A 72,089-nucleotide genomic window follows, 5' to 3' on the forward strand; every position below is an offset into this window, starting at 1 on the left:
AAAAGTGAATCTTTAATATGGACGGACGTGAAAATCAACCAAATACTGTGATACAGTCTATGCATAATTATCATCATAAGAAATTATACCAATCTGTAATATAAAACAATATATTATTTGTAATTAATACATACATTCTTCATTTCTATACACAAACCATGACGAACCAGAATTACAAGCGTTTGTGACCGAGTGCAGTAGTCTTATAACAAATATACGTAACAATACATATTGTACTAAAAATATTTCAAAAATCACATGTCACATGTCATAACACGATTCTTTGCGGAGTATCAAAAATATATCATAGTGCCTGAGTAGCTGCATATAACAAAGTTTATTGGCAAATCGACATATTTTATTGCCTTTGGCTATTAACATTGAAAACATATAAATAAGATGACCAATACATGTAGCCATATATGAATATCATACATACACACACAAACATTCTAGAGAACACTCCTAACATCTAATTTAATACATGTATGAATACAAATTGTTTTTAATCTATCAAAGAAGAATGTGTACCGGTGTGTGAGTAAGGATGGACCCAGGAGACAGGCACATGCTCCTCCAGGAGGCTAAGTACACACTCAATGTGATTGTGTGGGATGGCCATTACTGCTAAGGAAGAAGCTAACAAATTAATGAGTTCCTCTTTTAGCTCAAATGCTTCACCCATAATGCACCAGTCAATTGTAACCACGCCCCCAGGTCCGGGGAATAACGGGGACTTTGACTTTCGGTCCAGCCAAGCCTGGGTAAAATCCCCGCCCTGCGGGGACGAACTGCTCGTAAAACCCCTGCCAAATGCCCCCGAATCCCAGGGACACTAGGTAAGGACCAGTTCCCGCTATATTTGGTGCGTATACAAACCAACCGCATTCAAACAGCACTGCGGGCCACATGGAAGGTAAAAACACGGCCAATTTCCCTGGCTATCCCCGGAATACCCCCGGACCTGGGGGATGTGGTTATAATAGACTGGTGCATAAAGTCCGAGATTCTATTGAGATTTTGTTAGTGAACTTTTCTATGTTAGGATTAAGGTACTTTTACATATGTATAAGTATATTGAAAACATTGTAAAATTAGTATTCAAGTTTAGTTTACATGTACTTTTATTTCTAGAGATGTATTGTGTATACCAATTTCAAAATCAAGACAACGAGAAGAAACTGTAGATTCGGATAGTACATTTCTATTATAAATTATGACTGTATCTTTAGCAATATGTAATTTCTATATCTCGTTAGTTTTAAACATTTTATAATATTCCATTCCGTGTTGACCGTGAATAGCATTATTCCCATCTTGTACATATTGATCCTTGCATGTATCAACCATTGTATTTAAATCACAAATCTTTTCAGGTATATTGGCAATTATATCAACTGACAAGAAGTACGCCAAATGTAGATGAAATTGTTTGATAGCAAACATATTTGTCAAAAAATTAATTTGATAGCTACCTTAAACTTATAAGGCGTACAATACAAATGATGAACTCAGATAACTACAGTTAAGAAAAGATAAGACCATAATGTTACCACAATACCAATAAATCAACTCTTTAAGCAATGTGTCTTCCTTAAAGGCTTAGTTCAATCTTTCTTTAAATATCCCCCCTCCCCCCGTAAAAAATGTCCATAGAACACAACCTCTGTGTGATGATCTTAATCTAATTGTCTTATCAAATCTCTGATCCGAGTATCCTGCTCTGCAGTTTTGAAGGTCTTTATTATCGAAATGGACCCTAAATGGCCCTGAACAGCAGGGGATTATCATGCCATTCATTCCTTAAACTAAACATTTAAGCAAAGTATACACATGTATATGCATGCGCTTATGCTAGTTGAAAACTATGGAAGAGTAATTATCTACATCTGAGTACAGATCGATGACTAACATAAAACATAAACTTTCTTATTCAATTTAGAAGTCTTGATCTTTCATCCTCGCGACCACTGTTTCTTCTGTCCGCACCAATTAGGGATTTTGTAGCCAGTGAAATAATTGTTTTACAAACAACATTCCAACTTGGTTGTATACACAGCTCGATGCCACTTTGTCTGCAAGACACATGGACGGTTCTTTCATACAAATTCTGTAAGGTCGTGTCCATTAAAGATGGATCGACGTAGTCAACCAAGAAGATAATCGTTGGTTTGTTCTGATCAAATGATTCCCGAATCTCTCTTCTACACCAGTATTTTTGATAGAAGTCATTCGACACAACAAACACAACAACGGCCGAATTACCAATGCATCTGATCATTTCATCGCCAATCCTTAACCCGGGTCTGAAGTGGGTGTCTCCAGAGCAGATAAGATTGTCGTTGCTGATTCTGTAAATATCCCTCATCTTCCGTTTCATCTCACTCTTAATGTCAACAGCCACATTTACATCTTCCGAACAAAACGAAAGGAAAACAAGATGCTCTTTTCGAAATGAGCCATTTCTCAATTGCGATAATACTGTTTCAAATGCAAAATTCTTGGCTTTTATTTTCGAACGTATTATCAATATAACAGCAACTAACACGAGAACAAAGGTCACGGTCGGCGTTGCAATGATGAGTTCCATTATCATTTTCTTTCGTCTACAGAAAGTCTTAGTCTTCGACAAAGCATCTGGAATAATCTGGATTCTTTTCCCCTCTAAAGAGCAAGTGTATTGGTCATAATCACCAACCAAATATGTGCCAGAACCAGCATTCAGCCATTCAATTGTTGCCAACGATTCAGATGTGCATGTACACACAAATGGATTACCGGACAAATCAATTTTTAAAGACGTGTTTGAGTTAGTATATATTTCGTTCATGATTTTCTTTTCTTGCTTTGACAAATGTTTGATCGCATTTTGGCTGACCTTCAGATACTTTAGTCTGCGTAAATGCAGGCCAATGGAATCCAAATGCTTAAGGTTATTCAACGATATGTCAACATGTTCCAACGCAGTGTTGTGTTCAAACATCTTCTGAGATAAAGTGTTCAAATTGTTCGAAGCTAAATTAATGTATTTCAAATTAATATTATGAGAAAACAAATCATTCAGATCTTTCGGATACTTTTGTTGCATGTTTGATAACTGATTAAAGGACAAATCAAGAGTCTTCATGTTTACTGAAGGTCTCAACAAGGCGGGCGATGCATACTGTAAGTCATTGTTTGAAAAATTTCCAAACTCGAAGGATTCAACTGTCACATTGTTCAATGAGGCTGTTATGTTCAGATAATGCATGCGATTGTTGCTACCCGATACCCTTTTGACATGCATAAGACATTGAGACATGTTCAACTGGAAATCTGATATCACAATCGGCTTGTCTGCTTTACTTATAATATCATCCAGTATGTATTCTTCTATGTTATTGTAAAACAACACACCGATACAGGAAAATCCGGTGTTGTTGAATGTTATTCCTTTTCGTAGCACTGGGGAGTCAAATCCCTTCATATCCAACTTTCTAAGACTCTTGCAAGGTGCACCAAGGAAATTCCTGGCCCTAGTTAGTACTATGTAACGCATCTTTAGTTCCTTTATCGAGTTACATATGTTATATTTGTGTAACAAGCCAAAATCCATGTCGCTTACGAACGTATTGGATGCATCAAAATAATGTATGTTTCTTGTTCCATTGAATGTCACCATTATGAAAAAGTAATCAGTCATTTCTATTGTATTTAGATTAAAAGAGTTCAGTCCTGCCAAAGACACGTTCCGAAGCAATGGCAAAGGAAATTGCCCAATTGCTGGTAAAAACCATTTTGGTTCAAGTTTAATAGCTCCGTCAAAGTCAAGACATTCGATGTTATCTAAACCTCGGAGCAGTTCATTAGATACATTTTGAAGTTGTTCACTATGAAGTCCAAGAAATGTTGTATTCACAAGGCCATCAAAAGCGTCTTCGCATAAGGTTTTTCCATGTGAGCTATATATTATAAGGGTCTTGATACGTGCCCAGAGTACATTTTCTCGAAATATACCTGGTTCTATTCCATTAAAGTTGAAATCAAACAAGTGCACTTCTTGTATTTCATCAGAGAAATTTAACGGAACGTCTCTGATTGCCGTTTTGTTGCAAGCGAGTTCAAAACGGGAACATTTACATGTTTGTGGGCAAAATTCTGGTGTAGCTAGAACCAGCCGGATAATTTGAAATGAAAATATAAGTCCAATAATGCGCATCATGTTGAATGTTGTTCAATTATATTTCAATAGCCTTAAGTCTAACTATAACTTCTTCTTTAAATCCTTAAAACGAGTACTTGAGTGTTCGTGTGTAAACTTCCATTTTGCGACTTCATGTTTAAATATAAATAGATATTTAGATGCAATCGGGTAATTACCTTTTTAAATGTGCTTAGTCATAAAATGTTTGAATAATTTACATTGACATGGATGGATACGCTAAGGAGACATTAACAGTAAAATGTGATAAGAAAACACTGAGTTTGTTTTAGTTATGTTCGAATTCATGGTTGCTAAATTAACTTTTTATGAAAACATAACTGTGTTTTCCAACTTCTATGAAGTCGTATCTTACAACAGTTTACAAAAAAAAACATTGATCATCACCGGTTAAATACAATAGGGTGGCATTTAAATGATAGCAGTTTAACCTTTTGATGTATTTTGCGCTAATAAAGTTTTTTATCCTAAAACTCATTATCAGATTTCGCATTAAATTCGGCTTTAAAAGTGTTTCAAATGAAAGTACAGACATATGTGAAAAATGGTCCTTAACTTTGCACAGCATCCTTAATAAATTGAGGCAAAATCTCTTAGATTCCAGAGTCCCTTTAATGCACTGAAGGAAATTGCTCTTTTACAGCTGCACTCTCACAGATTGAACGTTTTGACAACTTTTTTTTTTGTCTTGGAACGAGCCATTTTTTGCGAAAATCCATGGAAACCAGTTAAATAAGATTGCTGACAAAAAAATAAGATCGCAGATATTTGCATTTAAGTTAAAAAAAAATGATGTTTTATGCATTTTTCTTAAACCGTTAGTAACGGTTTGTGCCATAAAACATTAATTTTCAAATGGAAATATGAAAATCAACGATCTGACTTTAGTCAGCAATCTTATATCATTGGTTTGCAGATATTTACGCAAAAATTGCCCTTTCCAAGACAACAAATAATAAAAAAAAATGGTAATTCTGTGAGAGTGCAGCTTTAAAGTGTGTTTTTAACTTGCCTTTGTTTTAATAGGATTTTGATTGAATAGTTAGTTTACTTTCAGTTGTAGGAGTTTCTGGTTTCCCGTTGACATATTCCTAACTTACTGTTTTAAGGTTTCGAATCACATCATTGGATCCTATAGCCATATGCTAAAAAAGATTTTCTAGGCTTACATATATGATATAAAAGTGCTATACTTTCACTTCAAGACGGGACATTTCAATGAAAGTTAAAATATCAGCTTAACGTAAACCATTTAGTTAGATTACTAGCGACCAGCAAAACTATTTTACTGCCTGACCGCTTTAACATACTACATTGTACATGTACATGTATATATAATAAACAAAGGGTTGTTGAAAAATTGGCTTTGTTGTTTTGAATCTGCAATCGTCGACACGCATTTAGAAATACTTGATTTATGAATGTTTTGCGACAGGTTGTTTAATATACACAATCTGTCGCAGACCCTTCGCTGAACATTCACCACTGACTCGCGACAAACAACCATTGTATGTAGTCTGCAAAGTTGAAAACCCTTTTTCGCCATTGTTGTATGCGTTACTATTTTTCTATGTTGTATGCGTTTTAGTCTGTACCCTTGACAGTATTTCTGATTTTTCAAATGTTGTGCACAACATAAAGTTAATCATTAAAATTGACCATTGTTGTTTCTGATTGTTAGACCCAGCATATCCATTTGCCCCTGGCAACTAGCCCAACACGGCGGTGGGGAAAGTCTACGACATTGCAGCTTCTGCATGAAAATCTGCCTTTGTCTAGTTGTGTGTAACCGGTACCGCCGTGCAAATTCTACGCAAGTAATAATTACGACACTAAAACCGGCGGGTTAAACAAATTACGTAAACACTGCATTTTAAGCAAGAAAAGAAAAATGGTAGAAGGTCCAGGTTGCAAGTTAAAGGGCATAAAAATTAAAGCCAAAATCAAGGGTCAATGTGTTAAAAGAGTAGGAGGCAATGCTGTTGACAAGGTATTTCCACCGTCGTTTGAATATAATTAAATCCTTCTTTGTTGTCATCTGGTCATCTATTTTCAGAAACTTGATCAAATTTCTCCAACTAGGTGCATGTTTAGGTGAGAATAGTGGTTGCAATTGAAAGATCTGAATGTTGGCTGCATTTTTTGTTGCAACTTTTCGTTTGGGTGCTTTTGTAGGCATGTTTTTCTTAGCTCTCACATTTCGATAAAATTGGAGTTGTTTCACTTTACTAACTGAGATTTTCTGACTTTGTAAAAGTGCAGTAATTCATAGTTATTTATGCTAGATAGTTGGGAATAGTGACCCCTTTGATGAATCTGAAGAAAAATTATATTCTAGGTTATTTTAGGTTAAATGTCACTAAATTTTGTAAAGGTCAAATTTCAGCTCATTCCCACCAAATCACTGTGATCTGGTCCACTATATAGCCTAGTCCACCTAAATGGCTGTACAAGAGTCTTTTGAGGATCTAGACTATGGCAGGCTCTAGTCCAAATAATTGTACGTTGACGGATTTTTTTTTTGATTTTTGATATGGCAAATCCTTCACGTACAAATTATTTAGTATCAAAAGTGGGTAGTCTAAAATAATAGACGTGTTATACGGGATTCTTCCAATCCCTAACGTCTAAACGGGAATGTGCAAAAAACGGGGGTGTTTTAAAAATATTGAAATTGTTTTAAGTGAAGTATTTTATGGTTGAAATTGAACATAAAGAGTTAAATTCATATTTTACCATGTAAGTGAAATGTTATTTTGCACTAAACAAGCATTTAATGCATTAAAACAAGTTGTTTACCTTTCCAATAAAACGAAAGTTGACTGACACAAATAACAATTATGCGAAGGGGAACAACTCGATACAATCGTAATAACTCGGCCTCCTCCGACAAACCTTCGAGATAGACCTTGTTATACACTCGTAACAACTCGGCCATGTCCGAAATGTTCCGAGCGATTTAAAACTGTGCCCTGAAGCCTTGCAGGTGCCCTTCATGTATATATCGTTATGTTTTGACAGAATGAAATGAAGAAAAGCCGTCAAACTCATAATTATAAGTTGGATATTTTTTTGTGTGCGTACGGAACTAATATAAAATAACATTATCTGGTAATATTTCTTGTTTTTATGATATTTTATAGACGCTATATGCTTTAACCCGGAATCCTGATCGGAACAACTACCCACTTTTGATACTAAACAATTTGTACGTGAAGGATTTGCCATATCAAAAATCTAAAAAAAAATCCGTCAACGTACAATTGTTTAGTATCAAAAGTGGGTAGTTGTTCCGATCAGGATTCCGGGTTAAAGCATATAGCGTCTATAAAATATCATATGTCAAGATAACAAGAAATATTACCAGATAATGTTATTTTATATTAGTTCCGTACACAAAAATTAAATATCCAACTTATAATAATGAGTTTGGCGGCTTTTCTTCATTTCATTCTGTCAAAACATAACGATATATACATGAAGGGCACCTGCAAGGCTTTAGGGCACAGTTTTAAATCGCTCGAAACATTCCGGCCATGGCCGAGTTGTTACGATTGTATAACGAGGTCTATCTCGAAGCTTTTCGGAGGAGGCCGAGTTATTACGATTGTATCGAGTTGTTCCCCTTTGCATAATTGTTGTCTGCGTCAGTCAACTTTCGTTTTATTGGAAAGGTAAACAACTTGTTTTAATGCATTAAATGCTTGTTTAGTGCAAAATAACATTTCACTTGCATGGTAAAATATGAATATAACTCTTTATGATCAATTTCAACCATAATATACTTCACTTAAAACAATTTCAATATTTCTAAAACACCCCCGTTTTTTGCACATTCCCGTTTAGACGTTAGGGATTGGAAGAATCCCGTATAACACGTGTATTATTTTAGACTATGGCAGGCTCGTGACGTCCACCATCTCAGCAAAACTAGCGAACGGTCCTTGCTCAGAGAATACTCGCAGCCACAATTTGGAAACTATCTCCGTTAGAAATTCTAAATTTCTACGATAATATTATTGCCTACTATTAAACACATATTTATTTAAGTAATTATGCAAAAAACATGTTCAATTTCAAATATCATAAAACACTTACATGTGTCGATTGTTTATCAAGTATCCTGATATCTGTTAATCTGGGACAAATCTGAGTCTGACTGGTTGTGTACATGTATAACGGTTTTCGTTATTAAGAATATATTTATGTGAAGATAGCGACAAAATTGTAGATTTCTTAGTTTAAATTATATTTTCATTTATTCAGTACGCGATCTTTTAGTGTTTACAAGTTACTATTACAGAACATGAGACCACAGGCTATATTTTTTGTCTTACATTTAGTATTGTATACATGTGTAAAATAAACACAAATAAAGATATGAATTTCTTTTTAATAATCAGTCAGTAACAAGTACAACAAGCAGTTGAATATTCTATATGTTCTACAAGATCAGTTTCTTTCAGAAATCTGAGACAACAAAATACTTACATGGTAAGAAGTAAACAGTAACACTTTTTAAAAAACACAAACGTGATAAGTTGAGAGCCAATCCTTTAGCAGTAAAATTACAAAAGAAATTTTAAAAAAAACAAAACTGTTGTGACTTACTGACTTGATAAGAATATAAGTCTTAGATAACTTAGCATAGTAACACCTAAACATTTCAACATTAACTAGCATTAACCAGAAATAAGTAAATTATTCAGTATCTGTCATGTCCCTTGTTTCTATAATCGATTGTTCAAATTTCACTGTCGATTGTCGCCAACGTAGACCCAGTGATTTTTATTTAAATTTTCAAAAGTCACCTGTGGCTTTACAATTGGGAAAATAAGCGTGTTAATTCCCAAAATTGGGAAAATACAATGAACATTAAAATGGTCATTTAAAAGAACCAGTAACAAAGAAACCTATTAAAACTGTTTCAAATCTCTTTAATGACAGTTACTATCATCAAAACATGTAAAACATGATTTTTGTGCCAAATGATCCCTATCAATGTTGGGAAATTATTCATAAATATTAACAAAGGCTATAATTTATATAATACTTCAATGAATTACATTGATATTTTCATCATAATATGCACTGACTCTGTTAACACCTTACATTGTTTAATCCCTTGTTTTAACTCTTCGAAATAAACAATTTCTTACTTCCTCTTAAATTGGATACAAAATCTGCTGTCTAATAAAAATGATGACGTTCACACTCATAGAGAGAATGGAATTAATATATCAAAATTTTTATTTTTTCCAATTTCCAAATAGTCTTGTTTGCAATTGATCAAAACACAAATGAATGAATTTTGTAAAATCTCATCAACATGTTTCCTTCGGCATTCATCAAAAAGTGAATACACCATCATTATAATAAATAAATACTTTGTCATTTCACCCAGTTGTCTACTTTCAGTTTCATTTCTCAGTTCTGTCATTTTCCGATATTGGCAATGAAGGTCAATGTCATGTATGTAAACATGTAGGTGACGCATGACAAAGAACAGCATTGTCTATTTAATCAGTTATTTTAATCCCCTCCTGCACCGAATAATTTACTGTCACTTTTGAATTATAAATCCTTCTGTTGACAATGACACATGTTTTAACACAATGTTTTTAACTCTTAATTTGTTACATACTCTCTGAATGGATAAAAAAATATATTTCAACCAATGAAAATCCACCTTTCACCATGACGCGGATGTTACATCATTGTATGTCTCTTTGAATAGCATTCGGAACTCCTCGTCCATTTTTTCAAAAAAATGGCCGAGGAGTTCCGAATGTTTGAATAGACGCTTGCATGTAAGGGAAATAACTGTTTTGTTTACATTTCCATCGTCTTTTATTCTTATTATTTTTAGTTTGAGAACTCCAGATTTGGAATTTGTATTTAGTAATGGGGGAAAAAAGGATACTTTATGACATGAATACCGGCTATAAATATTGCCGAAAAAAGACCTGACAATTCATAATTGTATTTTTTATTCATTTCTTAGGGGAATTGATAACCCTTTTTTTGGGAAAATATGACTATTTTTTGGGAAAATTGGACGATTTTCGGCGAGGGTAAACAACCGATATTCGGCGGTAAATTTCACGAAAAAAAATCACTGAGACCGTTCCGATCATTTTTCGATTATAACCAATCATTGGCACAACACTAGTTACAGGGATACATAATGTCAAAATAATATAAAAGTATCCCTGATCGCTCATTATTGTAGCTAATTACAGCCACAATAATGTGCGTTAAGAGAACGTTTTTTAACACGTAGAGTCCCCAAATAAATATCATCAAAAACTCTGAAGCGGCTGTTATATGGACTAGGCATTGGCTGAATAAGTAGTGAATGCGTGGGTACAGCAGGTGACGCATTTTAAACAGTCGAAAATGGTTTTTATATGTCATTGCTGTGCTATTTTTTGTGTGAATGCTGAAAACATTTATTTGCTGCCACATATTAATGGAATGATTCTTTATAAAATGGCCAACATGGTGGTGAGTTTAACTAATTTTTAAATATTTATGGGATGAATTGCGTGGTTGATGGCATTATCGAGGTATGAACGCAGTTGGGCTGGTTACACATGCATACTTTAACCAGCCCAACTGTGTTCATATCCCTGATAATAAATGACATCAACCACACAATTCATCAATAGTTCCTTATTTATTTCTAGAATTGTTAAAAAAATACTTAATTTCAATTTAGAAAACCGTTCAATAATTCTTTTTTACCTCATTCTGTAAATACAACAACTTGACGGTAACCAGAAATAGTTTGTCATAGGATGTCATAACAATGCGGAAAAATATATACAAATTCACAGTTAATTTCTAACATAAAATTGAATTGCTAGTGACAAAAATATTATAAAAATTCATAAATCAACACTTTTAGGCATGTTGATTTAATGTTTTTCATGGCCTGTTGAAACAATTAAAAAAATAATATGATAAATAATTTTCAATGTACATGTTTATTTATAAGCGGTTGGAGCATATCCACAGATATTTCATCCAGTTTGACTATCGATAATCGGTTCCACTCAAGTTAAAGATTATCGATAGTACAATCGTTTTTGACAATACCTTAATTGTAGTTTTATTCTTGTACGATAATTAGTAATCCTTAATTATGCTTATGTTATGCATATGTTTGTAGTTATTTAGTGTTGTTGTTGCTTTCGGCCATATTGTTAATGAAAACAACTGCACCCTTCCGAATGAATAAACAATTTCAAATGAGAAAATTGGCTAAAATTAACCGAACGCAAATAATGAGAGGAAAGAAGAAAAACAACTAGCAGGTTGAATCGATGAACGATGACCAAATAAAATTGATTGTCACCAATTTCAGGCCCAACCAATCAATTTTTTGTTATAAACATAACTAATATTTATATTATATAAATATGCAGTTCAAGAAGAAGGATGTGGGCGCTGCTTCTCCATTTCATCAGCTGATTGGTCGACATCTGGAAGATGTTCAGACACTCGGGAAAGAATTGTTCATGTACTTTGGAGATATCTGCTTACGGTACAGTATATATATTTGCAATGCCAAAACATTTCAGGTTAAAGATGTACTCATACTCCCAAATCAGATTTACCACAATTAATACAATTGTTTAAATAACAAAAAATATGTATAAATGTCCAAAACGTTTTCGTGAAGGATACTTTCGGGTTTTTAAAAGAAAGGTGCAGAAAACATTTCTACCTAATGAGACAATAGTAGATCACAAGTAAATATTTTACAACTCACCAATCATTTAATATTTTTGCTATTTCAGCTATTAAAAACATGGTTACTATCTTCTTATCATTAATCAATATTTATTATATATATTTAGTAAGTAGTTTGTTTGTTATAATGTGTATGTATTGACTTTGAATAAGGGAGTCACTTTAAACTGTTTTTATAAAATCTTTCCGTTGGCCTAGCCAGATGGTCATGGTTTATATAGTTCTTTCTTCCGCCTGTATAAAGGGAGACAACACCAATGGGAGAATTTGGCCATTGGCTATATATTAAAGATTTACTGTTTCATGAATCATCAACTGAAATTTATGATTTTTGTTACTGTGTATGTATAAAAACTTAGTTGAATTTTAATATTAAGTGCCTAAATCATTATAGCAGATGTTCAGATTAAACTTTATTAAAGTAGGATGACAAAATAAATGTATGTAACTTTGTTATTTAGTGAATATTACTTCCTTTATGACATGATGATTATGACTGAATGTAGAGTAAAATTATTTATTTAAAAAATAAATCAATAATAACTACCAATTGTATAATTGTAGTGATAATTAATGTTCTTTATGTGTAAAATGTATCATTATTTTATTTGCAGACATATAAGTACAAATTTGACAGTACTAGTAATGGTACCACATCATTAAAGCTGCACTCTCACAGATACACCATTTTTGCAACTTATTTTTTGTCTTGGACATCATTAAAGCTGCACTCTCACAGATACACCATTTTTGCAACTTATTTTTTGTCTTGGAAAGAGCAAATTTTTGCGTAAATATTTGCAAACCAATGCTATAAGATTGCTGACAATAAATCAGATCATGGATTTTCATATTTCTGTTCGAAAATTAATGTTTTATGGCTTAAACCGTTATTAGCGGTTTAAGAAAAATGCATAACACATCAGTTTTTGAATTTATATATAATCATCTGCGATTGAATTTTTTGTCAGCAGTCTTATATTATTGGTTTCCATGGATTTTTGCAAAATTTGGCTTGTTCCAAGTCAAAAAATAAAAAGTTTAATCTGTGAGAGTGCAGCTTTAAAATTAGCATATGGTTTTGTTGGAACTGGTACCTAAACCCAACTTGTATGTTCTTTAGGGTTCATTTTCTGATGGATGGCCAGTCATTTATCAACAATGCGAAGGTTGACAATGATTCTGGTGGGAGGACTGAGACAGCCACGCTGGAACTACACATGTCGGAGGATGTACTTACGTTCAAGAAGTCTTCAGTGGATATCAGGTATGAGGAAAGGGATAAACTGTGTCTTGTTTTACTTGAAAGTAAATATAATGTTGGAATAGTGTAAAACTTAATAGAGCAGTGATCATTTCATTAATAATTGCCTTTTATAGGATAGTATTTGTTTCTGCTGCTAAAAACAGTCCATTTTCCCCATTTTTCATAGCAACTATTATACGTCCCGTTCTATGAAAAATTGAAAAAACCCTGCTGCATAGGGCGGATGAGCATCTTTAAGTAAGTTGTCTTATCAATAACTTGAGAAGCCAACCAATACTACCCAAATTTGATCAGAATGTTAATGGGTATAATATCTTAGACAAGTTTGATAACCAGCCATATCGCTTTATTAACTTGAGAGTTTTTGTCCTTTAATTATAGAAACAACATCAAATTGTTTTTGTCTGATCATTAACTTTAGATGCCTCTGTCCAATCTTCACCAAATTTGGAAAGAATGTGTATGGACATAATATCTCAGACAAGTTCCAATACCAGCTGTTTTTGCTTGATTCATTCATGAGTTAAATGCCCTTTAATTATAGAAAATACCTAAAATAAATCTTGTCTGATCAATTTCTTTAGAAGCCTTTTTCCAATCATCACTAAATTTAGTCTTAATTAAAGTTTATTAATAAGCCATATCGCATGAGTCCTTCTTGAGTTATAATTCTTTACTTATAGGAATTACCTAAAGTTGGACTTGTCCGATCAAGAACTTTGTTCAATCATCACCAAATTTGGTCAGAATGTGTATGGGCGGATCTCGGTCAGGTTTGATAGCCAGCCATGTGTCCTCAGTCACTCCAGAGTTATGACTCTTGAATTAGTGAAAACTGTTGTACAGAGTCTGCAGTCTAAATTTGGCTTAAAGTAAAACCACACCAAACTGGACTTCTTAAGTTAAGACAGGCATATTTTGTGAAAGTTGGCGCTCTTGTTTTATTTTAAATTATCATACCTTATGTTTTTTCAAAATGTTTTCCTTTTTTCATTGCAGAAACGTAACAATCACATCATATCTGCGAATATCTTGTCAATGCCCTACTCATCTTTATGCCATGTTCTATGTAAATGTAGCATACTTTTCTTCATAAATGGTTATACCAACTTGATGGAAAATTCTGTGTTTGTACCCAATGAAAACAAATGAATATGTTATACCTGTGAATATTCTAATTTCAGGCCATCGGTCCCCTGTAGGCAGAAATACGAGACAATGAATGATGTTGACATATGTTCCCCAGTGTTCAACTTCCGACGCGCATTCTCTCTTGTACGTGAACAAACGGACAGACAGGTGTGTGATGTGCTCCTGGACCAGTCCATTCTGCCAGGGGTCGGCAACATCATCAAGAATGAGGTCCGTTACTTAGCATCTTTTAAGTGTTGGTAAAAAAAGATTGTGATAGAAAATTAAACTAATGCTTAAAGCAGTTTGCTCTTTTAAATTACTTGTTCACAAACAGAAGAAACATTTTTTTCGCTTAAAGCTGCACTCTCACAGATTGACCATTTTGACAACTTTTTTTATTTTTTTGTCTTGAAATGAGCCTAATTTCCATAAATGTCTGTTAAACAGCGTTACTAACGCTCAAAGAAAAATGACATTTTCGGCAGTTTTTCAAACCATTAAGACTTGTTCTATTTAATTATGAAGTATAAGTAAAGACCAAAGTGAAGGCATTAATACCAATATCAGCTGATTCTGAGACGATAACTTAAACAAGTTGTCAAATTGGTAAATCTGTGAGAGCGCAGCTTTAAAGTGACGTTGTTTTTCTGAAACAATAAATATCTCTTAATTTACCTGAACTCATTTAGTAACATACTTTCCTGAAAGGCGGGGAAGCCACCTTTTTTCTTAAAACATGAACCATGGTATATACAAATAATAAAAATAAACAAACCTTCAGGTGATTTTAAAAATATTGAACATGACCTAACGCTTAATATTGTTCTCTGTTTACAGGCCTTGTTTGACAGTGGCATAAAACCAAGCTCAAAGGTAGGAACATAAAGGAACAATGTCCAAGCCTTAGAAGATAAAGACTCTTCAAGAACAATGGTCTTTAAAGGGACTAGACACCTGATGGTCCCCAAATCCACAAATACATCCCTTTAAACAAGCTTAGAATTGTCAATTCAAGCTAGTATGAGGCTGATAGTACATCACTTTCGTAATCTTTACATGATGGAAAGAATATTTTTGTCAATTGAGTTTACCCATTCAAAAATAACGCATAATCATTTTCAAGATTATAGTGTGTATATTTAGCACGTAAAAGTAATATGATAAGTTCAGAAACATATACCTATAATATTTTAAATATACTGGTATTTAGGTGGTAGACAACACCAGTAAATTTCGAATTTGTTATATACTCAAACTGGAAAGAGACAGGTGTAGTAAGTGATAGTAAGATTAAATATATTGTATACAAGAATATCAATTTTATGTAAGTTTTTGATAATTTTCTTGCAATGTTATCGTCTGGTGTCTAGTCCCTTTAAAGAAAAGTGTTCTAAATTGTACTTGCATAAAAGCGTCGTGTCATTAGTAATTGTCTATATAGCTGCTATATTTTCATATGACAAGATGAGTATTGGAAGCATTGCATTGTGTAGGCAGGCATTCTTCGTGTGACTGCATGTTGTTTAGGTCTTCATTGTAGAAATTAATTTGAAATTCCCTTGAGCCATTTATTTTGGCAATTATGTTTAATTTTGATGCCTCTGACCCAATTTAATCTTGGTTTGAGGTCATAGGGTATTGCTTATTCATAACTAATATGTAAACAAATTGACTGAAAATACATTGCAAATATTTATTGTAATCTGTATTTGTATACTCCCGATGAACAAGTTTGAAGGGGGGTACGTTGGATACATAGGATGATAGAAAATAATGAGAGGAAGTACAGTATACAAGAAACATTACTCTATTTAAGCAAAGTTATTGCCCTTTGTCATTTCTTTCCTTGTTCAGAGCATCACTTGAAAACTTCTGGATGGAATTGAATTTAACATCTTAAGTGGTAAAGTGCAATGAGAAGAAGTTGAGGTTTGAAGAACTATTACTCTTGCTAAGCTAATTGCATACTTTTTCTCTTTGTTACTCTTTCTTGTCTAGAGTGCAACTTTAAAACTATTGGATGGAAGAGTTGTTGCCCTTTTGTACTTTTCCTTGTACGGACCATAACTTGAAAATGGATGGAATTTAATTAAACTTTATACAAAAGTAAAGTACAATAAAAGGAAGTGTAGTGTACAAGAACCATAACTCTTTTTCAGCTAATTACAGAATTATTGTCCATTGTTAATTTTCCTTGTCGGACTATCAGACATCTTAACTACTGTATCACACTATGTGTGTTTGTACATGTACAGATTGGGGAGCTTAAGGATGAGCACATTCGCCACCTGCTCAAGATGACCAGGGACTTTACAGATATATTCTACCGGGTATCTCGAGCATTTCTACTTGTTAAATGTAAAACTTGACAACTTCTGTCATTCTATATTTTATTTTCAGACATGTATCTTTACAACAGAATTCGGTTTTTATACGCCCGAAGGGTCTTATTATGTTATGGCCTCCATCGTCTGTCCGTCTGTCTGTCCGTCTGTCCTTCCGTTAGCAATTCCGTGTCTGGGCCATAATTTGGGAACTAATAAAGCGATTTTCAAATAACTTTATACAAATCATCACTACATTAAAAGGATGTGTTGCACGCAATCTCCAGGTCCATACCTCAAAGACTAGAATCACCATAGGGGGTGCGTTAGCAAATCCGTGTCCGGGCCACAACTTGGTCACTAATAAAGTCATTTTCAAATAACTTTATACAAAGCATCATTACATTAAAAGGATGTGTCGCGCGCAATTTCCAGGTCCATACCTCAAACACTAGAATCACCATGGGGGGGACGTTAGCAATTCCATGTCCAGGCATTAACTGGGTTACTACTAAAGCAATTTTCAAATAACTTTATACAAATCATCTCTACATTAAAAGGATTTGTCAAGCATGCTTTCCAGGTCCGTACCTCAAAGGCTAATTTCACTGGGGGGGGGGGTGCAATTCCGTGTCCAGGCCACAACTTTGTGTTACTACTAATAAAGGAATTTTTAGAAAACGTGTCCTAGCTACATCTTTGTAACCAATAAAGCAATTTTTAGATAACTTTATATAAATTATTGCTACATTAAAAGGATGTGTTGTGAGCAGTTTCCAAGTCCTGCTACTTTTAAACTTAGTAAGCAGTATACTAGCATAACCTAAATGTTTATTAAAGACCTCAAGCCAAATCTTCTTCGGGCGTATAATGCTCCGTTTCGCGGTGCTCTTGTTTATTATTATGATAACTTTGTTTTCCTTAAGCAATTCATTTTTAGTTTGTATTGAGCCAGTAACAGTAAAATTAAGATCAAAAGATGAGGCTGGTTTTATGTAAAAAGCTGAGATCAGTTGATGAATGAATACTATGAACTGGTGAGAAATAAATCAAACGACATTGCATTGAACTTAAATACATCTAATACATTACTAAAACACATCTTTTGAATAATGTGATATCTGAATCCTCAGTGTCGGCGTGATGGTAAGCAGCTGTCTCCATACTACAAGATTTATGGGAAGCGTCTGTGTAAACAGTGTGAGGGCAGGGTCATCATATGTCGCCTTGGTGATGATAGTGGGAGGGTGACCTACTTCTGTGAGAACTGTCAGACCAATGATCTGGTAAACAAAAACAGGTGGGTATTAAAAAGGAAACATTTGCATAGTAAATTTAAAATAAGATTATTGGATGACAAGTTTGGCTTTTCACTTTATGAGTGGTCTTGCTTTCTTATATTTCATGATGACCTGTTAAAGAGGGAAAATTGAAATCCTTTGCATAGTTCAATTCCTTTTTAAATACTTAATTTAATATGTTAACTTACAAGCTTAATTACTTTATAATTATGTGAACCCAATATGTTGTATTAGCTTTGTTTGTTTTCTTTCAAAATGAAAATAGGTCTTGCTGTTGTCATATGTACGTGCTGTAAAATACTATAACCTTGGCCATATGTTGAAAATGTTAATGATGTTCAAAATGAAGCTCCATTCACATATTACCAGTGACATCATGCATTTCTGTAGCATGGCCATAATAACTGTTGGATGGTACTATGTGAAAACCTGATGAATGATGGCAACCACTTACATTGCTCTTGACCTTGATTTAAGATCATACCAAAGGTTAGATGAACAAAGTTTAACTATGATTAAAATGAATTTCAGAAAACTTCCATCTAAGAACAGTTTGCTTGGCTGGGTGCAGACTGGGTCCCACATTTCACAACCGGAGATAGCAGACTGGTCATGTGAGCACTGTACACTCATCAACAAGGACACTGCAACGTCTTGTAGTGCCTGCCTCAACCCCAGGGTTGACAAAACTGTGGAAGCCAAGCCTGCACAGTTTGGGGCTAAAGGGCATGTTTCTGGACAAGGCAATCAAACAATGAACAGGAAAAGGAAAACAGAAGACTCTGGTGTTGAGCAAACAAGGGCAAAAACTCAGAAAATTAACACAAGTGTGGTCAAGCTGGAAAACAAAACTGGTTTTAAAACAAAGATACCTCAAAATGGATCTGCAAAAACCAACAAAACACAAAATGGAACAACAAAGGAACAAAGTGATAAAAGTAGGATTCCAATGTGTGAACATCACAAGCGAAAATGCAGCATGAAGGAAGTTCGCAAAGAGGGGCAAAACCTGGGACGCTGGTTCTTTTCGTGTGTCGTCAGGTCCTGTAATTTCTTCCAGGTAATTTGTCATTGCTGTTAGCTTTACCTTCCATAAATTTCAACATCTATATTACACTAGGATATATATTCTCCAGTAATAAATTGAAATTATTAAGAGCTAAATGGTACATTTGTTCGTGTTATTTAGTGCAGACAGAAGAATTTCTTTGCAGTTATAATGAACAATTATATCTGCAAAAAGTCATGGTATAATTATAGATAGGGAATAATTATATTTGTAAAATGAAAATGATATAGTAGCGTGTAGTGAACAATTATATCCGTAAAATGTCAACTTATTGTAAATTATTGTGAATAATAATATATGTTAAATGTCAAGCTATTGTAGTTGATAATGAAAATGGTGTTGTGATGGATAGTTCAAAAATATATCTGTATAATTTCATTGTTATCTTTTTGATAGTGAACTATGGTCATAAAACTAGCAAGTCCCATAACTCATGCTAAATATTTCCCCTCGTAACTGCTTGTAATGGATGTGAGAAAAAGTATAGATTTTGTTATTGGCTTGTTGCAAGAAGGTATCCTTGTGTGTTTTATATTTAAGTGGGCTGATGTCAATTTTCCTACCTGCACAGACCATGGGAAACCTTGTACTATACGCACTGTGTTGAAAATAGGACCGAATAACGGAAAGAGGTTTTTCACCTGCAAACTGCCCAAGAAAAAACAATGCAAGTTCTTCGAATGGGCAATTGGTTATGACTAAGAGTGGTATATTCAATGTATATAGACGCTGTTGTATACTCAATACATGGGATTCATGTCCAAATGATTTTGCAGATCAGTAGGTTGTTTAAACTGCATTTCCATAGGGTCACTGACGCGGCCTCTCTGTCTTGATAGGAAAAATCATTCAGAATGTATATAAAACAAATATCCCTTTTAATGATGCAATGCAATGGTGACTTTATTATGCCCCCCTTCGAAGAAGAGGGATATATTGCTTTGCACATGTCGGTCAGTCCGTCCGTCCGTCGGTAGACCAAAGCTTGTCCGAGTTATAACTCAACAATTCCTGGAGGTATGGTGATCAAGCTTGACATGAAGGTTGGGCCTGACCAGTAGATGACCCCTATTGATTTAAGGGCTCATCGGGTCAAAGGTCAAGGTCACAGTGACCTTTAATGATAAAATAATTATAAAGCTTGTCCGAGTGATAACTGAACAATGCCTGCTTCCATGGCTCTCAAACTTGACATGGAGATTGGGCCTGACCAGTAGATGACACCTATCGTTTTGGGGGGTCATCGGGCCAAAGGTCAAAGTAACAGTGGCCTTGATTGGTTAAAGGGTGTCTGAGTGATAACTCTACAATGCCTGCACCCATGGCCCTCAAACTTGACTTGGAGGTTGGGCCTGACCAGTAGATGACCCCCAGTGATTTATGGGCACATCGGGTCAAAGGTCAAGGTCACGGTTACCTTAAATGATAAAAGGTTGTCCCAGTGATAACTACCATGCCTGCACCCATGGCCCTCAAACCTGAATTAGAGGTTGGGCCTGACCAGTAGATGACCCCTATTGATTATGGGGGTCATCGGGCAAAAAGTCAAGGTCACAGTGACCTTGAATGATAAAGGGTTGTCAGAGTGATAACTCTACAATGCCTGCACTCATGGCCCTCAAACTTGACTTGGAGGTAATGTCTGACCAGAAGATGACACCTATTGATTTTATGGCTCATGGCCTCAAAGGTCAAGGTCATAGTGACCTTTAATGATAAAATAACTTTAAAGCTTGTCCGAGTGATAACTCAACAATGCCTAGACCTATGTTCATCAAACTTAATATGGAAGTTAGGACTGACCAGTAGATGACCCCTATTGTTTTGGGGGTCATCGGGCAAAGGGTCAAAGTCACAGTGACCTTGGTTTGTTAAAGGATGTCTGAGTGATAACTGGACAATGCCTGCTGCACCCATGGCCCTCAAACTTGACTTGGAGGTTGGGCCTGACCAGTAGATGACCCCTATCGATTTTAGGGTCATCGGATCAAAGGTCAACATCAGTGACCATTAAGGCAAACTTAACAATTCATTGACCTATGATCATCAAACTTGAGATGAAGGTTGGCCCTGACTAGTAGATGACCCCTATTATTTTGGGGGTCATAGGTCCAGAGTTTAAGGTCACAATGACCTTAAATGTGAAAAAGTTAGCAAAGCCTCTCCCAGTGATATCTCAACAATGCCTAGACCTATTATCATCAAACTTGACATGGAGGCTGGGCCTGACCAGTAGATGACCCCTATTGATTTCAGGAGTCATCAAATCAAAGGTCAAGGTCACAGTGACCTTAAACGAAAAAAGCTTGTCTGTGTGATAACTTGACACTGCCTGAACCCATGGCCTTAAACTTGGAGGTCCATGCATATTTCATTCAATCCCAAATAATCCTGACAACATGGCACTCAGGGGGGGGGGCATAATGTTTGACAAACACCTCTTGTTTTTAAGTTGTTTTAAATATTTTGGACATTTCTTAACAGAAAAATAGCAGAGTACTTGTTTTATGTGTTATTATCAAACATTGTTTTAGCCAAAGTATTGATAAAGGTCAACAGTACTAAGATATGTTTAGTGTTATTTTGAGTCACACAGTGAAGCTACACTCTCAATGCAGGTTTGGAATCCCCGTACCCCAAACCCCAATGAGTGGGGAAGACATATTGTTTTGTCCTGTCAGTCCATACGTCACTCGTCAATTAAGCTTACTACAGAGCTACAGATAACTTTTTTACATTATATTTTACACCCTTATGCATTCTAGTAAAGTGTATGGTACACTCTTGGGTTATTCATTAGTGTAACTGCAATTTCTAAAGTGTACTGATACATTAAATTACAAAATTGAATGACTTATTTTACTTAATGAACTTTATAGTACAAAACAAGAACTTACTCAAAATTGAAATGTTGCTCAGCTAATTATAAGTCCTGATTAATTAAAACATCTTTACTACATGTACTTTGCTTTCTTGGCTTACAACCTTCTATAGGTCTCTTAGGATAGTGTATCGATTTTAACAAATCGGTTTAGCATTTAGTCAAAACCGCTGGCGTATAACAGTAAAAAATACTCGGTAGAACTTCATGCCCTATTTTTAGCTCACCTGTCACACAGTGACAAGGTGAGCTTTTGTGATCACAATTTGTCCGGCGTCCGTCCGTCGTCCGTCCGTCCGTCCATAAACTTTTTACTTTAAACGACATCTCCTCATAAACCGCTTAGCCAATTTCATCCAAACTTCACAGGAATGTTCCTTGGGTGGTCCCCTTTGAAAATTGTTCAAAGAATTGAAATCCATGCAGAACTCTGGTTGCCATGGTAATGGAAAGGAAAAACTTTAAAAATCTTCTTCTCCCAAACCACAAGGTTTAGCCCATTGATATATTGTAGGTAGGATCACCAAATAGTCCTCTACCAAGATTGTTCAAATAATGGCCCTTGGGTCAAAATTGGCCCCGCCCAGGGGGGTCATGGGTTTTCTCTAAAAAAAATTAAAAAATCTTCTCCTCTGAACTTACTTGGCCTAGAGCTTAGATATTTGTCATGATTCATCGTCTAGTGGACCTCTACAAAGTTTGTTCAAATTATGGCCCTGGGGTCAAAATTGGCCATGCCCCGGAGGGTCATGGGTATGCTCTATATGTTTATAGTTAAAACTTCAAAAATCTTCTCCTCTTAACTTACTTGGACTAGAGCTTAGATATTTGGCATGATTCATCGTCTAGTGGACCTCTACAAAGATTGTTCAAATTATGCTCTTGGGGTCAAAATTGGCCCCGCCCCGGGGGGTCATGGGTTTTCTCTATATGTTTGTAGTGAAAACTTCAAAAATCTTCTCCTTTGAACTTACTTGGACTAGAGCTTAGATATTTGGCATGATTCATCGTCTAGTGGACCTCTACAAAGATTGTTCAAATTATGGCCCATGGGGTCAAAATTGGCCCCGCCTCCTTGGGGGGTCATGGGTATACTTGATATGTTTATAGTTAAAACTTCAAAAATCTTCTCCTCTTAACTTACTTGGACTAGAGCTTAGATATTTGGCATGATTCATCGTCTAGTGGACCTCTACAAAGATTGTTCAAATTATGGCCTTGGGGTCAAAATTGGCCCAGCCCCGGAGGGTTAGGGTATTCCCTATATGTTTATAGTTAAAACCTCAAAAATCTTCTCCTTTGAACTTACTTGGACTAGAGCTTAGATATTTGGCATGATTCATCGTCTAGTGGACCTTTACAAAGATTGTTCAAATTATGGCCTTGGGGTCAAAATTGGCCCCGCCCCGGGGGTCATGGGTATACTTGATATGTTTATAGTTAAAACTTCAAAAATCTTCTTCTCTTAACTTAATTGGACTAGAGCTTAGATATTTGGCATGAGTCATCGTCAAGTGGACCTCTACAAAGATTGTTCAAATTATGGCCTTGGGGTCAAAATTGGCCCCGCCCCGGGGGGTTAGGGTATTCTCTATATGTTTATAGTGAAAACTTCAAAAATCTTCTCCTTTGAACTTACTTGGACTAGAGCTTAGATATTTGGCATGATTCATCGTCAAGTGGACCTCTACAAAGTTTGTTCAAATTATGGCCCTGGGGTCAAAATTGGCCCCGCCCCGGGGGGTCATGGGTATGTTCTATATGTTTATAGTTAAAACTTCAAAAATCTTCTCCTCTGAACTTACTTGGACTAGAGCTTAGATATTTGGCATGATTCATCGTCAAGTAGACCTCTACAAAGATTGTTCAAATTATGGCCTTGGGGTCAAAATTGGTCCCACCCCGGGGGGTCATGGGTATACTTGATATGTTTATAGTTAAAACTTCAGAAATCTTCTCCTCTTAACTTACTTGGACTAGAGCTTAGATATTTGGCATGATTCATCGTCTAGTGGACCTCTACAAAGATTGTTCAAATTATGGCCTTGGGGTCAAAATTGGCCCAGCCCCGGAGGGTTAGGGTATTCCCTATATGTTTATAGTTAAAACCTCAAAAATCTTCTCCTTTGAACTTACTTGGACTAGAGCTTAGATATTTGGCATGATTCATCGTCTAGTGGACCTCTACAAAGATTGTTCAAATTATGGCCTTGGGGTCAAAATTGGCCCCGCCCCGGGGGTCATGGGTATACTTGATATGTTTATAGTTAAAACTTCAAAAATATTCTTCTCTTAACTTAATTGGACTAGAGCTTAGATATTTGGCATGAGTCATCGTCAAGTGGACCTCTAGAAAGATTGTTCAAATTATGGCCTTGGGGTCAAAATTGGCCCCGCCCCGGGGGGTTAGGGTATTCTCTATATGTTTATAGTGAAAACTTCAAAAATCTTCTCCTTTGAACTTACTTGGACTAGAGCTTAGATATTTGGCATGATTCATCGTCAAGTGGACCTCTACAAAGTTTGTTCAAATTATGGCCCTGGGGTCAAAATTGGCCCCGCCCCGGGGGGTCATGGGTATGCTCTATATGTTTATAGTTAAAACTTCAAAAATCTTCTCCTCTGAACTTACTTGGACTAGAGCTTAGATATTTGGCATGATTCATCGTCAAGTAGACCTCTACAAAGATTGTTCAAATTATGGCCCTGGGGTCAAAATTGGCCCCGCCCCTGGGTGGTCATGGGTTTTCTCTATATGTTTATATTAAAAAAAATCAAAAATCTCCTCTGAACTTACGTTGCTTAGAGCTTAGATATTTGGCTTGATTCATCGTCTAGTGGACCTCTACAAAGATTGTTCAAATTATGGCCTTGGGGTCAAAATTGGCCCCGCCCCGGGGGTTAGGGTATTCTCTATATGTTTATAGTTAAAACTTCAAAAATCTTCTCCTCTGAACTTACTTGGACTAGAGCTTAGATATTTGGCATGATTCATCGTCTAGTGGACCTCTACAAAGATTGTTCAAATTATGGCCCTTGGGGTCAAAATTGGCCCGGCCCCCTTGGGGGGTCATGGGTTTTCTCTATATGTTTATAGTGAAAACTTCAAAAATCTTCTCCTCTGAACTTACGTGGCTTAGAGCTTAGCTATTTGGCATGATTCATCGTCTAGTGGACTTGTACAAAGATTGTTCAAATTATGGCCTTGGGGTCAAAATTGGCCCCGCCCCGGGGGTCATGGGTATACTTGATATGTTTATAGTTAAAACTTCAAAAATCTTCTCCTCTGAACTTACTTGGACTAGAGCTTAGATATTTGGCATGATTCATCGTCTAGTGGACCTCTACAAAGATTGTTCAAATTATGGCCTTGGGGTCAAAATTGGCCCTGCCCCGGGGGTTAGGGTATTCTCTATATGTTTATAGTGAAAACTTCAAAAATCTTCTCCTTTGAACTTACTTGGACTAGAGCTTAGATATTTGGCATGATTCATCGTCAAGTGGACGTCTACAAAGATTGTTCAAATTATGGCCTTGGGGTCAAAATTGGCCCCGCCCCGTGGGGTCATGGGTTTTCTCTAAAAAAACTTAAAAAATCTTCTCCTCTGAACTTACTTGGCCTAGAGCTTAGATATTTGTCATGATTCATCGCCTAGTGGACCTCTACAAAGATTGTTCAAATTATGGCCCTTGGGTCAAAATTGGCCCCGCCCCGGGGGGTCATGGTTATGCTCTGTATGTTTGTAGTGAAAACTTCAAAAATCTTCTCCTTTGAACTTACTTGGACTAGAGCTTAGATATTTGGCTTGATTCATCGTCTAGTGGACCTCTACAAAGATTGTTCAAATTATTGCCTTGGGGTCAAAATTGGCCCCGCCCCGGGGGTCATGGGTATACTTGATATGTTTATAGTTAAAACTTCAAAAATCTTCTCCTCTTAACTTACTTGGACTAGAGCTTAGATATTTGGCATGATTCATTGTCTAGTGGACCTCTACAAAGATTGTTCAAATTATGGCCTTGGGGTCAAAATTGGCCCCGCCCCGGGGGGGTTAGGGTATTCTCTATATGTTTATAGTGAAAACTTCAAAAATCTTCTCCTTTGAACTTACTTGGACTAGAGCTTAGATATTTAGCATGATTCATCGTCAAGTAGACCTCTACAAAGATTGTTCAAATTATGGCCTTGGGGTCAAAATTGGCCCCGTCCCGGGGGGTCATGGGTATACTTGATATGTTTATAGTTAAAACTTCAGAAATCTTCTCCTCTTAACTTACTTGGACTAGAGCTTAGATATTTGGCATGATTCATCGTCTAGTGGACCTCTACAAAGATTGTTCAAATTATGGCCTTGGGGTCAAAATTGGCCCCGCCCCTGGGTGGTCATGGGTTTTCTCTATATGTTTATATTAAAAAAAATCAAAAATCTCCTCTGAACTTACGTTGCTTAGAGCTTAGATATTTGGCTTGATTCATCGTCTAGTGGACCTCTACAAAGATTGTTCAAATTATGGCCTTGAGGTCAAAATTGGCCCCGCCCCGGGGGGTTAGGGTATTCTCTATATGTTTATAGTTAAAACTTCAAAAATCTTCTCCTCTGAACTTACTTGGACTAGAGCTTAGATATTTGGCATGATTCATCGTCTAGTGGACCTCTACAAAGATTGTTCAAATTATGGCCTTGGGGTCAAAATTGGCCCCGCCCCCTTGGGGGGTCATGGGTTTTCTCTAAATGTTTATAGTGAAAACTTCAAAAATCATCTCCTCTGAACTTACGTGGCTTAGAGCTTAGATATTTGGCATGATTTTATCGTCTAGTGGACCTCTACAAAGTTTGTTCAAATTATGGCCCTGGGGTCAAAATTAACCACACCCCGGGGGCTTAGATATTTGGCATGATTCATCGTCTAGTGGATCTCTACAAAGTTTGTTCAAATTATGGCCCTGGGGTCAAAATTGGCCACACCCCGGGGCTGATGGGTTTTCTCTATATGTGTTATAGTGAAAACTTAAAAAATCTTCTCCGAACTCACAAAGACAAGTAACGTCTTAATTTAAACTGGATAACATATTTAGTACACATACCAATTTTCAATATGGGCCACATACAACAATTAATAACAAATATACATATATAGATACACACGTAAAATCAAGTAGTGACAAGAGCTTAGATATTTGGCATGATATATCATCTAGTTGACTTGTACCAATATTGTTCAATCTTTGGCCCTGGGGTCAAAAAATGGCCCCACCCGGGCGGTCATGGGTTTCCTTATATATGTATATGATGAAAACTTATAAAATCTTCTTCTCCGAAACCAAAAGGCGAAGGCCTTAGATATTTGGTATGAAGCATTGTTTATCGGACCACTATTAAGATTGTTCAAACTTTAGCCCTGGGGTCAAAATTGGCCACGCCCCGTGTTCATAGGCTTAGGTTTTTAATATTTTTATATAGTCTTATATAATAAAACTTTAAAAATCCTCTTCTCCAAAATATAAGACCTAGAGCTTTCATATTTGGTATATAGTGTTACCTAGTGGACCTACACCAAAGGTATTCAAATTATTGTCCTGGGGTCAAATTGGCCTTGCTCAGGGGTCATTTGTTTTTACATTGTCTTGTCACTTAAACGTCTTTTCCTCTGAAAGAAAAGGTCAGAATGACTCCATACTTGATATGTAGCATCCTTACATGGTCCTCTCTCAACTTTGTTCAAATGGTTTTGTTTGGCCCCTTTTAGGGGTCACCAGAGCAAAAAATAGAAAAACCTTTAAACAACTTGATCTTATTAACTGCTTGATGGATCTTCAAGTCTGAAGCATCCTAGCATGGGCCTCTGTCAGGTCTTTTCAAATAATTTTGTTTGGCCCCTTTTAAGGGCCACCAGAGCTAAAATTAGTAAAAAAAACTTAACATTTTCTTCGCATGAACCCCTTGATAGATCTTCAGCAAATTTGGTTTGAAGTGTCCTTGCATGGACCTCTCTAAAATTTGTTCACATAATTTTGTTTGGCCCGGTTGCCATGGCAACCTAAAGGAAAATGTCAACAATTGGTTATAATCATCTTCTTCTCCTAAACCGCTTTGACAATTTTGATGAAACTTCATAGGACTGATCCTTAGTTGGTGCTTTTTCAAAATTGTTCAAAGAAATTAATTCCATGTAGAACTCTGGTTGACATGGCAACCTAAAGGAAAAGTGTCAACAATTGGTTACAATCATCTTCTTCTCCTAAACCGCTTGGACAGTTTTGATGAAACTTCATAGGAATGATCCTTGGTTGGTGCTTTTTCAAAATTGTTCAAAAAAATTAATTCCATGCAGAACTCTGGTTGCCATGGCAACCTGAAGGAAAATATAGGCTGTCGTGTCCGTGCTGTGACTTTCTCTTATATGGACAGATTTTAAAATGACTTGCCATATGTTTTCGACATACCAAGACATCGTGTCGTGTGCAAGACCCATGTCCCTACCTCTAAGGTGAAAGATACACTAAGTGTTTATTCACAATGGAATGCTGAATATGAGGACATAAAGAGTGTTGGCTGTCATTTAGTATGATTGTTTTTTTTTCTATGCTCAGAGGCAATTTAATATAACTTGCAATATGTATTTGACACATAAAGGCAAGATCAACTTTTTATGTACTTGTTCATAGATCAATGTCACATTGGGGGGCATTTGTCACATACTTTGACAGCTCTTGTTCAATATTCTTTGAGAAACAAGCTATATTAATAACAAAGGTTAAACTCTTTTACTCAGGTGAGCGATTTAGGGCCATCATGGCCCTCTTGTTTTATTAATCGTACTGGTACGAACAGCTGTTTGATTTTATTTCGTAATGGGCGAAGTGTATTTACACCCTTTACAACCCTTATCTGTACTTCTGTTATTATATTAAAAACGTTAAAGCTGCACTTTCACAGATATTCAATTTTAACAACTTTTTATGCCCCCCTTCGAAGAAGAGGGGTATATTGCTTTGCACATGTCGGTCGGTCGGTCGGTCGGTCGGTTACAGTCTGTCGGTAGACCAAAGCTTGTCCAACTGATAACTTTACCATTCCTGAACGTTTGGTCATCAAACTTGACAAGAAGGTTGGGCCTGACCAGTAGATGACCCCTATTGATTTTAGGGCTCACAGGGTCAAAGGTCAATGTCACAGTGACCTTTAATGGCAAAATAATTTTAAAGCTTGTGCGAGTGATAACACAACAATGCCTACATCTATGGTCATCAAACTTGATATGGAAGTTGGGCTTGACCAGTAGATGACCTCTATTGTTTTTGGGGGTCATTGGGCTGTAGGTCAAGGTCACAGTGATATTGAATGGTAAAAGGTTGTCCGAGTCAAAATTCGACAATGCCTGCATCCATGGCCCTCATACTGGACTTTGAGGTTGGGCCTGACCAGTAGATGACCCCTATTGTTTTGAGGGGTCATCGGGCCAAAGGTCAAGGTCATAGCGACCTTGAATGGTAAAAGGTTGTCATGTGATAACTCGGCAATGCCTGCACCCATGGCCCTCAAACTTAAATTGGAGGTTGGGCCTGACCAGTAGATGACCCCTATTGTTTTTAGGGGTCATAGGGCCAAAGGTCAAGGTCAGAGTGACCTTGAATGAAAAAAGGCTGTCTGAGTGATAACTCGACAATGTCTGCACCCATGACCCTCTAACTTGACTTGGAGGTTGGGCCTGACCAGTAGATGACTCCTATTGTTTTGGGGGGATTATTTGGTCAAAGGTCAAGGTCAAAGTGTCCTTGAATGATAAAAGGTTGTCCGAGTTTTAACTCAACAATGCCTGCACCCATGGCCCTCAAACTTGACTTGGAGGTTGGGCCTGACCAGTAGATGACCCCTATTGATTCTAGGGTGTCAAAGGTGAAGGTCATAGTGACCTTGAAAGCAAACTTGATAATTCCTGGACCTATAGTCATCAAACTTGACATGAAGGTTGGTCCTGACCAGTAGATGATCCCTCTTGACTTTGGGGGTCATCGAGCCAAGGTCAAGGTCACATTAACCTTTAACGGAAAAAGTTAACAAATCTTCTCCCAGTGATATCTCAACAATGCCTGAACCTATGATCATCAAACTTGACATGGAAGTTGGGCCTGACCAGAAGATGACCCGTATTGAATTTAGGAGTCATTGGGTCAAAGGTCAAGTTCACAGCGACTTTGAATGTGAAGATGTTTAGAGTGATAACTCGACAATGCCTGCACCCATGGCCCTCAAACTTGACTTGGGAGTTGTGTCTGACCTCTAGACGACCCCTTATGATTTTAGGGGTCATCGGGTCAAAGGTCAAGGTCACAGTGACCTTGAGCGAAAAAACTTTGTCTGTGTGATAACTTGTCAATGCCTGCACCCATGGCCCTCAAACTTGTCATTTAGATTTTTGGTGACATGGAGTCAAAGGTCATAGTCATAACACACTCTATTCTCACACCTTGAATTGTCATAATCTCAAAACTGCCTCAACAGCATCCAATGTCAGTGACAAATCAGCATCATTTGGGTCCATGCATATTTCATTCAATTGTCCATATAATCCTGACAACATGGCGCTCACGGTGGGGGGGCATAATGTTTTACAAACATATCTTGTTTATTTTTAGCTCACCAGAGCACGATATGCCCGAGGTGAGCTATTGTGATCGGTCTTTGTCCGACGTCCGTCCGTCCGACCTACCGTCCGTCAGTTAGTCCGTCGTCAACAATTGCTTAAAAAACTTCTTCTCTGAAACAACCTGGCCAAATTCAACTTCACAGGAAGCTCCTTGGGTGACCATCTACAAAAAAAAAACAAGGGGTCACACTTGATCAACAACAACAACAACAAAATGGCCGACTTCCTGTTTTGCTTTAAAAAACATCTCCTCTGAAACTACCGATCCAAGTTCAATGAAACTTTACAGGAAGCTTTCTTGGGTGACCCTCTACAAAAATACAACAAGGGGTCACGATTGATCAACAACAACAACAACAACAACAACAAAATGGCTGACTTCCTGTTTTGCTTTTAAAAACATCTTCTCTGAAACTACCGCTCCAAATTCAATAAAACTTTACAGAAAGCTTCTTTGAGTGTCTCTCTACAAAAATACAACAAGGGGTCACGATTTATCAACAATAACAACAACAACAACAGCAACAACAACAAAATGGCTGACTTCCTGTTTAGCTTTAAAAAACATCTCCTCTAAAACTACTAGTCCAAATTCAATTAAACTTTACAGAAAGCTTCCTTGGGTGACCCTCTACAAAAATATAACAAGGGGTCATGATTGATTAATAACAACAACAAAAAAATGGCCAAAATGTTAAAATCTGATAGTTATGTAAAGTTTACTCTTGAAGCAAGGGCAGAAAGTCTTGCTATATGGTCTCCCTTTTTGTTGGAGATTCCACTAGTTTCTATTTTTAGTAACAAGGGAATAGATTTTAAATTTATTAAGTCTTCAACACTTCTAAGGTAATTTGGCGTAAATATCTGCAAACCAATGATAAAAGATTGCTGACAAAAGATAAGATCGCAGATTTTCATTTTTCCTTTCGAAAATTTGTTTAATGGCTTAAACCGTTACTAACGGTTTAAACCGTTACTAACGGTTTAAGAAAAATGCATAACACATAAATTTTTGAACTAAAAATATGCGATTATTTTTTTTTGTCAGCAGTCTAATTTAACTGGTTTTAATGGATTTTCGCTAAAATTGGCTCGTTCCAAGACAAAAAAAGTGTCTGAACGTTCAATCTGTGAGAGGGCAGCTTTAATACTCAGGACCAGTAGATGGCGGTTACCTACAGTCTAAATGGTTTCCGCTCGATTACTACTTGGTATGCCAGTTGGTCATGACTAAAAAATGATCCCTTCTGATTTTGAGTTCAGTAAGTCAAAGGTGTAGGTCGCAGTGACCTTGACGTGAAATAACGTCAGAACAATTAAACCCAGGAACATCATACTTGGTAAGCCATTTGGTCATGCCGAGTTAACTATTTTAATGGCCCTTATTGAGTTTTGGATCAGTAACACAAACGTCAAGGTCGCGGTGACCTTGAGGTGAAAAACGGTTTCCGCACAATTACTTGTATGTTGGAATGTCTGCACCTGAGAGCTTCATACTTTGTATTCCAGTTGATCATGACTACTTGATGACCCATATCGGTTTATGTGATCAGTTGAGAAATGTCAAGGTAGCGGTAAATTGCAGTGACCGGAAGGTATAAAACGGTTATTGCTAAATAATTTAAGAACGTATGCATTCATTGCACCTAGGAACTTGATACTTGGTGCGACAGTTGGTCATGAGTAGAAGATGATCCCTGCTGATTTTGAGTTCAGTACGTCAAAGGTAAGGTCGCAGTGACTTTGAGGGAAAAACAGTTTCCAACTATTACTTTAAAACGCTTATACACAGAAACATCATACTTGGTATGCTGGTTGGTCATGACTAGTAGATGGCTCCTATTGAGTTTGGGACCAGTCGGTCAAAGGCCAGGGGCAAGGTAATCTTGAGGTAAAAAAACGGTTTCCGCTGATATTATATAATGCCTGCTCATGGGAGTTTCATACTTTGTATGTCAGTTGGTCATGACTAGTTGATTACCCATATCGTTTTATTAGGACAGAAGGTCAAAGGCGGTATAGATCGCAGCTTCATGAACCTTGAGGTAAAACAACATTTTTAGCTCAAAAGCTCAAGAATATTTGCATCAAGGAACTATTTACTTTGACCCCGGTACTTTCTTTAAAAAAAAGCAATCTTTAGCTTGAACCCGCATTCTCACAAACTGCTTGACTAGTGAATTTTAAATAATGCCAGAGCCCTTAGCGTTCGCTCTCATAATTCTGCAAGTATAATTATCTTATGTCGAAAGTAGACCACTTAATACTATGCTAAAACCGGGTACATAGTTTTGTTTGTGCGCACACTGCTAACGGATGCGAGTGCGCTGGTAATGTTGATACCGTAGTGGACCCGCTTTGATATTGGCTGAGTGGATCTCTTCAGGCTCCAGACCATGTGTTTTTGTGATAAAATTTAGGACAGGAATGTACCCATGTTCATCTGCGTTTTGATAAATGCTCATATAATTTGCAGACAATATTATTGGGTGTATATTCATTCTGTGTTATACTTGATTAACAGATATACAGAAAAAAATGTTTACGCACAACCTGCGCAGTCCAATTTTATAATTACTTGCATTACGCTTAAAATAATTTTCTCCTGTCTTATTGGTATTATCATTTTCCATCATTAAAGAATCATTTATTTGATCATTCAAATAAAAAATTACCTTGTGTTGCTGGCCTGAATATACACGTGAGTACTATGTTATAACTTGTACGGTGGTTTCAGAGATAAATATACAAAACTAATTTGAGATACACGTGGAATGATTTTATATACCGGATGTATCAGAATTAGAAACAATCAGTAATAAAAATGTTCTTATTGCCAATGTCCGTATTAAGTGGGTAATCTGCATAGCGCTGAATACGGAAAAGGGCTTTAGAAATATTTGAGGTCAAAGTCAAGAGAGACTTGATCTAGGATCATGCCACTTTAGTTGTTAATTGCCCATGACTAGAATGATTCTTATTTGGGGGATGTCAATTGATCAATGGTCAATGTCACAGTTATCAGTCTCAATGAAAAAACTGACCGCAGTTCAAAGTTTGAAATTATTTTCTATTGTAATTAAACATTGTTCAACCAATGCACTATCCCTAAAACACCTTTGTTCAATCTCACAAAGTGGCGCTAAGATAGCATAATGTTTGACAAACATGTCTTGTTACTTATGGAATAATAAGTTTAACGTTCGCAACGTTTTGATTTCGAACTCACCGGACGCTGAACGCTGACTGTATTCAACCGTCTGTAACTTTAAGGTGACGAACATAAAAAAATGTTCAGAACAAAGTGAAAACCTGCCTTGCTATTCTGAATGATAGTTTTTGGAAATTATGCGATGGCGTGGCGTCCGTCGTATGTGCGTCCGTAAACAAAAGTTTGTGATCGCAAGAAAGTCTTCATTTTTTATTTGTATTTTAATCAAACTTATCAAATGCTTGATATCCATGAGCTCCATTTCGTATCAAATCTTCACTAACTTGGACAGTAGTTAAACATTGATAACACCTTGGATCCTGTCGAAATTCACTAAGATCCGCCAATGTTTAACTTCCTTATGGTCCCTGAAATTGTCAAAAATGCTATAGATGAGCTTGTGAACACGACACAGCCTCCATTTATAACCAGATGTTAACTTTATTTAAACGTCTGTTTGATATGGTTTCTTTCGGAAACCAGCAAGATATACCCAGGCATGACTGGGTTACGGCCATTCAAATGGGCAACAATTTTGTTAGCAATAGAGCCTCCATATTCACATTGTATGACTGTAACAAAACTGTAGTGACTGCGCACATTAATTAACATGAAGTGAACTGACAATCTGTTGTCTTAGCCCATACGTACATGCTTTGAATAGAGAATGACGAAACAATTCGTGTCAGTAGAGCATAGGCCTTCGTGGATCTCTTGTTAGTTTTACTCTGATAATTATAACGTACAATTAAACGGAAGGCTCGTTTTTGCATTCAAAGAAATGTTTCTAGAAATGCTTTGGGTTCAATGCGTATATTGTTTCCTCTTTTACGATATAAGATAAGCCGTATACTTTAAAGGGGCTAGGCACCAGATGGTCCCAAAATCGGCCAATCCATTATTTACACAAAACAAGCCTAGAATTGTCAATACGAGTTAGTATGAGGCCGATAATATATCGCTTCCTTAGGTGCCCTCTACAAAAATACAACATGGGGTCACGATCGATCAACAACAACAACAACAAAATGGCCTACTTCCTGTTTTGCTTTAAAAACATCTCTTTTGTCTAACATTTGTTGGGGATTGCACTACTTTCTATTTTTAGTAACAAGGGAATGGATTGTTAATTTTATAAAGTCTTCGACATAATCACTTCTAAGGTAATTATTGTTCATGTTTTAGGCTCAAAGATTCAAATACTTATTATACACTTTATCCTTTAGAAGAAATTTCATTTTTGATTAATGATAAATTAAATAATCAGACTTTTCCATTGAACTTCATTTAGATTATTGTAAACATCATGTAGATTATTCTAAGGTACAATCTTATCTACACTTCATTTAGATTATTGTAAACATCATGTAGATTATTCTAAGGTACAATCTTATCTTCTGTGTAGATGTGTGGATAGTAAAAAGCCTTCATGTATTTAAAGGAAAATATGATTTGAACATGTGAAGGAAGGTGATGTTGACCTAGATGGTAGAAGCAATGATATTAGTGGAAGGTGCTTGAAGTGTTCTGATATTTGATTTTTATTGCTCAAGCCAGTTTATTGATATTATTGGATGGTGCACTATTTGTTGTGTGTGTATCTATACTAAACGTTATTTTAGTGTGCAAGCAATTTAACATAGTTTTGTCAGTGTGAAGGCAATTGAACGAAGTCCTGTGTGTTTGCATGCAATTGAACAAAGTCCTGTCAATGTGCAGGGAACTGAAAAAGTCCTGTCAGTGTGCAGGTAACTGAAAAAGTCCTGTCAATGTGCAGGTAAATAAGTAAGTCCTGTCAGTGTGCAGTTATCTGTACCAAGTGCTGCTAGTGTGCAGTCAATTTCCAAGTCCTGTCAGTGTGCAGGCAACTGAACAAAGCCCTGTCAGTGTTAAGGTATGAGAATCAAATTCTGTCAGTGTGCAGTCAATCATCAAGTCCTGTCAGTGTTTAGGTATGAACAATCAAATTCTGTCAGTGTGCAGTCAATCATCAAGTCCGGTCAGTGTTTAGGTATGAGAATCAAATTCTGTCAGTGTGCAGTCAATCATCAAGTCCTGTCAGTGTGCAGGCAACTGAACAAATTCCTGTCCGTGTGCAGTCAATCACCAAGTCCTGTCAGTGTGCAGGAAACTGTGACAAGTCCTTTCAGTATGCAGGCAACTGTGACAAGTCCTGTCAGTGATTATCCAGGCAACATGTTTGACCAGTATGTTTTTCAATATTCTTTGAGAACAAATATTAAGCTATATTGATTACAAAGGTTAAACTCTTTTACTCAGGTAAGCGATTTAGGGCCATCATGGCCCTCTTGTTTAAATTATCTGAGATTTACGATGTAGACAATCCCAGTAAATTTCGAAATGGATAAAAAGGCAAAAACTGCGAAAGATAAATCAGTCGCTAGTAATGTGATACATACTTAAATAAGATTCAAATGATATATACACACCGTGCATGATACAGTCACTTCTGACTCAACGTTAAAAGCCCCACAACAAGTAGCTGTACTTTGTTGTTTGTGAAATCTTCCTTATTGTTTAAAATGAACAGAAGGCAGCTCCGGAAGCAACGAATATGACACTGAAGTTGACATAAATGGTATTTTCCGAAAACTTCCTTGTCTTTGCTGATTTTTCTTAACCATTGTAGATAATGTTATTTTAATACAGTAACAGCACGCCATGGTATATGTTAGCATGAAATAATGCTCGTTGTTTTGTGGAGGATAAGTTTTCTCTACTTGGTATTGCGTGTGACAGGCGTAACAGGTATGTGCTATTCTTGTTACAATATATAATCGAACTATTCTTCGTAAACAGCCCGTGAACAGCCTTAATGGTGGCAAAGCGAATTCTTTATATGGCTCGATTATAACGTCACGTCTTAATTATTACAGTCATATTGCGATTTATTTGTTTAACGCATATTCCAGTGTGTGTATACCATGTGATAAATTACGTCATACATGCTACGTTAGAAGACAATATTGTGCTTATAAAGAAGACTTAAATCAAAGACAACTTTTCTTTAAGAACACCATTTTGAATGAGACAAAGGGCAGTCTTAGCCGCTTAAAGAGCCACGCCTTCGTTTTATTATCGGAGTTTGATAAGGTGATTAGTTTCATCAAACACTTAGACAAACCTGTTTCCAAAATAATGTTTTGACAGTGCTCCGTCAGACGGCCGAATTGCGAAAGGTTTGTCCAAGAAACTACACGCTAAATCAAACTCTGGTAAATATGGAAAGCGGTTTGCTATGAAAATACCATCGGGACTTATGGCTTTCCATAGGTTAAAGACAAAACGCGGGGCTTTGTTAGCGGCATAGACTGCGCTATGTATCCTTTAAATTGGTGAAGAAATAAGAAAGTTATAGTTAGAGACTGTTACTAGGAAGTGCATGCATACATGTTTGTTTCTGTTATACAATACTAGTTATTTAGGTTCTATTGCAACTTTCGCTTAAAAACAAGCCAATGAATAATATAATAGGAAAGAAAGGGTTTCAGACACCCAAACTTCCACTTTCTCCGACTCGTTGTGTAAAAAATGTAAATATATCTTCAATAGTTAGGCTCGTCTTAGTAAGGATTAAGCTTGACGAAACAAAAACAAAACAAAACACTTTGGAGTTTCTGACGTACAACTTCTCTTACTTATTTCAATTTGACCACATGACCCTGGTATACGACTTTAAAACTTATGACTAACTATGACATTATGTAAGTGATAAATGTTATTACTCAATAAAACCGAACAGTAATCTAAGAAATACATTCATTGTATTTGAGTGAGCATCTGGACAGCCAACTGAATGCACATCATAATACATAATACACACTTTTTCGAAAGCTCACACATATTAATATTTAGATACATTTAAGAAATATAAGACAACTGTTACAGATACTTCATATAATCCAATTATATCATTTCCATATACATAAACATTTTAAATATGTATACAATTTATTAAAATTTGTATTATATATCCTATACATGTAGGCACTCGCACATGATCAATATACACACAAGTTCTATAAAAAATGCGCAACTTTATAAAATTAGTCAAGTCTTACTAGTCTGACTGTCCAAAGCTGAATGACAAATTCACGGACCACTACTACATTTCCTCGTGCTGACTTATAGCGTCACCAAGCGTTCATTACATTTAACTAAGGAAATAATTTTTCTTCTAATTCGTAAACTCAAACTAAGAAATTCACTTTTCTCAAAAAGAGATATTCAGTTGCGACATTTAAGTGATCGAACTCCTATTATCAAATTACCTTATGCATTTATAATGTAAGATAGTGATTTTCCTTCTTCTCACAATATAGGTGCTAAATCGCCAAATATTTGCAATAGATTACTTGTAGCATTTTTGTTAGATTTTGTTGTCAATCATTGACGTCTTATTTCTAAATGTGGCGTTTCAGCATGGATATATGTTATGTAATATTAATTATTTAAAGCCCGCTGAGTCACGTGGTAGATACTGACCAAAGATATTGATGAGGCATTCTGTTTTTGACAAGCATCGAGGATACACCTCTGTTAGGATTTTCAATCAAATTTACAAAACATAGCATTAACAGTTTTGAACTAGAGAATAGGAATTGTTATCACTGTTATTTATTATTATTACAATCAAGTTAAACACTTAATACATGTATGCTGTTTTACTTGGAGACTTTCGAAGTGGGCGTTGGACAAAATATACCAGTTATAACAACATTGCGTCGCATTCGACTAAAACTTTGTGCTAGAGCCGTGTATTCCGGACATTACTTTTACACCCCATAACACGATAGTTTTCATCGTATCATTATAGGCACTGACTGCACAGTAGACAATGATGGTATTGGGAGATTCGGACCGGATTGTGAGCTCCCCTGTTGGTGTAAGGATAGGGGAGAATGTGATCAGACAAGCGGCACGTGCAACGCGGGCTGCGCCCCGGGCATGTTCGGTTCTAGCTGCTTGTACCGTGAGTGACAAATAGTTAAACACAGATACTTTTCATTGCCTATAATTGCTCTATATAGTATATAGAGCAAGTCTTAAATTGCTTTGCTTTAAGGGAATGGCTAATAGAATATGCTTTTGACACTTTACCATACCTTTTGGGAACATCACACTCTTTCTAACGTTAGACGATAATGCACATGGTACCGTACATTTTAGAAACATCAATTTTTTTATAATGATAGGCGATATTGCACACGGCAAAACCACAAAACCGAGGCATTCCGACAATTTACCAAAATCACGACAACGCTCTGCCAGTTTGGCTGTGGATGATGATCTTACAACTTGCAGTTCCACAAAATATGCACATAAACCCAGAACAGAACCACCATGGTGGCGTATTTGGTTCCCGTACAGTGTCAATTTCTCCGTCATCGAAATGACCATCAAGCAAAATCTGCTACGTAAGTATGTCAATGTTGGAAAGGTTCATCCTCTTTATTTTGACAGCCAAAATGAACGTGTTTATAACGTAAGAATTAAGTTACCAATTAAAATTCGTAACGTGAATGTTTATACACTGAAAACATAACATTCCGGAATGAAAACACATTTTGATATCAACTGGTATTGCATTTCAGAATGATTTAGGCGAACTTTAATATCTTATTTAAATTAAGATTTCCTTATTTCAGTGTATTTCGCTAATTTTACTGTTTCTGTTGCGACCATTTCGAAACAAAAAAGCACCAAGAAATTGTGGCCGTCTGAAGAGCACCGTTGTTACCAGGGTGATGGTTTTGTTCTCGCTAAGGATAGCGAATACACCACCATCAAGTTCTTTTGTAAACCTTCGTCATTGGGAAACACCATAAGAATCACACTTGCTTCAAACCGGTCTCGATTGGAACTTTGTGATGTAAATATCAACCAAGGTGAGCTGTTTAAAATGTACTAATCTACAGCTTTTTATATACGAAGGTCATAGACCCATGTCGGCAAATATCGTACAAACTGACAACAAACACAAACATTTATACATGTTGAAAAAATTTTTTTAATCCGAATTACAAACAAAATGAAATATATAAATACATGTTAATTTGATATATTGCAGAGTTCATACTATGTTTCATTTGGTAGAGTTTTCTTAATACTATAATATGCTTGACAATCATCGTCATATATTTAAATACTTTATTTGTTTAGTTTGCTCTATTTAATTTTTTTTAAAACATATCTATATTTTGGGTATACATATGCAAATACGTCAATATGTTATCTACTATTATTTCTTTGTTTATACTAGTAAATACTACTTCAAGTTATTTCTTTTATAAAAGAAGTCTGTAAATAAAGCTTAATCAAAGCGCAGAAGACGCAGAAAAACTACATGCGGGCATGGACTTCAGCTGATTCAGTTTTCAATTTTATTCAAGAACTATGCCCATGTGGGCATCAGTTTTATAACAAATATGTACAAAGAATAAACACAAGGATATATGACAAAGAATAACAAAAGATCTAAGTGATACATGTATTAGAAATAAGAACACGCATATTTGCACACATTTCGTTTACAACTGTTCTACTTATATACTAATACGAGTCGGACATGGACACGTATTATGTAATTTAATTACAGCTGAAAATGGAAAGTTGACAGTAAGGATTAATTAACAACTTGCATTATTTTTCTCACAAAAATGTTTAATTTAAGGAGGATATTATGTCAATGCTTAGATATAGTTTTTGGAAATTAAAAGTATTCTGGCGTCTTCGGGTTTTAGAACTGTATCTACTTCTGTCATCATTTAACTTTGTACATTACCTTAAACATGTTAAGAGCACAAGTGACATATTCTAACATTAAGTTTAATATAACTTATTCTCCCACCTCAGATTATAGGTATCTTCCATGGCCAAGCGTGTAAGATATGTTCATTCCGACCCGAGCGGAGCGTGTTTAGCGGAAACGAGGTTTACCGCGAGGGTCGGGATGAATATATCTTACACGAGCGGCTATGATAGATGCTTTTTCTCCCACCTCATTTAAACAAAATTAAGTAAAAATGTATTTTATGCTTGAACTCTTTTGTGCTTAGTGAAAATAATTGCGTATGAATATGCGATAGTTCTTGGTTGCCATGGTTATGCGCGCAGTGTTTCAGATTATGTTAAAAGTCAAATCGGTCTTTATATAGCCTAAGGAGAGTGAAGCATTATTTCTTGAAAGGTGCGTGAAAACTGTTTTATGGTGACATTTGAAGCTAGAAATAACTAATAAGCGTTTTAAATATTGCCACAAGACAGTTTTCACGCACCTATCAAGAAATAATACTTCACTCTCCTTAGAACTATTTAAAGACCGATTTGACTGTTAACATAATCTGAATCACTGCGCGCATATCCATGACAACCACGAATTATCGCATATCTATACGCAAATTTTTTCACTTGCACAAAAGAGTTCAGCAAAAAATACATTTTTACTAATTTTGTTTAACTGAGGTGGGAGAAAAAACATCTTCCATTCCATGTTCTCGTTTTTGCTACTTGTGGCTGTATTTTTGTTTCGAGCAAAGTGTAATAAACACGTATGTTAACTGATTATACATAATGTGTTTCACCAATCCAGTTTGTGGATATCGCCGCTGGGGTGATGCTTGTGAGAAGGAATGTTACTGTGGAGGTGAAGCCCCCTGTGACATGTATACCGGTGGTTGTCCTGGAACATGTAAGTGCGCCCTTTCTGTTCGTCCACAAGGCTTCCTCTCTTCGGTCAGTTATTGCATGAACACAATTTTAAACCCAGTTTTTAGTGTTTTCTAATTAAACAAAAACAAATATAGTATTTAGTATTTTAAATTCCAAAGCTTTATAGTTTCAGTCGCAATCTTCAATAGCAGTTTATAAAAGCTATGTTAAAAGTTACAAATAAGTTTGGGTCGGTAATCTAATTGAATTTATTGTTAATGAAATGGATTTGTTTTTGATTAAAGTTTAATTTTTAGTTCATAAAAAAATGTTCTTTTCACAAAAAAAATCACAGAAGTTATATATTTCATAGCCTGTGATAACAGCATGCGCGGCAAACAATGCTCCATCCCCTGTAACAAACAATGCTCTAAAGGCTGTAACAAGGGCGACGGGAAGTGCAGTTCGTGTGCACCTGGGTATCATGGGGACTTTTGTAACGAAAGTAAGAACATATTATAATTCGTGTAACAGTTTGATTGAGGAGCAAAATATAGTTTAACTTTATATATAAACTTTCAACAGCAAACCATTCCTTTCAATTTAGTTCACAGTGAGAAATATATAAATATTATCGTTATACCAGCATTAAATAAGCATTGTTATTTCTTTGCGTTGAATATGAATTGTCTAATAACAACCTTATAACAACATAATATTCCTTTTTTTTGTACAGCTTGTGTTAACCACACATTCGGTCCTATCTGTTCAAACAACTGCAATGAACATTGTACCGGTCTATGTGACAATGTGACGGGGACCTGTAACGAGTGTTCTCCGGGATATAAAGGGCAGTTCTGCAATGAAAGTATGTTTTGCTGTATTCAAAAATTCATGAACTACATTTATATCATGCCGTTCGTTTTTTTAAAAGTTATATGTTTAAATGGTGTTTTTTAATAAACATGTGTGGCGTAAGGTTCTGGTGGTCATATTCGTGGTATTGGCTTCTTCGGAAGTTTCGGGATCATATTTACATGACAATTTTTCTAGCCTGCTCAACCTATAGCTTTGGTCCGAATTGATCCGACTATGTAGAGAGTCAAGTTTCGATCCATGTAACAAGATTAACGGGACGTGCTTTAAATGCATTTCAGGAAAAAGTGACCATATTGTAGTTATTGTATGTCTTTACCATTAATATCGTAAACGGCTCTGAAATATTTGACTGTATTGTTACCATAACAGAATAAATGTTATATACGTGTATATGCATAAAAAGTACTTAAAAGCCTTTCACCTAATAAGTCATGTTTTGTAAAAATAAACATTTCTCCCACCTCAGATAAGTAGATCCATTATTACCATGCTAGATATTCTTATCTTGCCCACGGGCGAAGATAAAATGCCCGTATGAAACTCCTTTTTAATGGTCACCACATGATTGTAACTACCTCCCTTTTGAAGACTGTCGTCAGTAGCATCAAGGAAATCATGTCTTATGGTAATATTTAGAACGCTAATTAATTATTTCTCGCATCAAATGTCACCATAAAACAGTTTTCACGCACCATTCAAGAAATAATGCTTCATTCTCCTTAGAACTATTTAAAAAGACCGATTTGACTATTAACATTAACTGGATCACTACGCGCATATCCATGACAACCACTTGCTATCGCATATCCATACGCAATTATATTTACTAAGCACAAAAGAGTTCAAGCAAAAAATACATTTTTACTTAATTTTGTTTAACTGAGGTGGGAGAAAAAGCATCTACCATAGCCGCTCTTGTAAGATAGGTTCATCCCGACCCTCGCGCAGGGTGTTTTGCAGAAACTCGGTAAACCTCGTTTCCGCAAAACGCCCTACGCTCTGGTCGGAATGAACCTATCTTACTCTCTCGGCCATGGAAGATACTTATAATCCTTTATATCCTTCGTAAACCTGTATAGCTTGCCGCAGCGGAACCTTTGGCCGGAATTGTTCCCAAAACTGTCGCGATACGTGCTCTGGATCTTGTGATAATGAGGACGGAGCTTGTTGGTCATGTCAACCAGGATATCAGGGGAAGTTCTGCAACACACGTATGAAAATTGGCTTCTTTATGCATTGACAATTATTAAAAGATAATCGCTTACATCAACTGTTACTAAATGCACATATATGTTTTAATTTCCTGCTATAAGAGATTTATTTTGCCTGCAAATTATAAGTCAACCACTTTCAATTTATTTAGCTTGCGACAAAAACAAATACGGCTCAAATTGTACCAACACGTGCAACATACATTGTTCTGAACCTTGTAACAAAGTAAACGGTTCTTTTAGAACATGCAAGCCCGGGTATAAGGAACGGTTTTGTAACCAACGTGTTTTTAATCATTGAACTGACAGAAAATATAAAAGCTATCTTGGTTACGAATAAAACACCACAAATTACGTTACACTTCTGTTAAAAATTTAAATATGTTATCCTTTGTCAAATAGTATTGGTTTACCTTTTTGTCTTAGTTTGGCATGCAAGGTGCCAAAGTATTTGATAAGGGTACACGTTTTTGTTTTAGCCTGTATCGTTAGGTTTGGTTCAGTTTACACACGTAAACTATTTTCTCTCATATGAAACAACAGCCTGTGACAATAACACGTACGGCCAGAACTGTGACAAGCAATGTAGCGATCATTGTGTTGGACCTTGTAACAATATTGACGGAACCTGCACTACATGTGAAGCTGGATTTGAGGGGCGATTATGCAACAAATGTAAGCATACAGCCAAATGATTTATATTCTTAAAGCATTGATGTAAATATTTGCCTTACCGTGCCAAGATGAAAACCCATATAATACGGCATTATTATAGATGTATTGTAGAGTTTGTTGCCTGGAAACTTTCAAATATATGTCTAATTTGTGAGCATTTGCCAATGTCCATTAAGATTAGTTGCATTTCGTGCATTGCATTTATTTAGTCATACTTTTATATAACGTAAGGTATACTGAGGTATTTTCTGTAATATAATTTAGAAACTTCTACGGAATTAATTAGTTCTATGGTTATAATCTATTATGTTTATCCTATTAACTGCAGCCTGCGCAAAGACTAAGTGGGGAATGAACTGTAACAAAACCTGTGGTCAGTGTGCTACTGAAGAATGCAACTCTTACAATGGCTTCTGTGAAACGGGATGTCAGGCTGGTTATAAGCCAGACACTTTTCACGAACGTATGTATACAGACCCAAAATCACATGGAATATAATAGTTATTAATAAATTATGTGTTGACGATATACGTTATATTGTTTTATGATGACAGTGTATCAAGTAACTATCTTAGTCTAGACTTAGTAACATTACCATCAATTGAATGAAAATGTCAGATGGAAAACTGACCCGAACGAGATACAATTACCTTGTTTATTTATAATACAATAATGTAATGTGCAACTAACCTGAGATGCGTCTATATTTGACACGCTTTTCACTAACAACAACAAATTCAGATTAGTCCCTCTTAGCTTTTAAAATCATATCATAGTTGTTAAACAAAACAAATTCCCGACATGTTATACTTTGCTTTACATACTAAAATATCGTATTTTTAGCTTGTGACAATCGCTCATTTGGTGTGAACTGCAGTGGCAGATGTAATTCAAATTGCAAAGGCCCCTGTAACAAGACTACTGGCCTGTGTCTGGACTGTAAAAGCGGATGGAACGGATCTAAATGTGACAAAGGTATGTTAGTTGGATGTGCATATGGTTGGTGGTCAAAATTAATATGTTTCTGAAGAATTTTGTAACAATTTTGTCAACTATGATACGCGTCGCGATTTTGGGCCTTCGAACAATGAATTTTTCATTGTAATTTAGTTTTTTTCCATTTTTATGTAAAGGTATTTTCATTGGCGCATCATTTTTTGAGATTTATGACACTCACTTTCCTCTTTTTCCATAGCAACTACGTCTTTGCCCCTACTGATTTCAACTGTATTGATAAATCCTGTTTTAAACTGTCCGGTTATTTAAAAATACTGATATGTAAATCTTGCGTGTAATTTAGATATTGTGATTTTTTATTATCGACACCATATATGTGACGTAAAGTGGAGTATACGAAATGCGCCATGCATGGTCTTACTTTAAACACACTTCTGACGCAATTTTAGAAATATCATTATGAAATATATAGCATTGCTTTCCTAAATATCATTTAAATGCAACACCAAATAAACTAATATATCCGAAGGCCCAAAAATATATATCCGGCTCAACCATTACATGCAATAATACGTTCCATAACCAAAACATACCCAATCTTTGTCTTTAGTACTACTAGTATGTTACTTTCACAACAATGAAACAACAACTAAACCTACTACTACTTCTACTACTAGGACGACGAAGACGACGACTTTTCCTTCAGAATTACCACTTTTACTACAGCATCAAGCACGGTTGTTTATATATCATGCGTTTTGTGATCCAGAGTGTCCAGGTGGTTACTACGGTTCACGCTGCATACATGGTTGTGGATACTGTTTGAATAGTCCCTGTGACAGAGTGTCAGGCAACTGTTCGGAAGGCTGCAAACCGGGATATCAACATACTCCAAAATGTTTTGAAAGTACTAATAATTTACTTTGTAGCTTGTGATTTACAACATAGTGTTATCTATTGCTTAAGCAGTGTTTGTCAGATATAACTGACTAGCATATCATTGCCTGGTTAAGGCGTTAAATTACTAAAACAAACTAAGGTTTTGGTTAGACCTTTTACCGACACTATACGACATTCAAAACGATATTAAAGTTGTACGACGTGTGTGTTTTTCTTGTAATTACTTTGAATTCAAATAAATGTATGTTTCGTTTCAGAGTGTCCCATTGGAACATTTGGTTTGAAATGCTCAAGACATTGCAGTGTGCATTGTGATCGTACATGTGACCGTGTGAGAGGCCATTGCTCATGTCAAACGGGATACCAATTACCGAAGTGTATTTATGGTAGTGTTCATACATATACTTTCTGCAACTATTGAAATGAATTTGGACATACGCGTGTTTATACATCATCCTTTTCAACTAGTATAAAAACCACTGTGACATCTACATGATCACATTTTCGTGTCTAATTGTTAAATATAAAGATCTTGTTATTGCCACATTCTTTGTGTCCTCGTCGTCCACAACAGCTTGCAAAACTGTAATATACTTAACACATTGAAACTTTGAATACATACTCAAAATGAATAAACCTGCAGAGGAACAGAAAGTCGAGTTATTCACATTGACTAAGGCTTGTCATCCGTATGATTCTTGTAATTGTTTGGCCAGAATGTGAGCTTGGAACATGGGGGAAAAACTGCGGTCAAACGTGTGGAGGTTGCCATGCTGAAAACTGTAGCAAGACCGATGGCCACTGCCTTAGTGGATGCAAATATGGATATAAAATATCATCGGACTGCATGGAAAGTAAGCAAATATTCCTATTTGTCAGCAAATAAGATTTTTTTAAACTCTTTTGTTATTAATTCGAGGTAAGATCGTGAGCTAGGAGTTATGTGCATAGACATTGTGTTTAACGTTAATGGTGGTTGGGGCTAATTCACGCAATCTATGCATTTCTGAATATTGGAAGTCCATTAATTCGGACAACCATATTAAATTTCACAATACATTAACTTTATTTCTAGAATGTGACGACGGCAAATATGGTTACAACTGCTCTGAAACATGTAGCAGAAACTGTGAAGATCCAACGTCCTGTAACACAACCACCGGCTTTTGTGGCTTTTGCAAGCGGGGTTGGCAAGGCACAATGTGTAGTGAAAGTAATGATACGTTTTTATGGTTTTTGTTTTAGAAAATTACAATGCTAATGCTATGTCCATTTCATATATTTGTATGTATTTTAAAGTGGTAGTTTGGAGAACAACTTTTAGTAAAAATGATGAATGAAATGTGTAATGAATATAAGGACATCTTCGTTTTTTAAACAACATCAAACAGCAACGTGTATTACCACTCTATATTTTTAAATGTTTATCAATGCTGTATCACAATATTAAGACAAGCAAATGTTTGCATTAATTGATAAGTTGTAACAAGTCTCTTGAGTATACCGTTAAACAACACGAGTCATGTTGATGAAGAGTCTAATTATCTGTTGTTTCTAGCTAAAGAAGACGTTTGTACTTCACTGGATTTACTACTTAAAGTGTCTTTTGAATAATATTGATTTTTACTTTACTCTATTATTTTAGGATGTCCTGACCAAAGGTATGGTCAGAATTGCCAGGAAAAGTGTGGGCACTGTGAGGGAGCGACATGTAATATAATGGATGGTCATTGTATTTCATGTATACCTGGCTACATAAATGATGGACGATGCAAAACTGGTTGGTTCTTATTTGTAATTTACGCTTTTTTCTATGAAAACTTGTGTGACGTTCGTTAAAAGTGGTCTTACATAAGAAAACATATACGCAGACGTTTACGTTCCTGTCAATAAACTAATTCATGATAATTGTTATGAAATTCAGTGCATACTTTGTAGAATGTCATGTGTTTTTTTCTGTGGTTTGAAACTATCCTGCGTTAAAAAGCAGTCAATGTTGTTGATATATAACACTGACAAAACGTGCTGTTACAAACAATCGTTGTTTCAGTCTAAAAGCACATGGTATTGAAAGCAAACAAACACAGCATTTGGTGTATAAGGCTATCAACATATGATATATCACCAACGCAAAACGCTCTGTAAGAAATGGTTCAGTATTAAAGGCTAACAGCAAAGGATAAATAAAACAAATGATTTATATGTAAAAACGTTATCAGTGTATAAGGTTGAAAGCAAATGGTACAGAACAATAGGCAAGATTCAACAACTCTTTTAGTGTTTTATGTTAATAGCAAATGCTATTGAACACAAGCAAAACGACGAGGCTAAACGTTCTGTATAGATATTTGTGTTTGATGCATTGATTTGCATTATGTACATGTTTTGTTCGTTCAAACAAGGATGCGAGGCTGGTAGTCATGGTGTGGACTGTCAGGAGCGGTGTGGAATGTGCGCCGGAAACAAATCCTGTCACCCGGAGAACGGGACCTGTCCACTTGGCTGCAAGACGGGGTTCTCTGGAGATGGATGTACACAGAATTTGCAAGGTAGTTACTGGGATGTATGGTTCTGACTATTATATAATCTATGAAACAAAAAGTAAATTAAATGACATATCCGACTGGCTTTTTCAATATTTGTAATCATAGTATTGTCATTAACGTACTTTTTTGTCACTATCTAGTACAAAAAGCAAAGGCATTATGTTTAAAAGCTCATTTAGAATTCGTTCATATAACAAAAAATCTTCAGAAAAGTGAAGCAGCTATAGTTACAACGTTTAATGTACGCTTCAATACCGCGTTTATGTATATCGTGTTTAAAAAACATGGATAGTTCTCGAATGTTTATGCTGTTATTAGCAACTAGGAGAGTAACATTCAAATATTTACTTTTTTAATAACAACATGCCTATGAAAATAAAGCAATTAATGTTTCATTCTGATGTCTGTTTGATATGTTGAACGAGATGTATTTAAACTAAGCGACCTTATTAAAAAAACAAGCTATTTTGTTAGCGCCCTCAGAGCCTCTTACAGTGGCAATTGCTGGAGCTGTTGGAGGTGGAGTTTTGATCATCACCGTTATTGCGGTAACAGTCGTTGTTCTGTTGATGAAAAGGCGTGAAGCTGAACAAGGCCAGAAGAAAACGCCAGCAAATAAGTAAGCAACTATTTTATTGAAAACACATCTTGCTTTTAAATCCACAGTGTCTTTGTTTACATTTTCGCCGGGCGAACATTCTTCACTTGTTTCATATTACAGTATAGGGTAATTTTGATTTTGCCAAATCTAATTTTATGTTTAAGGTAATGTACTATATTGATGATATACATGTTCAAGTGTGTGTTAATATATTTTTGTCTAGTTGAACTGATATATTATGACTTTAATGAGCCTTTGTCATCAAGCCACTGTGTTTAAATCCAGGATAAGCTGGTAACTGTCGATTCGAGGTGAATTAGTGTAATATGAATGACATTTAAGTTTTAAGTATAGTTTTGACTCAACACATACTTAACAGGATAAATAAGTCTGCATTCCGACATCCTGGAACAAGTAAGGCCCAGACAAAGTCATCTGATGATCCTGAAGAGTCAGGGAATAAACAACGTAAAGTTTATTTTCAAGGTATTTATTGAATGTATTAATTAAACTTGGTGTCTAAAAGCATATGTATAAAGAAATAAAAGTGTTTTTTTTTTTCTTTACTATCACTTACCGGAAACCCGTCAGCTAAACTATGGACATATCTCGCCTTAGATAAGCCCCTTCCTGTAGCACCCACGGACGATCCTGTAGTTGTACTTGAGCCCACCTACGGAAACATGAGTGGTGAAGAGGGGCAGTCGCCACCGTACCCCGTGACCTTGTCTCAGCTTCTCAGCTATATAGGCACAAAGTCTGCCGACCAGACATATTTTAGCAATGAATACACGGTGAACCTTCCTATCTTATGTATACTTTACTTACATTATCTAGAATTCGTGTTGAAAATATTACAAAGACTATGTTTTTATGGTAATGAGTATCGCATGTCTTATATCTAAGGAGAGGCTCCTCATTTGTTTCAAAACCATGAAATTATCAAACCCTGGTAAATGAAAGTACTTAATATGTGGAAGTCATTTATTGACAATCTAATGATGTCTCCTACCTGTAAATTTGGGCATTGCTTAGAAATAGCAATACGTATTGAGGAAATCATGTAATATTTAAAGAAAATTCCAACCGGCATGATGCACCCAGCGACCGCTGCCAGAGACCCGGAAAATGCCGGCAAGAGTAGATACAAGAACCTGTATGCATGTGAGTGATTATCTGTGGATAGAACTAACACGTTTCTATTATCACGTTCAGTGAATTTCTGTGGTCATTCGTTTCGTCGTTTGTTGCATAGTAAATAATACAAATATCTATTCAAAGTATAAACTTTCAGACGATCACTCAAGAGTACACCTCAAGAAACAGCAAGGAGAGACGGACTATATCAACGCTTGTTTCAATCAGGTACAGTACGGACTGAATAGACACTTGTTCAATTCAGGCACAGTACGGACTGTTTCGACACTTTTTTCATTCAGGCACAGTATGGACTGTATCGACACTTGTAACCATTCAGGCATAGTATGAACTGTATCGACACTTGTTCCATTCAGGTACTGTACGGACTGTATCGACACTTGTTTCCATTCAGGCACTTTATGGACTGTATCTACATTTGTTTCATTCAGGCACAGTATGAACTGTATCGACACTTGTTCCATTCAGGTACTGTACGGACTGTATCGACACTTTTTTCCATTCAGGTACTTTATGGACTGTATCTACATTTGTTTCATTCAGGCACAGAATGGACTGTGTCGACACTTGTTCCATTCAGGTACAGTACGGCCTGTATCGACACTTTTTCCAATCAGGCACAGTGCGGACTGTATCGACACTTGTTCCATTCAGGTACAGTAGGAATTGAATCGACACTTGTTTCATTCAGGTACAGTACGGACTGTATCGACACTTTTTCCAATTAGGCACCGTGCGGACTGTATCGACGCTTGTTTCATTCCGGCACACTACGAACTGAATTGACACTTGTTTTATTCCGGAACAGTACGGACTGTATCGACACTTGTTTCATTCAGGCACAGTACGGACTTTATTGACACTTGTTTCAATCCGGCAAAGTTCGGACTGTATCGACACTTGTTCCATTCAGGTACAGTACAGATTGTATCGACACTTGTTCCATTCAGGTACAGTACGGATTGTATCGACACTGGTTCCATTCAGGTACAGTACGGACTGTATAGACACTTGTTTAATCAAGGTACAGTACGGACTGTATTGACATTTGTTCCATTCAGGTACAGTACGGACTGTATTGACACTTGTTCCATTCAGGTACAGTACGCACGGTATCGACACTTGTTCCATTCAGGTACAGAACGGACTGTATCGACACTTCTTCCATTCAGGTACAGTACGTCCTGTATCGACACTTTTTCTATTCAGGCACAGTACGGACTGTACCGAAACTTGTTCCATTAAGGTACAGTATGGACTGTATCTACACCTGTTCCATTCAGGTACAGAACGGCCTGTATCGACAATTATTCCATTCAGGTACATCACGGACTGTATCGACACTTGTTTCATTCAGTTACAGTACGGACTGTATCGACACTTAGGTACAGTACGGAGTTTATCGACACTTGTTCCATTTAGGTACAGTACGGACTGTATCGACACTTTCATTCAGGTGCAGTACAGACTGCATTCAGGTAAAATACTGCCTGCCTTAATACTATTCTTGTTCATGTAAATTACGAACTGTACCAACACGTCGTTCATTCATGTACAGAACGGAATATATCGACGCTTGGTTTTATTCATTAGCTTTATGATTCCAAGACACAAATACAATATGTCAAAACCTGTGCCTATTGGATGAAGGAATATTTTCCTGTATTCTGTCAATTTTCGCAATAATTTTTCTCAATTGTTTATTCAAAATTAATTTAACACTTCTGACATTGAAAACATTTTCTTTTCAAAGGGTTATTCCGGAAGGCCAGAGTTCATTGCTTCACAAGGTAATTATAATCAGATATCATTACAACTCTAGTTGATTTTCTTAAATACGCAATGGACATTTTAATAATGGTCAAATAATTGACCTTTTCCATGCGTCTTCTCGAATGCACCGACGAATATTACATTAAAATATTAAATTCTAGTACGTAAATATATCTATGCATATAATATATATGCACCCGTTGTTTCTATGACAATAGTGATAAATAAAACAGAAAAATATAGTTTTCGATGATTATATATGACTATAATCACTGTTTTTTTTCCTGTATCTGTTTCTATGAATAACGTTAATTCTATAAACTTCGACTCTCTGACGGTCCAGGTCCTATGGAATCTATGATCGAAGACTTTGTTCGGATGATCTGGGAAAATAGCGTCATTACGGTCGTCTCGGTGACCAATCTCGTCGAGGTAGGACAAGTTAGTGTGACATAGCATGTATACACATAGAAAACAATAAGTCTGTGTAATATCTTGGTTTAACCGCACGCACTTATCCAAAAGCTTGTTACTTTTTGCCATGAAATATATCATATCAAAAACACTGCAGTAATAAAGTGATATAACCTTTTCAGATCAAATGCCTGCCGTATTGGGGGGAGATGAATGAGGAAAAGGAGATTGGCATGTTTGTGGTGGAGCTTACGGCAGAGCAGGAAAATAGTGACTTCGCTGTCAGGGATCTAAAAGTGTTCGAGAAGGTAGGTCGGTGATTTTGTTTTTGTTCGAGAAATGATTACTATGCCCGCCTTCGAAGATGCTTGAGTATATTGCATTGATGTCTATCCGTCGGTAGACAAAACCTTGTCTGATTGAATACTGAAGTACTCTGTAACTGAAGATCAAACTTGGAATGGAGCGTGTAATGACCAGTAAATGAACCCTATTGATTATAAGTTTGGTAGGTCTTAGGTCAATGTCGTGGTGATCTTGAACACAAAAAGCTTGTCCGATTTATAACTAATATGCTTTGGCCTATGGTCCTCAAACGTTTTCGTTCAAGTACAGTTCGGACTGAATTCAGGTTCAGTACGGACTGTATCGACAATTATTTCATTTAGATACATTATGAACTGTATCGACACTTGTTCCATTTAGGTACAGAACGGACTGTATTGACACTTATTTCATTCAGGTACAGTACGGACTGTATCGACACTTGTTTCATTCAGGTACAGTACGGAATATATCGACACTTATTTCACTCAGATTCAGTACGGACTGTATCGACACTTGTTTCATTCAGATTCAGTTCAGACTGTATCGACACTTATTTCATTCTGTATCAACACTTGTTTCATTCAGATCCAGTACGGACTGTATCGACACTTGTTTCATTCAGATTCAGTGCGGACTGTATCGACACTTGTTTCATTCAGATTCAGTGCGGACTGTATCGACACTTGTTTCATTCATATGCAGTGCGGACTGTATCGACACTTGTTTCATTGGATTCAGTACGAAAAGTGTTGACACTTCCCATTATGTACGATGTATACTAAGCTGGATGACGTAGTGTATAAAAAGTAGCCTACCCGTCCGTTGTACAACTTACTATTCATTTCAAATATTATGACACATGTTCATCGAATACATATTTTGTATGTTGGGTTCATTATATTTTTTGAATTCTTAAAGTTTTATCTGAATGAAAAATAAGAGAAATGAATATTGTATCCATGTTTTGGCCATTTGAATGCAGGAATGAAACATACCTCTTGGTTTTAGAATGTTATCATACAATCCGACTTAAGCTGTTAGCCTGTTACAGACTAATCGGGACGTAGCACGGTGTGTCCGCCAGTTCCACTACACAGCGTGGCCGGACAAAGAGGTGCCGGACAGCCCCGCCAGCCTGCTCATGTTCTGGCACACCGTCCGCACGTACGACCCCCAACGTGTAGCACCATGGCTTGTGTATTGCAGGTGAGTGAATTTATGGTTTTACCGCCATGAATCTGACCAACATGAGATATGCTGCGAATCGTGACCAAACTTTGCATTAACTGTTTTTAAACAGAATACTTATACTGTACTGGAAATACTATAGCGCAGAAATATTTAAACCATTTTCCCTTTGGTAAAATTATCTAGTTTATCGCGTGTCCTTAGGATTCGATCAGATCTGCGTCAGGGTTTTGACCATTTATATACTAAATATGCTTAATAGGAAGTAGCGACAACGTAGTCTTCTGTAAATTTGCGTTTGTCTGTACCTTCCAGCGCTGGTGTTGGACGAACCGGGACGTTTATTGCGATGGACATTCTATACAACCAGGGCAACAAGACTGGCGTCATTGACGTATTCCAGTGTGTGCACACTCTGAGGGATCAGCGCGTCAATATGGTCCAAACACTCGTATGACTTACCTAGTATCTTGCTTGGTTTCTAGAACAACAGAAAACTTAAATATATTATCCCTTTTATTGAAAATGCGCTACATTAAAATAGAAAATAAATAATGTTTCAAATACATTAAGGTTATAATCGTTAAAATTAAATACTTTTCGTAATCTCCAGAGTCAGTACAAATTCCTACACGAGGTAATGTACGAGGCCCTTGTGCTGTCTTCTTGGCCAGTCCCGGTTGATGAGTTTCCCAATGAACACCAGCGCCTCATCAAGGTCGACCCCGTCCTCAACAAGACAAACATTCTTCTAGAATATGAGGTACGTACTCATGTACTCACAACATTTAAGTAATTCTTTCAAACTTTTATTCGTAATCAGAAAAGCGTGTTAACAATTTAATGCAAACAAACAGAAAACACCTGTCAATATAAAAAAGGAAAGAAAAAACAACAACATATGTGTGTTTTAACAAATACTGCTTGGCAGTTTTCACTAGATTCACGATTTGACAACCATGCATCTTGTGCTGTTCAAAAATTGTACTCTCTTTCAAAACTTTCAAAAAATGTTAAGCCTTTGTAGTCAATACCTCGGATCCTTGGTAATCCTCCGTATTTCAGAATGAAAAGGCTTACCAGACGATGGTATTGTCAAAAGTTCGCCTAGATTCGTATGGTCAAGAGATGGACGTCTTTTCTATCGCGAATTTGCCGGAGAACGTCAGCAAAAACAGATCACAGTCCGTACTTGCCCGTATGTTGTTTGCTGAAGTACTTCGTATCATATGTTACTTAAGGCAGTTTTATCACGCTTATGTGTGTGTGTATGTGATTTGTGTGTATACGTGTGCGTGTGTGTACTTGTGCGTGTATGTAATTTTGAATAGTTTATGATTAAGCACATCTGTTTCTACAGAGAGTGTCCCTTTCATTTCAGAAAATATGTACAGATCTATCCTTCGCACGCCAGTAAGCGGACGCAACGACTATATTAATGCTGTTTACATTCCGGTAAATGTTACAAATCGTTGTCTTTAATTCAGGAGATTTGGTATCTATATTTTCAATGATCACCGCAAATAGTATAATAATAATGCACCACGCATTCAAACATGTGCTATGTTGCAGACGCTGTTTGAACGATCCGCATTTGTGGTGAGTCAGACACCCCTAGAGGAGACCCTAGTGGACTTTTGTCGCCTCATACACGACCTCGACATCCGCATCGTGGTCTCATTCCCGGACGAAGGGAGAGAACAGGTTGGTGTAGGTTCCCTGGATAGCAAATGTTCTTCGTCTTTCTTTTAAATTCACGATTATGATTCATTTCATGTCGATTAGATGGTTAAAATATTTGTATTTTAGACTTACATTTACCCCAGAATAATTTCAATGGTCTTTTCCGAATGATTTTAAAACAAAATACTGTTTAAGCCGGTGATAAATGGAAATGACAATGTTGCTTCTTCCATTGATTCATTTCAACTCAATTCGATAGTGTAGGTTTTAGTATTTTAGATTTAAAATTACTACGAACAATTCCTTCTTAAGCCGCTACAATGCTGTGTCTTCCATAGCTCTGACTCAACCCTAGACAGCAATTGCCGTACTTTGTATGTATTTTGCCGTTCTCTTCCCGAATATATTAACATAATATTTAGTAACACCCCCACCCCTTAAATAGTTTTTATTTAAATTGTTATTTGAACGTATGTTAAAGGTGGGTAGACTTCCAACCAGCGGCTCAAGCACAATTGGACCTTTCACAGTTCGTTTTGAGAAAGAGAAAACTTTGGACAACATTATACACAGAAAATATTCTCTGACAAACAAAACTGGGGTAACAGTTGATTTTACAATAAAGATCATAATATGATAATTGTTCACTATAATTGTCGTATAATTGGGTATCCGACGTCGTTCTTTATTATTAATCTTGGTAATTGTAAGAGTATAATATTAAACGAATGTGCCATAGCCAAGTTTTGGAGCTCGTGTTAGCAATTGAGTGAGTATACTTATATGGCCGTCAATTGTAATTTAAGGGTAAGAAAGAGTTCTGCCAGCTGTTGTACAGGAAATGGACGATGCGACAGGTGGTTCCATCGGATCGGAAGTCATTTGTGAAACTTCTACATGAAGTTGAGACACTTCGAAAGGCGAATCGAAAAAGTCCAGTTCTTATAACCTGCTTGTGCGTACACTCTTATGTTAAGTAATGGAATTAATGAGCCAATAAGGCAATTTCCAAGAATGTTGATGATGTATTATTTGTTTCATAAACTTCGAAGACATCTTCTTCAGTAATTATGTTTAAAAGGTACTGAAATGTAAGTAAACATTTAAAAAAATTAGTGTCAAAATGTGTTATGTTACCATTCCTGACAGTACGGGATTCGAGCGAAGCGGCCTGGTGGCGGTGTTGCTTGCCATGATTGCCATACTGACCAGGACAGGAGCCGTTTCTGTCTCTCTCGTTATAAGGCACTTACGGACACGCAGGCAACAACTCATACCGAATTTCGTATGTAAACCATTTCAAAAAACTAGCACAACCTTACAATCTAGCCATTTAGGATAATAAAACCGCAGTTTTTTTCTCTATTTAGTGAAATCAGTACTCTTAAACAACTATAGTCTATTCATGTTTCCAATGGTTTAACTAGCAAACAAACATAATGAATAGAAATGTTAAGGCGAGTTTTAAGCAATTTTTTTTGTCATTAAATTTATCTTGCAATTGTAACTCGCAAAAGTCAAAGCATTAAAAATTTAGTTTCAGTGTCAATAGAGAGCATAGTTCTAAGTCTTAATATTTCCTACATTAAAAATGATCTACTATTTTATTACTGTTTCAGGAGCAGTTTCAGTTTTGCCACGATGTGGCCCTGGACCACGCCAATGCAAGAGATACATGCGACAGTGTCTGACTGTGAGATGGAGTTCATGGAGCTAGTGCGTTAGTGACGGAATATGTATTAAACCTAATAAACACTATTATAGAACAAAGTTTGCCGGTCTTTCTTGACCGGCCTTTTCTAGTGTTTCTAGAAAGAACGTACTTTACGACCTTTGTTTGTATAACTTTGTATATGCATGCTTAACAGTATTATAAACAGTTGTTAGATGCTTGAGTTATTATAATTATTTCGTAGAAGACTTGACATACTGCTTGAAATGAAACTGACTGAGGGTTTTACTCTCTCCCACAATTCAACCTTCGGAGTATCGAATGTTCTCTGATAACTTTAATACCACTTCCCAAATAGCGGTGTATCAGCATCCAATCTCCTAAGAAGTTGTCTTCCTTAACATGCAAAATAAATCTGGTACCCTGGATAAAAATATGAAGGTTTTATTTTTTATTTTGTTATATTTTAGTTTAAACTCATTTCAATTATTCAAGGTCAATGAAGGTAAATATACGAAAAAATATTCAAAATCATAGATAATTTATAATCTGTATCTAAGTAGAACGTGATACCTATCCATGGTCACGTGATTTGCATTTTGGCAGTGATAACTTTCCTCTATTGTAATCGAAGTAACGCTGCGTGAGGTTTGAACAGTACTCGTTGCATGCAATGTGTGACCTGCGTTGTATATTATATGTTGTCGTTACTTTGTTTACTTATGTTCAACTTTGCATTTTTAATTATAGCGACCTTATAGTAATAAATATTGATTTATTCTGCATGTGATTTCGAATTATTACTTTGTTTTGTATGTTTATTCCTTTCATTTAAACTTGAATATGATGTAGCGTTATGTATTATGCCATTCAACTGTTTTTGTTTATGATGTTGTAGCATTATAATTTATTCCCTTATTTGTATTTGTACATGATATTGTGGCATTTTTTGTGGGGTTTTCTCCCTTTATTTGTATTTGTATATGATATGTAGCAGTATGCTTTACTCAATTCATTTGTAGCTGTATATAATATTTAACAAAATGTTTTTTTACTCGTTTTTAGCTCGACTATTCGAAGAATAAGGAGAGCTATCCTAGTCACCCGAGCGTCGGCGTCGGCATCGGCGTAACCATTATGTTACAGTTTGCGTACCACCTCGAATATTTTCAAAGTCCATTGACAAATGGCTTTGAAACTTTGCACACTTTTTCACCATGAAGCCCCTAACCTGTACACAGGAGGTTGTTACTATATCAAGCATTTTGACAAAATTATGCCCCTTTTTTACTTAGAATTTACGTTTAAGTTTGCGTACCACCTCAAATTCTTTCAAAGTCCATTGACATCTGGCTTTGAAACTTTGCACACTTGTTCACTATCATGCCCCAAACCTGTACACAGGAGGAGGTAACTCTATCAAGCATTTTGACAAAATTATGCCCCTTTATCTACTTAGAATTCACGTTTAAGTTTGCGTACCACCTGAAATAATTTCAAAGTCCATTGACATCTGGCTTTGAAACTTTGGACACTTGTTGACCATCATGCCCTCAAACTGTAAACAGGAGAAGGTAACTCTATCAAGCATTTTGACAAAATTATGCCTCTTTTTCTACTTAAAATTTACGTTAAAGTTTACGTACCACCTCTAATATTTTCAAAGTCCATTGACATCTGGCTTTAAAACTTTGCCCGCTTGTTCACCATCATGCCCCCAACCTGTACACATGAGGAGGTAACTATTTCAAGTATTTTGACAATATTATGCCCCTTTTTCGACTTAAAATTTACGTTAAAGTTTGCGTAACACCTCAAATATTTTCCAATAGAATTTATGCAAATATCTCATCACATCAATATATTGCATTGAAATCTAATCTAACAGTGATCCATGCATGTTTCGCCAAAACTTTTCAATCCATAAACCGAAAAGCGGCGGAATAGTCGAGCGCGTTGTCTCTCTGACAGCTCTTGTTTACTGCTGCTGTTTTCGTTCTTTTTTTAAAGTTACAGTTTTACTATATTGATTGTATAAGCCTGCTGTAAATTAAAACACTACCTATGACTTCTGTACTTCCTGTAGTTCTGTTTGTTTTTTTTGTATAAAAAATTCAATGGTCATCCAAATACAGTTATTTTCTGGGTGGCATTTACAACTTTTATCTAAACTGTTTATCTGACGCTTTCAAATTTAAACTGTTTTACCGCAAAAAAACATTTAAACTACAAATTTGATCGTAGATTTTTGTAAAAAGATAGTGCTGAATTATTTTAATTCCGTTTACGCTATTTATTACGCCACTGACGTACGAAATTATGGATTGAGATTCTGAAGAGATTGAAATCTCTGCGTTTGTTCAAATTAGAGAAACATTTATTTCTATTTCATAAAATTTTAGACAGCTGTAAAAGCTTAATCAAATTTTTATTAAGGTCGACAATTTTTCCAGCATACACTAATAACACCTACATATTTGCGAAAGCCTGTAGATACATTGTGTCTTAAAATGAAAATGGCAATCCTTTTCGCTGACAACGTTCAGAAAAGTCTTTATTTCGTTCCTAATTTATTTTGCTCTTTATTCAAATGTATGGAGTATATAAGAAAAATAACCTCTTTTTTATGCAATTTAACATTTTCGCAACAATCTTCACCAAGCGGCAAAAAATAACGGAAGAGAGTAAATGCCCTTTGTTACTTTTCCTTGTCCGCAGCATAATATGAAAACCTCTGGATGGAATTTAATTAAACATCATACGGTGGTATAGCACAATGAGAGTAGTGTACAAGAACCGTAACTCTATTTCAGCTTAAAATAGAGTTATTGCCCTTTGTTAATATTCCTTGTCTGGAACATAACTTGAAAACTTCTGGATTGAATTTAATTTAACATCATACAGTGTTAAAGAATAATAAGAGGATGTGCTGTGTATATAAACTATAACTCTATTCAGCTTATTACCGAGTTACTGCCCTTTGTTACTCCATTTGTCCGGAGCATACTTTCAAAACTAATGAATGGAATTTTATTAAATTTCATATCATGATACAGAACAATGAGAGAAATGTTGGTGTATTAGAAGAACCATCATTCTATTTCAGCTAATTACAGAGTTATATCCCTTTGTTTCTTTTTCCCTGTCCGAAGCAAAACTTAAAAACTAATGGATGAACTTTAATTAAACTTCATACAATGGTTAAGCACATTGAGAGAAAGTTCAATGTATGAGAACCATAACTTTATTTCAGCTTGTCACAGAGTAATTGCTTTTTGTTTATTTTCCTGGTACAAACCATATTTTTAAAACTTATGGATGGAATTTAATTTAACTTCATGCAATGGTTATCAAAATGAGAGGAGTGCAGTGAACAAAAATAACCATAACTCTTTTTCAGCTAATGACAGAGTTATTGCACTTTGTTACTTTTTTCTTCTCAATTACTCAATTGGTTTTAATTATACAACATACTTTTGATAAGTATGATGTGTGGATATGCAGTGTACAATAACCTCGGAGTGGTCTATTTTCAAAGAAATAGTTCGCCGTTTCTGTGTCTAGACGGCATTCGGGGGTATTCATCAATCCTGTGACAGCTGTAATTTGTTCTGCATTTTAACTGAAATCGGAAATTAAATGACCTATTTTGTATTCTTTCAAAAAACAGAGCGTATTTGTAATAAAGTGTTCGTTAAGATATATATATATATTCATGTTTTTCTATATATGTTAACCTTTCAATTGCTACCACCATGTCTAAACACTAGACAAGTGTATCAGGTCAAAAGGGTTTGATCAACCGCACATTCCCCTGAATTTCATTCAAATACCGAATGTCGTTATTTTGAATGTTTACTTGCGGTTTTCCTTTTTGAACATATTTCGGAAACAACTTTTAACCCTTAAGCGCCAAATCCTGGTCCACGCTATAAATTTCCATCTGGTTTATACCAGAAACTATGCATGCAGATTAGACCAGCATGCGGTTGCATGTGATACCTGTGGCGTCTGGTACCCACCCACCCCACAGTCTTGATAGTAAATTTCCAGAGCCTACAAGCAAAACGCACATCCCTCTGGATTGGGAAATCTGGCTTGGTATCATGTAACAACTACCCCAATGGCATCAACCAAAGTCCTTTCAGCACAGTCATTGACACAGGCTTAGAAACTGCTAACTTTGCCACAAGAGGAAACAATATACAATTATCCTCAATCAATACTTATTGTCAAATATCCTAGACAAATATGACGAAATATCTGGTATCAACTGTGGATCACTCTACGAAATTGTATGGAGTCAATCATCGAGAAGCATACATCGAGGCGAACGAGGTAGCGTTGGAAATGTCTCGGCGAGCCGTGTACATAGCCGTCTCGTTCACTGGTAAATTGAAGGATCCCGAAACCTTTTAGCGAACTTGGACATGCACAAATCGTCCAGCCCATACACTATCCCCACAAACAACCTCGACGGCTGACTACTCCACATCTTTAGCTCCCTTATCCCTTGTATTTGAAGCTTTAATCAGACAGAGCGAAGTACCCATAGACTGGAAACGTGATTGCAAATGTCACCTCTATCTTCAAAAATTTTAAATTTTGAAATAGGATTTATTTAGTGGATGAAAACTTTGGATAATCACTTAAATGGTCTTGCCTTCCTATATTTATGATGACCTGTCCCTTTCCTGCAGGATTGCGCCAAATTGCCCCTTTATCTATTCCCGATTGATTGCGCCAAAATGCGCCACAAATGGATTTTTGTGTAGTATAAACATATAATGCTCGCGAAAAAAGACGATGTTATTATTTAAAATTTTCAGAAAATCGCAACTGAAAGAGACTGGGGTCAAACATGCCTATAATGTTCACAGAGCATGTTTGAGGGCGTGCTTGTCTCGTTTTTAAATGAAAAAAAATCCCCAAATACGTCACTAGCTATTTAAAACTGCTAATAATAAATGTCATAAAAATATATTCTATTGATCACGCGCGAATGACGTCACATGTCATGGTTTAGAAATGTATCAAAATGGCTGATTTACGGTGTAGTAAACAAGAGTCTGGCTTGAATAAACAAATGTCATTTGTCACTTCTGTTTCAAAAAAATGGAATGTTAATCCGGCAATAAAAATGTCTCCGTACGTCTGTTTATCGGATTATAATAATATTATATATGTGATATGTGATATGACCCAGTTTTACAGCTGTTGAAACATATGTTCTCGATCTCGATAAATACACAAGAATGCTTTCGTAGTCGTCCATGCATTTCAGACCTTGATTTATTGCCTGGTGTTGACAACTTTGATGATATTATTACGGAATTACTGCATTATATTTAGATAGCGATTCTTACTATTGAAATTCGGGTTGTATGGCTTTGTTGAGGGCAATATCTAGTACGAGGTCAAGTTCATCAAATCCTTTCCCAATGCTGTCAAAACCGACCCAGCTTTTTATTTTGATAATTTCAATTACTTTATTTAATTCATTTAAAAAACAATGGACTAGCGAATTTTAATTATGAGTACAACTTAAAAGTAATAACACTTGTTGTTTGCCCAATTAAATTGTGTCTTTTCTTTGAACAATATATGATTTGTGCGATTTTAATATTTGTCAAAATTTCCTTTTACATTAAACTTTAATCATTTGATTCGAAATTTAATACACTACAAATACTATATTCAATAGTGCAATATCTAACATTTATTTAATCAAAAGTTTGTTATGAATAGGTCTCCATCTTATTGTATTAAAACAGAAAAAAAATGAAACATCTTCAACTTTTAACAGGAGTTATGTGTCTCTATAAATATCTAACCAAAATAAATTAGACAAGATAATAAAACTTTACCACTGGAGTGGAAACTTAATAACCTACCAACTGTATATTGATCAATAATTGATAAAACTAAAAGAAATACTATAAAAATAGGTTTGAAATGCATAGGAGTCAATTTTCCCATATTCTCCAATAATCTCCTATGCAGTAGTGGTACTTAAAGGGGCTTAATATATTTTGGCTACTGGTTATCAATTTACTAATAAGCACTGCAATGGCAGGCCTAATATGGCTTGATTTGACACGAGGGAAGGGGTTAAGATTAGGAAATATTGTAATCCTTTGCTTGGTTCAATAAATGGGTAAAACAACTTCCTTGATAAGAATTAGTTTCAACTTCTTTTAAAAAACATAATCATGTTTACTTACAATGCTAAATTACTTTATAGTAATGTGAACCAAATACATTGTATTAGCTTGTTTGTTTTCTTTGAAAATGAAGATGTAAGTATTGCTGTCGCCTTATGCTGGTGCTGTAAAATACTATAACCTTGTCCATAGGCTTATAATGTTAATGATGTTTGAAATGAATCTCCATACACAAATTACCAGTGACATGCATTTCTGTAGCATGGCCATAATAATTGTTGGATGGTATGAGAAAACCTTACGAGTAGTGGCAACCGCTTCCATTGCTCTTGAACTTCATTTTGGGTCATTATGAAGGTCAGAAGAACAAAGTTTATCTAAAGTAAAAATGATTTTTTTTCCATCTAAGAACAGTTTGCTTAGCTGGGTCCCACAGTTTACAAACTGAGATGGCAGACTGGTCGTGTGATAACTGTACACTCACCAATAAGGGCACTACCACGTCCAGTAATGCATGCCTCAACCGCAGGGTGCACAAAACTGTGGAAGCCAAGCAAGCACAGTTTGGGGCTGAAGGGCTTGTTTCTGGACAGGACAATCATAAACAGGAAAAGGAAAATAGAAGACGATGGTGTTGAACAAACAAAGGCAAAAACTTAACAAAAGTGTGGTAAAGTCTGAAAATAAAATTGGTTTTAGTACCTCAAAATCTACCTGCAACATCAACCAAAACACAAATTTGAACAATGAAAGAACAAAGTGGTAAAAGTAGGATTCCAATTCGTGAAAATCACAAGCGTAAATGCAATATGAAGGAAGTTCGCATAGAGGGGCAAAACTTGGGGCGTTGGTTCTTTTCGTGTGTCGTCAGGTCCTTTAATAACTTACAGGTAATCTTGCAGGGATGTTTGCTTTACATTTCATAAATTTCAACATCTATATCACACAAAGACTTTTTAAAAATATATTTTCCAGTAATAAATTGAAATAATTAAGAACTTAATGGTTTATTTGTACGTGTTGTGTAGTGTATAAAGAAGAATTTGTATTGATAGTGAACAATTATATCTGTAAAATGTAAAGGTATTTTTATAGATAGTGAACAATTATATCTGTAAAATGGCATTGTAATGTAGTAGATAGTGGGCAGTTATATCTGTAAAATGTCAAAGTAGTGTTATTGATAGTGTACAATTATATCCGTAAAATGTCAAGTTATTGTAACTAATTGAGAATAATTATATCTGTTAAATGTCAAGTTATTGTAATTGATTATGAAAAAATAATATCTCAAAAATCTCAAGGTATTGTGATTGATAATTTACAAATATATCTGTAAAATGTCATGGTAATCAAAATTATATTGAACGATTGGCATTTATTTAGCGAGCCCAATGACATATGATATTTCCCTTGTGTAACTATTATCAATGGATGTAACAAGGTACAGATCGTGTTATTGGCTTTCTGCAATAATGCTTTGGAAATGTGCTTGTGTGTTTTATATTTTAGTGGGCTGATGTCAATTTTTTTACCTGCACAGACAATGGGAAGCCTTGTACAATACGCACAGTGTTGAAAATAGATCCGAACAATGGACGGAGGTTTTTCACCTGCAAACAATGTAATTTCTTTGAATGGGCAGTTGGTTATGACTAAGAGTGGTATATTTATTGTATATAGACGCTGTATAGTATCCAATTATGGGATTCATGTTCAAATGATTTTGCATACCAGAAGGTTCTTGAAACTGCATTTCCATACAGGTATTTACTGACTCACTGAGGCAGCTTTTAAAGGCTTGTCTGTCTCGATAGGAAACATAATTCAGAATGGACATAAAAAAGTCACCATTTTTATGATGCAATGCAATGGTGACTTTATTTAAATGTGGTTTTAAAATAGTTTCGACATTTCTTTTGTCAAGAACATGTAGCAGATAACAGAAACATAGAAGAGTTCTTGTTTTATATGTCTTGTTATCAAATATTGTTTTAGCCAAAATATTGATAAAGGTCAAAATTACTATAATATGTTTAATTTTATTCACAGAGTGAAGCTACACTGTCAATGCAGGTTTGGAATGCCCCCCACCCCACCCCCTTCAATGAATGGGGTCAGTTAGTCAGTCCGTACGTCATACGTCATTTCAGCTTAATATCTTGAAAACGTTTAAGCCCAGGACCTTCATAATTGTTATGTAGGTTGGTCTTGACCTGTAGATGGCCCTTTTGAGATCAGAAGGTCAAAAGTCAAGGTCGCAGGGACCTTCAGATGGAAAACGATATCTTTGCAGTAACCTAAAGCCTAAAATTGGTTTCCGCTCATTTACTAAAGAACGCTTGCACCCAAGACTTAATACTTAATATGCCGGTTGATAATGACTAGAAGATGATCCCTACTGATTTTGAATTCAGTAGGTCAGAGGTCAAGGTCGCAGTGACCTTACACCCAGGAACTTCGTACTTGGTATGCCAGTTGGTCATCACAGTCCGTACGTTTCACTTCTTTCAGCTCAATTACTAAAGAACGCTTAACCCTAGAATTTTTTACATGGACCCAAGAACTTCATACTTGGTATGCAGGTTGGTCATGTCCAGTAGATGACCCCTTTGTTTGTTCGTCTCAAGCGCAAAAGTACAAATTGCATGTCTATCATTGATTATCTCTAACCTACAACCATACAATGGTGGCGACAAGTGCTTTTTCTAAAAAGCCATCTCTAGTTTGGACTCGCATTCTCACAAAATGCAAGTGAATTTAAAATAATGCGAGTGACTTTTGCCTACGCTCGCATAATTCCGCAAGTATTTACTTATCTCATTGGGTTTTCGGGATTAAATTTAGGACCGGTATGCACACATGCTCGACCTGCGATTAAATAAATTATTTTTGCAGATAACATTGTTGGATTTATAATCACTTTGTGTTATTTTATAAACTGCTTGATAAACTCATAGTATAAGAATTAATGATGTTAAACTGAATGACTGTTTTTGGTACGATGATGTTGGTTTCACTGGGTCTGGAGACCAAAAAAGCAAATTTTAGGACTTTGATTTCGTTATGGATACATGGATCAAGATGCAAGTGCAGACTATGTATGGTAATAATATATAGTGTCATAATATTTCACATAATTGATTGAACGGTTTTGTTACTTTGCGAGTAAACACAACACCACCGCAAAATATACCGCGAATAATTTAGCTGATATCCAACCCTGCTTATTGTTCATAACAAAACTAATCTTTCACTAATATAGATTAAATATTCAATAAAGCCTAGAAAACAGACAACATTTGCGATCAGATGTGAACCAAACTTTATGAAACTGTCTGTGTAAGTTCAAGTTTAATCGAATATGGGTTATGTCCTGTCAAAATGTAGGACACTGGGTCAGATATAAGAAACGCTAAAATAACTCTCAACGTCACATTTCAGATTCAAATATTTTACAACCTTGGTAATGTTGAACTTAAATTATAGGGTTATGCGGCTTGTGACTGGTCAAAACAATGCATCTTGAAAAATGGTTCAATAAAACTTAAAGCAATTATCTCGAGGCAACACTTTTGACGCAATGCTAATATAACTGAGCAAATCCTGATAATTCTGTTTCAAAATAAGATAGATATAGTCGTGTTGGGTGAAGAGTCACGGATGATTCACAATTTACTAAGACGTTTTAAACAAACCTTCAATTTAAATCGGAATCTTAATCGAACAGACTGATAAAAGTGTGAGGACGAATTTAGAATCATAGAAAGAGAAGAAAAAGTTGAAATTTTTACTATGTGGCATAACCAGTGCAGGCAATTTTTATTATAACTTACATTACGGTTTAAATAATGTTTTACTGTCTGGTATCATTATTTTTCATCATGGAAATAACATTTTATCTGTTTTTTTTTTTCAAAAGGACTTATTACCTTTTGTTGCCAGTCAGTACGTCATTGACAACCAGAATTACGTGAGAGTACTTTTAAAAAAATTGTACAGTGGGTTATGAGACAAATATACAGAAAATAACTTGAGATACATTTTCAAATGATTTTATATACTGGATGTTTAAAAAAATAGTAAATGATCAGTATTTAATGTATGCGTATTGCCAAATTTCGTATTAATTGGCTAATCTGCATAGCGCTGAATACGGAAAGGGTATTCAGCTCTAAAACACACACTTTGCTTTAAAAAAATGAGATCTTACCTTTTAATGACACATAAAGGTGGGAAATTGGCGGTCAGTAGACCAAGTCTTGTCCGCACAACAGATCGTAAATGGTTTGCCCTTAGAACATGAAACTTCCTCGGTAGGTTTTCCTTGACAAGTAGTGCTCACTTTTGTTTTTGAAATCAAGTCAATGGTCAACAGTCGCTTAAGCAGCAGATGACCCTTATTGTTTTTGATGTCAAAGGTCACGGTCAACAGTTTGAGGATAGCACGGATATTTTCAGTTCTTGGTCAAACCGTTATCCAGATAGTGTACGGACGTCTTCCTAAGACTGTTAACAGTGAGCTAAACATTTGAGTCGCTGATCTACTAGTCAAGGGCATCATACCCCTCAAGTTTGATGGTCTTGAATGTAAAACTGTTTTTCGAGATTTCTATAGATTATTGGCTGTGAACCTCTAACTACAAGACAGCAGGTGTCATAAACTGGTCAAGAGTAACCTACCACTATCTTGATGACGGTTTGACCAGGAACTTGAAACTTCCGCGCTAGGTTGCCTTTGACTAGGAATAAACCCTATTGCTTTTGAGGTCAGTTAGTCGAAATTCAATGTCCCGGTCATAGTCTCAGGAAAACTCTGTACGCACATGAATCGAAATCAGTAGATGATTCAATCTCATCTAAAACTGACCACAGTTCAAAGTTTAATATTGCTTTCTCTTTTAATAAAACGTTGTTAAACAATTAAAAACTTCTGCAATTGGACTAAAACACCTTTATTCGATCTGACAAAGCAGCGCTGAGATGGCATTATGTTTTACAAGCATACCTTTTTACTTTTAGAATAATATGCTTAACGTTCGCAACGTTTTGATTTCGAACTCACCGGACGATGAACGCTGGCAGTCTTTAACTATCAGTAACTTATAGATATGTGCTGATAGAAAAATTAGAATTGTTCAAAACATAGTGAAAACCTGCCTTGCTATTCGAAATATCAGTTTTAAGCACTATTGACCTAACGCCAGAAATGCCTATGCGATGGTGCGGTCTCCGCCGTTCATGCGTGCGTCCGTAAACAAATGTTTGTGAACGCAATAAAGTCTTTTGTTTTGATTATATCAACTTCTAAGTAGCTTGATGTCCATGATAGCTCGGTTCCTTTTGTAAACCAGCTAGATCCGCCCATGCATGACTGGATAATGGCCTTTGGAATTGTCAAAACTTATTTTGAAACTAACACCCTTGTTTTGTTTTACCCTCATGTTCTGTTCTGTTCTGTTCTGTTCTGTAAAAAGAGGTTCCTTGGTTTCAACCTAAGTGAAATTTTAAGTGTTCATTGAGTCTTTCAAAATAAATAAGATTATATAAATATAAATGAAACACTTAAAAACAGTAGATATTGTATTTATTTCAAATGACCAAATCGATTCAACATTCATATCATTTATAATTGCATTTCAAAATGCTATATTAACGCACATGATACAGTCACTTCTGACTCAACGTTAAAATGCCCCACAACAAGTAGCTATACTTTGTTGTTTGTGAAAGCTTCCTTATTGTTTGATATGAACAGAGGGCAGCGCCTGAAGCAACGAATATGACACTGAAGTTGACATAAATGATATTTTCCGAAAACTTCCTTGTCTCTGCTAATCTTTTCGTAATCATTGTAGATAATATTATTTTAAAACTGTAACAGCACACCATGGTATATGTAAGCATGAAATAATGCTCGTTGTTTTATGGAAGTAAAGTTTTCTGTGCCTGGTTTTGCGTGTGGCAGGCGTACCAGGTATGTGTTATACTGTTTATGATATATAATAGAACCATTCTTCGTAAGCAGTTCGTGAAGAGCCTTAATGGTAGCAAAGCAAATTCGTTATATGGCTCGATTGTAACGTCGCGTCTTAATTATTACTCTCCCATTGCGATTTATTTGATTGACGCATATTCTTATTTGCGGTTCATTTTTGTTTAAAACAAAACGTCTTAATAAACTTCTTTTTTCTTCTCTCATGAGTTTTTTTAACACAACACTAATCTAAACATGCCTTTTTGAATTGTCCTATTAGGAAGAGCATACAAGTACTAAGGTTATACACAACTTGTAAATTAGGGCTGAATATTCAACATTCGCCTAAGCATGGCCAATGATTCATCAAACAGGAAAAAAGGTCATAGGACACCTAACCTTACATTTTCTATGTTTTGTTCAAAAAATAAGAAAACCTACAATAGTAAGACTTAACAAAACTAAAACAGTAACTTTGGAGTTCTCAACAAGACATACAGTCTCGTCACTGAAAGGATCGAACTCCTATTGTCTAATGACCTTATTGAGTCATTATGTAAAAATAGTAAATTTCCTTCTTCTTACACTCTAGGCACTATATGCTCAGGAGAGAGGGATGGCATAGTGAGATATGGACCGGAATGTGAGCTCCCGTGTTGGTGTAAGGATAGGGGAGAATGTGATCAGACGAGTTACACGTGCAAGGCAGGCTGCGCTCCAGGCATGTTCGGGCCTAGCTGCCACTACTGTAAGTGTCAAGTGACAAAACAAACAAACGTTTTATTGTTTAAATAAATTTACTAGTAATTGCTATGCTTCAAGAAAATTGTCCAATTAATACACCTTTTACGTTTTACCGTTACGGTACATGTTTTTGACCATCATATTTTCATTTTTTTTCTAATGTTAGGTGATATTGCATACGAACAAATAAAGTACGCGAGGCATTCAGACAATTTGGAACAACACCATCGCTATGCTAACCTGGCTGTGGACGATAACCTCACCACTTGCAGCTCAACAGACTTTGCAAATAAACTAAGGACAGATCCACCGTGGTGGCGTATTTGGTTCCCGTACAATGCCAGTTTCTCTTACATCGAAATGACCATTAAGAAAACTTCTCTACGTAAGTATGTCAATGTTGGAACGGTTCATGCTCTTTTTTGACACACAATCTATATATATGTGCTTAGAGTTACCTCCAAAAATAACATTGGTATCATTAATGTTCTTTTCATAAGCTTCATATTCTACACATTTCAATTTTCACCAGTTGTATATGTCATTTCTAAATGGATTTTTGCAGACATTAATATGTTATTCAATATCAGTTGTTCTTATTATTTCAGGGTATATGTCTTATTTTACTGTGTCTGTTACAAACATGTCTGAACATCAAGGAGCAAGTATAACGTTTTGGCCTACTGAAGAACACCTTTGTTACTCGGGCGATGGTTTTGATATTGAAAAGGATAGCCACTATGTCACCATCAAGTTGTTTTGTAGTCCACTATCAATGGGAAACACCATAAAGATTACTCTTGGTTCGACAAACACTCAACTAGAACTTTGTGATGTCAATATAAAGCAAGGTACACAATATTTGAAATGTGTCTTTCAACTCGTGTTATTTTAACATATATGTATAAAATGTGTCTGCTATTTCATGGGTTTATTGAAAATTAACCTTTAGTTTTAGATCAACTACTACAAATATGCATTTTACGAGAGTTACGGCGTTTACAATGAAAGTGCTTTCGTTTTACAGGAGGAAGTATTGCACACGGTAAACCTACTTCAAACTCACATGCCGAAAAGGCAATGCGAGCAATGTTGTTGATGGTTCGCTTGTCAAAGGCGAAAGAAGTTGTTTTAAGAGTAAAAAACAGTTCGATCCATGGTGGCAAGTTGATCTTGGTGGTGTTTCACGTATCCGTGAACTGAGATTGACGCCATTTTATAAAAGTAAGTTAGGAATTTTGGTATTCATGTATGTGAGTACAACCGTACTAATTGTATTAAGACATCCGATTAATTGAATGTATTTAAATTTGCTGAAGTATTTCTAATTTATGTTAGTTCTGACCAATTCGATAAAGTAACGTCATATTGCAATTTATAACAATATTTATAATTATTGAGACCCGATAAGCATTGGGTTAGGCATGTATTGTTTCATTTTACGAAACTGCCTCTTTCGTCTCTATGTATTTATCTTACATTTACAATAGGTTATGGTAATCACTTGTTGTTGATTAAAGTATGTCAATCCAATTCAATGAAATGTTTGAATTGAAAATAGGGAAAGTATAATTGTCCCGTTTCTGGTAATATATGCAACTATCACTCCTTTTAATATTGCTTTCAGAATCTTTTTCGGGGTACAAAGTGAACATATCAACGCATGAAAATTACTCATCCTGGAAAACAGTGTATAACGACTCTGACTCAGGACAAAAGAATGTTCAACTTACATTTGCTGCCAGACATATTCG

The 72,089-nt window shown here is 35.9% G+C and overlaps 2 protein-coding genes across 5 annotated transcripts; both read left to right on the top strand.

Moving 5' to 3' along the window:
• Positions 1–6,092: 6,092 nt before the first annotated feature.
• LOC128229319 (endonuclease 8-like 3) lies at positions 6,093–22,121 on the top strand. 4 transcript variants are annotated; one of them, XM_052941173.1, is made up of 9 exons: positions 6,093–6,191; positions 11,632–11,750; positions 13,083–13,226; positions 14,411–14,588; positions 15,198–15,233; positions 16,616–16,690; positions 17,818–17,984; positions 18,517–19,045; positions 19,595–22,118. In XM_052941173.1, exons 1-9 carry the CDS (start codon positions 6,093–6,095, stop codon positions 19,754–19,756), a joined length of 1,509 nt encoding a protein of 502 aa, XP_052797133.1. In that variant the 3' UTR covers positions 19,757–22,118. The 4 variants fall into 4 exon arrangements, with proteins under 4 accessions (XP_052797133.1, XP_052797132.1, XP_052797134.1 ...); XM_052941172.1 differs by lacking the exon at positions 6,093–6,191 and adding an exon at positions 10,534–10,708; XM_052941174.1 differs by lacking the exons at positions 6,093–6,191; positions 16,616–16,690 and adding an exon at positions 10,534–10,708 and having other exon boundaries at positions 19,595–22,121.
• A 14,330-nt stretch (positions 22,122–36,451) lies between these two features.
• On the top strand, positions 36,452–59,518 carry LOC128229314 (platelet endothelial aggregation receptor 1-like). The gene is made up of 35 exons (XM_052941168.1): positions 36,452–36,564; positions 38,633–38,788; positions 39,012–39,233; positions 39,465–39,704; positions 41,408–41,506; positions 41,840–41,971; positions 42,203–42,334; positions 43,425–43,556; positions 44,100–44,231; positions 44,560–44,694; positions 45,075–45,206; positions 45,958–46,095; positions 46,346–46,474; positions 46,805–46,942; positions 47,164–47,301; positions 47,734–47,868; positions 48,491–48,637; positions 49,109–49,253; positions 49,615–49,721; positions 49,854–50,029; positions 50,312–50,399; positions 50,530–50,600; positions 52,147–52,183; positions 52,510–52,598; positions 52,763–52,888; positions 53,959–54,113; positions 54,411–54,546; positions 54,709–54,858; positions 55,161–55,293; positions 55,477–55,550; positions 55,668–55,799; positions 56,260–56,379; positions 56,585–56,733; positions 56,928–57,063; positions 57,398–59,518. Exons 1-35 carry the CDS (start codon positions 36,501–36,503, stop codon positions 57,467–57,469), a joined length of 4,497 nt encoding a protein of 1,498 aa, XP_052797128.1. The 5' UTR covers positions 36,452–36,500; the 3' UTR covers positions 57,470–59,518.
• The last annotated feature ends 12,571 nt before the right edge of the window (positions 59,519–72,089 follow it).

Source organism: Mya arenaria, chromosome 3 (genome assembly GCF_026914265.1).
Source record: "Mya arenaria isolate MELC-2E11 chromosome 3, ASM2691426v1".
NCBI lineage: Eukaryota > Metazoa > Mollusca > Bivalvia > Myida > Myidae > Mya > Mya arenaria.

What these genes read in the sequence shown, in the direction of transcription:
- LOC128229319 (XM_052941172.1), top strand. Translation starts at nt 10,601, where the DNA reads ATGGTTTTTATATGTCATTGCTGTGCTATTTTTTGTGTGAATGCTGAA. An exon ending in ATAAAATGGCCAACATGGTG is followed by an intron (nt 10,709 to 11,631) that starts GTGAGTTTAACT and finishes ATAAATATGCAG; the next exon opens with TTCAAGAAGAAGGATGTGGG. An exon ending in TTACAGATATATTCTACCGG is followed by an intron (nt 16,691 to 17,817) that starts GTATCTCGAGCA and finishes CTGAATCCTCAG; the next exon opens with TGTCGGCGTGATGGTAAGCA.
- LOC128229314 (XM_052941168.1), top strand. Translation starts at nt 36,501, where the DNA reads ATGCTCGTTGTTTTGTGGAGGATAAGTTTTCTCTACTTGGTATTGCGT. An exon ending in ATACAAGAACCTGTATGCAT is followed by an intron (nt 50,400 to 50,529) that starts GTGAGTGATTAT and finishes ATAAACTTTCAG; the next exon opens with ACGATCACTCAAGAGTACAC. An exon ending in TCAATATGGTCCAAACACTC is followed by an intron (nt 54,547 to 54,708) that starts GTATGACTTACC and finishes CGTAATCTCCAG; the next exon opens with AGTCAGTACAAATTCCTACA.